The sequence below is a fragment of the Grammomys surdaster genome, unplaced genomic scaffold (assembly GCF_004785775.1).
Source record: "Grammomys surdaster isolate TR1022 unplaced genomic scaffold, NIH_TR_1.0 1166, whole genome shotgun sequence".
NCBI lineage: Eukaryota > Metazoa > Chordata > Mammalia > Rodentia > Muridae > Grammomys > Grammomys surdaster.
Window position 1 is genome coordinate 2325636 of NW_021605585.1, and position 72089 is coordinate 2397724.

At 43.7% G+C, this 72089-nt stretch overlaps 1 long non-coding RNA gene across 1 annotated transcript; it reads left to right on the top strand.

Annotated features, from left to right (window-relative positions):
* Positions 1 to 10663: 10663 nt before the first annotated feature.
* Positions 10664 to 53704, top strand: LOC114635201. Its single transcript, XR_003713432.1, has 2 exons — positions 10664 to 10756; positions 53464 to 53704. It is a non-coding gene; the product is annotated as an uncharacterized LOC114635201 (long non-coding RNA).
* Positions 53705 to 72089: the final 18385 nt, after the last annotated feature.

A 72089-nucleotide genomic window follows, 5' to 3' on the forward strand; every position in this document is an offset into this window, starting at 1 on the left:
TTCAAAGCCTGAGCCTGTATTGTTAAAGCTCATGAAATTATGTTTTAAAATTTGAGACCAAGGGTGGCTCAAAGGTTAAGAGCACTTGTTATGATTCCAAAAGCTCCAATTTTTTTAGATTAATTTTTTATTGGATATTTTATTTACATTTCAGATGTTATCCCCTTTCCCCATCCCCCCACCCAGAAACCCCCATCCCATCCCCCCTCCTCCTGCTTCTATGAGGATGTGCCCCCAGCCACCTACTCCCTCCTCCCCACCCTCAAATTCCCCCACACCTCAAATTCTCCCACCTATGCCCAACAAGGCCACCTCCCCTACATATACAGCTGGGATCATGGGTCTCTCCCTAAGTGCTCCCAGGCTGGTGGTTTAGGCCCTGTGAGCTGTGGTTGGTTGGTATTGTTGCTCTCCCCATAGGGCCACAAACCCCTTCAGCTCCTTCACTCTTCTTGCTAACTCCTCCATTGGGAACCCCATGATCAGCTCAATGGTTAGCAGTGAGCATCCACCTCTGTGTATGTCAGGCTCTGAGACCTCTAAGGAGACAACTATATCAGGCTCCTGTCAGCATGCACTTCCTGACATCTACATCAGTGTCTGCCTTTGGTAACTGCACGAGGGATGGGTACTCAGGTGGAGCAGTCTCCGGATGGCCCCTCCTTCAGTTTCTGTCCCACATTTTGTCTCTATATTTGCTCCCATAAGTATTTTTGTTACTCCTTCTAAGAAGGACCAAAGCACCCACACTTTAGTCTTCCTTCTTCATGAGCTTCACATGGTCTGTGAGTATTGTGAGCTTTGGGGCTAATATCCACTTATCAGTGAGTACATACCATGTGTGTTCTTTTGTGATTGGGTTACCTCACTCAGGATGATATTTTCTAGTTCCATCCATTTGCCTTAGAATTTTATGAATCGATTGTTTTTAATAGCTGAGTAATATTCCATTGTGTAAATGTTCCACATTTTCTGTATCCATTCCTCTGTTGAAGGATATCTGGGTTCTTTCCAGTTTCTAAAAGCTCCAATTTCAATTCCCAGCACCCAGGTGGTAGCTCACAACTGTCTGAAACTCCAGTTCCAGTGGCTCTATGTCCCTCTTCTGGCCTCTCTGGGCATTATGAATTCACACGAATGCACAGAGACATACATGTAGGCAAAACACAGGTAACCTGAAAGTAAAAAAATATGAAGTAAATTAAAATAAAAATTGAGGTTGAATGTTGGTGATTCTTTGTCACCTGGCTTTGACCCTTCAGCTACCGGAAATGACCTAGAAGTAAACATGACTGTCTGGCTACTGAGAATGAACGGGAAGTAAACAGATGTCACTGCTCCTGAGGACAGACTTGACCAGCCTCAGCTGAGCTCTGGTACACTGCCTCCCAGGGTACAGGTGCCACCAGCAATTAGAAAGGAACTCTCAGAAACAGAGATGACATGCCTGCAAAGTTGTCAACACAGCAGGAGTGGTTTGAATATTCTCTTCAGAGAGTGACCATTCAGACAAGACTCAGAAAGGGACCACCCAGCTGGCAAGCATCCTGAGGCATGAGACAGCATGTTGCTGTTGAGCGAGTTTCATTCTAAGAGGGCATGCTAAGATGGCTCTCCCTAGTGACTGCATTTACCACTCCCAGCTCACCATCTTGGCCCACAGTTGAAATTTTCGCAGAGCAAATGGTACTGTGCTGGAGAAGCCAACTCTTGCTCATACTTCTTTCACTGGTTGAGCAGGTGGTCCTTACTCTCCTCAGGGCCTGTGTCTAGTGGGCAGGCATATTCTTTCCAGCATTTCCTTTAGCTGGAGAGGAGAATGCTAACAACTTGGAGATCATTGTGAGCCTTGAAAGAATTCAAAAGCCTTGTTAGAAGTGGGAAACAAAATGTTTAATTTCATAGGTAGCAATGTACTGTCTTGTCAGGAATTCTAAAAGACTTAATGTTGGGGGTAACAAGAAGGAGCCCCAGAAAGCATAGGAAACATAGTATGAACCTGGCACAGAGCCTCGTAGGCACACTCTGCATGCTCTGGCTTCACCTGCCACTGGGGGTGATTAATACAAGGCCTACCACTCCTGTGGGCTTCCTGCCCTGCTGCTCTGGGGCAAGACCTCTCCCAGCTTCATCCTTACTGGCCGCCTCCTCATTCTCTGTCAGGAACAACTGTGCATAATCCTTCTCTCCTTCCTGCCCCTGCCCAGAACTCCCACCTGCCCTTTCTGATTCGGTGCCAGCAGCTGGTCAGTGAGCAAAGCCAAATGTGCAGAACAGATGTGTGCAACATTGGCTGGCACGTGCAGGGAGGCTGTCCATCCAGCCTAGGCCCAGGGAGGGCTTCCTATCAACTGGCTGAAGTCTGGGAAGTCACTCTCAGGGGCCCTGTCAGAAAAAGGACCGATGCTACAAGTGGCTTGCCATCCTGTGGTCCTTTTCCCTGGCTTGCCATTCTCTCTCTCTCTCTCTCTCTCTCTCTCTCTCTCTCTCTCTCTCTCTCTCTCTCTCTCTGTATATGTGTGTATATATACACACATACACTATATATACATGTATATAATATAGTATAGTATATATATATAGTATGTGAGTACATTGTTGCTCTCTTCAGACACACCAGAAGAGGGTATCAGATATCATTGCAGATGGTTGTGAGCCACCATGTAGCTGCTGGGAATTGAACCCAGGACCTCTGGAAGAGCCAACAGTGCTCTTAACCAGTGAGCCATCTCTCCACCCCCCCTACTCTTTTTTTTTTTACTTTTTCCTACTTCCGTTCTATTTCTTTCTTTCTGACTCTTCCTACTTAACCAGGTGCTGAGCATGTTCTGGATGCCATTTTTTAAAGGCAAAATATATGCTTCTAAAGAAGATCTCAAACATGGTTCTTCCAGATGTAGAAAAGACATTAACAATGGGCCAGATACCAGCCAGAACAAAAACAGCTGATCTTCACCAGAGCTCACTGCACACCTAGGATCATAATGCTATCCCTTCTTTCTTTTCTTAGTGAGTAGCAAGCAAAAGTCATGGGGCTCCCAAAAGCAGGTACCCTTGCAAGCAATCATCTTTGATTTTGTAAACAATTGGCTAACTCTCCTCACTGCCGCTCTCTCGCCAAAGTGGGAACTACTTGTGAACAGTAGCAGTTAAACCATAGAGAGTCCTGAGACTGATCAGAGCCCTGTGGAGACAGAAACGTTGTCAGAAAAAAAAAAACATTCAAAAATTAAACGCTTAATAAAATTAGCAAGCTGAGCAAAATGATTTGAAGATCGTTCAAATTTTAGAAGCTAAGCACATTTACCTTATATGTGCACATTTAGCTTAAAAACATAAGTGAAACAGCTTGCATTCTGTTATCTCATCACCGAAGAAACAGTCTCCACCAAAAACGAAGAACAGCAACAGCAACACATGCTTAGTGATTTATCTTACAGGTGCTTTTAATACACACACACACACACACACACACACACACACACGTATATGTATATGTAATCTTAAATGTTAACACTCACCAGTGCCTCCCTGCACTGCCCATGAGTCCGTAGACACACATTACATGCCAACACATCACATGCCTTTTACATGTGTCCACTGAACAGAAAATACAAGATTCCAAAGTAAGACCTTGTCCAGATTTTGTACATTGCTTAAGAGGACATGGATATTTACAAAACATGAAAGGAGAAAGATGGGTTTCTTCTATTGAACCGACTACTAGGAAGCTCTGAGTTGACTCTGATGTTCAGTTCAATAATCATGCTATTGCTGGTCTTTGGCATTTCCATTTACTTTAATTGTTCAATATCCTTTGTGAATAATTCGTTTTGTGAGGCCAACCACCCAGTGTCCCTTTTTAGAAACGTCAAGCAGTATAATAAGGAGAGTAAACTCCATAAAGACACCCAACTAATGGCCAAAGGATCCAATGCCCCCCTTTCTGCCTTTAATCAGTTGCTGTGTGTTTACTGCCAGGTCTTCATTGTTCCACAGTCTTCCTGAAGGCAGCCTCTCAGCTACCTCCCTGGGGCTGTGTATTTAGTGAGATTCTGTTTAATAAATATAGTTTTAGGATGCATTTTAGAGACGGTAGAATGAGACTTTTCAACTTCTCTCTCTCCCAGCCCCTTCCTTTCCTCCCTTTCTCCTTTGAAAGCCCAATAATGCTTGCAGTCTGCACTGCCCGAGTGTGCAGGGACGCTCTGTGTTGATGGCTGTGATGTGACGTGCTCCCCTTTCCTCCAAGAAGCCTGTCATAAATTTCTTTTTTCCCTTACATTGTTCTCTCCCTCTTCCTGAATAATACTCAGTAATGTTCTCCTACATAAATAATAACCACTTACATTTACATAAGCACTGCTAACATCGACGCATTCTTTCCAAAAAGGATTGAAGAGAGACGTCTTAGAGGATTTTTAAATTTTACAATGCACTCTCAGATGTTATTGCCGCCGTTATTAGCTAATAATTTATTGGACATTTACCGTGTGCCAGGCACTAGGCAAGGGCTTTTTGTACACTTTCTAATTTAGACCTGCCGGTAATCCTATGGAGAAGCCTCTCACAGCAGACTCACTCTGAATGCAAACAAAGAGGCTCTGGGACTTGCCTGTGGTCACGTGGCCAGGAAGGGAGCAGGGCCCGACTGCAAAGCCAGGAGTTAAGGTCCTGACCTCGGTATCACCATATCCCTTTGGGCCATTGCTCAACCTGGGGGGGGGGGCGTGGGGCGGGCCGGGGGGGTGGGGGGGAGGGGGAGATTTGCATTGTCTTGCAATTGAGAGGAAAGGGGAGAAGCATTGAAGCACGCTCAGCTCATAGGACCCATTTACTCTCTTCAGTCATCCTCCAAGTCATACAAGGCTATCTGTATCACAAATGTAGGGACAGAAGCCGCCAGTCCTGAGGTAACTCGCACAGACGCTCAGATGAGCACAGGCTATCATTCAGGGTCTATTTAACTCCAAAGTCCTTATTTTTTCTGCTGTTGATTTGGAGGAACTGGCCTACGTTCACAGAGTTGGCTATCAACAACCACACCATTAAACTTGATCTAAATTAACTTTCTTCAAAAACTTTTTACAAGCTCTGGCATTCTAACGTTGTGCCCAGGTTACTCAGAGTGACATTTCCCCCATAGGACCTCGATGCTAGAGGGATACCTTACTGTGACTCCACAAAGCAAAAGGCCCTTGCATTTTCACCTCCTTCAGAACAGACAGTGAACAGCTTTGGGTACCAGGCTAGTTTGAAACAAGGGCTCCTGAACCTAATTAAAAGCCGAACTGGAGCTGCACTCTTTGTTCCTGAAGATTGTTTGACTTCATTAAATAGGCAAGAGCCAACGGAAGTTTCTGATTTTTTTTCCTTCAGGTTCTTCAAGGGATGAGAACAATGAACAAGTAAAACACATTCCTAGGGCCTTCTCCAGTGGCATTGCTGTAGCCGAGGAGTGCTCATCCTCCAGTGCTTATGCAGAGTAAAACCAAAAGCACCTACCCTTATTGATTCTAGGTTTCAGATTTCCCATCTCCTGCATTCTCTCCTCTGCTATCACAGGGACAGAGAACTCCTTTACACACTCAAAGATAATGGAGCAAAGAGGTTGCTTTGTTTTTGCTTTGAGATGGGACCTTACTATATCATTTTATCAGCCTAGAAATCACTGTCAAGACCAGGTTGATCTCTGAGTCATAGAGATCCACCCAAATCTGCCTCCCAAATTCTGAGAGTAAAAGTATGCGATACCATGCCTTGTCCTTCTCTACATAGGTTAGTACTCCTGTGGGCTCTATCTCAGATACCTGAAGCAAACTGTAGGCCATGGTCACAAGGTTCCAGACCAGAAGGAACAGAAAACTTGATAGACTTTCCACATGACCCTTGGGCAAAATAAGAAAACTTACAACATTATTCTTATATTTGACCATGGAGTTGATTGTGGTCAACAGTAGGTCAGTGACCATGTACCCAGACCATGAAGATGATAAGAACTTGCGACATGGTGTGTGGGGGCAGCTTTCTTTCTAAGTTTTGGCTAAAAGTTTCCTTGTAGGCATATTATCACATCTAAAGCTCCCAAGGACTCTATAGTTTAGATATCAGCTTCCTTTTAGATGGGAGGGAAAAGAGGATCCTAAATGATCCTCTTCTGCATGGCTATTGGCTCTTGCAAAGTTAATGGAATACAGAAGGGGGAATTCTAGTTTTTCATACTACCAGAACTGGAAGAAATTGTAGAGATCACATCTATCTTCTGAGTTAACTCTTAAAAGAGCTCAAAGTTGGGAATGTAAATGAGTGTGCTTCAAGCTACAGAGTCGAGCTAATTTGCCCACTCAGTCCTCTGGACTGTCCACACAGAGTGGACAAGCTTTTTCTTTTCACTAAGACCAGAAGAACAAAGACATGAAGTTGCCATCTGGGATGACTGAAACAAATGTCACGGCCTGCTCTGGCTCTAAGCTACTGTCACCACTGACATGTCATGTTTCAAAGAGTATCTCACTTCAAAATAAAAAGAATGGAGCCTTGGCATTCTGCAAAAGAATAACTTACCAGTGATAAAATTGTCTATTGGTGTCTGTGAGTACCTCAAACACCTCAAGCCTTTGGGTATAGAGCTCAGGAAAGCAAGATCTCCATAATTTTTGAGTTTCATCTTAAGTATCATACAGTGATGTATCTTTTCAAGGCAATAACTAGTTCTCTTTTTTCATTTCTTAATTTTTTTTAAACTCAAAAGTGTTTGGGGTTCCAGAGGCAAGCCCTCTTTGAAATGCTCTTGACCTATCTTACAGATCTCTTGGGACTGCATTTATTACTAAAAGGATTACTTTGATTCTATAAATCAGAAATAAGGCAGGATGCATTGTGGGACATGACTACAGGATACTGTATGAGATAGTTGAGAAACAACAGGGCTGAAAGAGCTGGTGGAGACTATAACAAAAGTCACATGTCACTTGTTCTCCATGTGACCATTGGCTCTGAGAAATTCTCAGATGGTGAATCTGTTGCTGTATTGGCAACAAAAATCATTTGCAAGAGCACAGAATAAATGGTCTTCCAAATGTCAGCTGGTGGGTGGCTTGCTGTCTGTGTCTAATAACTCCTTTGAGGTGATGTCTCTGCTCCATAGATATCAAAAAGGATTTGAAGCCTAGCATTTCCTTACACGTTCATTGAAATTTGTATGTATCATTTCACTGGCTCTCAAAAGGACCCATGAAGTAGACGGGAAAGAGGTCAACATTTCTGTATTAGTCAGGGTTACTATGACTGTGAGGAAAACCAAGACCAAAGTGACTTGGGGGGAAAGATTCCATTTGGCTTACATATCCCAAGACACAGCTCACTGAGGGAAGCCAAGGCAGACTAATATAGAAAATGCACCACAGGCTTGTCCACTCTTCTGAGACTTTTTCTCAATTGAGGTTCTCACCTCTCAGATGACTATAGCTTGTGTCAAACTGACATAAAACTAGCCTGTACAGTTAGCCTGTCAAATTGACACATAAATACATCTCTGTTAAGCTATAAACTTTACTTTCTTGTTCATCCCCAAGATGGCACGTTAACATCGACATTACAAGATAAGAGTTTTTATACACTGAAGATGTTCCATGGCCTTACAAATTCAAACACTTTACAAGCTATCTCTTTAAAAATATCCAGTCTCTTTTAAAATACAAAATCTCTGTAAAATTCCAAAATCTCTTTGAATGTTCAAAGTCTCCCAACTGTAGGATCCAGAACAATAAAAAAATAAATACTTTCTTAATCTAAGAGAGGAAAAACACCGGGCACAGATGCAATCAGATCAAAACCAAACCAAAATCCAATAGTGTAAATAAATCAATGTTCAATGTGTGATTCACTCATGATCTTCTGAGCTCCACCAAAGGGCTTAGGTCACTGCTCTGACTCCACCTTCTGCTTTACATACAGATTTGCTTCAATGTTCGGGTCAGCTCCACTGACACAACAAAGGTTGATACTGTTTGTTCTTGGCTCTTGGCAGTCATCCTGTAGTAGTAAACTTCTAGGGCCTTCTATTTCCACTGGGCTGCATTCACCAATAGCCTCTCTCATGCTTTCTTCATGATATCAAGCCTCAACTCTCTTCATGACCACTTCAATCCTTTGTCTTCAACTGCTCCCATGGCTGCACTTTCACCAATGGTCTCTTCTAACCCAGAAGAGTACCAAGCTCCAGCTGATCTCCATGACTGGTCCTTGCCTTCTAAACCATTACCACGTAGGAGAATTTTACACACTACTGCAGTGTTTGGCTGCTGGCACAAGGTACAAACTTGGCAACCTATGGTACACAGCTCTGTCTGCTGACCCTGAGGAAATGTTATTTTCCATATTTCCCTTCCATGATTCTGGTATCTTCTTAATCACCAATAATTTCTGAGCTCCAACTAACCAGTATCAATTGTCCTACTAAAGTAAGTTTTCACTATAGTGGTGCTGGTTTTTTTTGTTTTGTTTTGTTTTTTGTTTTTGTTTGTTTGGTTTTTTTTTTGCTAACCAGAGCTAATTCTCCAGTTACAACTGAGAACCACAAAATCTTAACTCAAAATAGTAAATGGCCGTGGAAGAGAATTAAACTTCCCTTTGAAACTTCACAACCTAGGTCTCTATCACCTGCATTGGCCTCAACATTCTTATCTTCTCAGCTCCTACAGAACTGCCCACTGAACTCTTAACAGTCAATGCCTTTTCTAGCCCAAAGTCCTTCTACAATCCTCCCAAAGACAGCATGGTCAAGCTTGTCACAGAAGTACCCCACAATCCCGGTTTGAATTTCTGTCTTAGTCAGGGTTACTATTGCTCTGATGAAACACCGTGACCAAAACCAACTTGGGGAGGAAAGGGTTTACTTAGCTTACATATCCAGAGTTCATTGAGGGAAGTCATGGTAGGAACTCAAACTAAATGCAAACCTGGAGGCAGAAGCTGATACAAAGGCCATGAAGGAGTGCTGCTTACTGGCTTGATCTTCATGGTTTGCCCAGTCTCCTTTCTTACAAAACATAAGACCTAAATGGCTGGGCCCTATAACATCAATTACCAATTATGAAAATACTCTACTGGCTTACTTCTAGCCCAATGTTTTGTAGGCCTTTTTCTCAAGTGAGGTTCCTTCCTCTCAGATGACTATAGTTTGGATCAAGTTGACATAAAACTACCCGTTGCATGGTCTTTATTCTCGTTCTGTAGATGAAGAAATCAAGGTAGTTGGAAGTGAAGTGCCCTGCTCAAGGCCATAGATATAGGACAATGTCTCCTGAACTTGAATCCAGAATTCTTTCTTCTGTATGAGACGGGATAGGTTTTCCACTCTCACATGACCACAAGAACCTACTGGGACTGTCTGTGAGGGGATTGTTCTTTCCTCTCTCCTCTCCTCTCTTCATGGCCAACTCTTTCTACTTCAATGTAAGGCCAATTCAAACCATATCCATTCCCTGAGAGATTGTTTTTGTCTTTATGGTCTATTCAAGTTTTGCTGCTCTAGCACATCGGTGGACTCTGTTGAGTAGCTAGGTGCTTTTTATGTAATCACAAAAGGAAAGAATGCAGTGACTGATTAGGCTAGAAGCTTGTTGAGAAAGGGATTGAGCTGGGCGGTGGTGGCCCACACCTTTAATCCCAGCACTTGGGAGGCAGAGGCAGGCAGATTTCTGAGTTCGAGGCCAGCCTGGTCTACTGAGTGAGTTCCAGGACAGCCAGGGCTACACAGAGAAATCCTGTCTCAAAAATCCAAAAAAAAAAAAAAAAAAAGCAGAGAGAGAGAGAGAGAGAGAGAGAGATTTGCTTTTTTTTTTTTTGTTCATTCATCATTTATCATGGTGCTTGGAGTATAATAGTCAATAAGTGATTGGACAAAAGTTGCTTAAGCTTCAAAATTAGGCTAGTCTGAAAAAAATATCCAAGGTGATAAGAAATGGAAGCTAAGTTTCAGCCTTCAGTCTTCAGAGATTTCTTGAGGTGATGGATGGGTTCCCAAGTCCTGTGAATCATGTAATGATTAGGAATACGGGAGGCACTGGGACTACAGGAAGCATCTTTGTAAGGAACCCATCTTACAAAGATGGGTTTACCAGTACTCCCATTCTCAGTGTGCCTACGTTCCCTTTGCTGATGCCCTGAAGAGCTGACATATGCCCACTGTTGCTTTAGTCCAGATTTATTGTTTAACCAAGTGTCAAAACCAACTTTAGATGGAGTTGGTTTAAAACCAACTTTAAAATGAGTTGGGTGAAGGGAAAAAAATAGTCCATGAATCCCAGAATAACCTCCAGTTTGGTAATGATTTATCCCGTTCCATTGTTAATTTTGCAATTAAGCAAGAGTACTTTATATGCCTGAATGACCCATGGATTGTATCTTAATCAAATTAATGTGTCTGCAACATTAGACCCATCCAGTGCTCGGCTACTAGAATGACAAATGAGCAAAGTCCATGTTTTCTCCCTCCTTGCTTTTCTTCCCTTCAAACCCTCTGTCATGAAAGGTCAGCTGTGGAAAGGCTGTTGTTTTGATGACTGCCATAAAATCCTATTGGTTAAAAAATGTGAGAAGCCACTCCACCCACCTACAACCCTGGTCAAACCAACTGTAAATGTGTGTGACTCTGGAGTTTGGATGAAAAAAAAAGTGTGGTTAATTCTTGCTAGATACTTCCTGCCGCTGACATTTGGTGCTGCTGCTGTGTAATGAGGTTGAAGCTGTGTAGGTGAGCGCAATGCAAGTGACCTATATTGTATCGCTTTTTGTTCCGACACATCTCAACCACCATTGGGAACATCTGGGAGGGAGAAAAGGGAGACCAGGAACATCGTCTATAATTTGCACGTCCTTGTAGCAACCATCTATAACTTTTGTCAGCTAAGATAAGATAATAATAAAATAAGATAATTAAGATAAAATAAGATAAGATAATAAGATAAGATAAGACATCTGAAAAATACGATGTGTGTTTTTAAGACTATAAATCATAAACAATTGTTATTTGATTTAGAGAAAGGGCCTGTAGTTTGAGTCAGTCACTACTGATCCGTCCTGGAGCTCTGCTCAACAACTTCCTGTGAGGACATCAGGAGCAATTTCCTTGTTCCATCCAATCTGTTTCGAGCAGTAGACAAGGTCATTTAAAACAGCATGTTAACTAGATCAAGTCACGTCCCTGTTTAAAACTTTCTGATGGCTTCCCTCTGTCCTCCTCACCTACATAGAAGTGCCGAGTTCCTCCTATGGCTTCTATTTTTTAATATAGCCTCTTCGTTTCCAGCAATGTGTCTTTTAAAAAATTATCCTGCCATTTCATTGAGAAATTCATACGCATACAATGAGAGATGACCTACTCCTCTCAGCTCCCTCTTAACTTCATGTACACTTCTTTCGTAAGCCTGCCCCCCCCCACTCTCCCGTAGTGGCCACTCTCTTTCCTGCCTCAGAGGCTTCACACAGGCTGTTCCTCCTCCTGCTTGTGCTCTTCTTGGTTCACAGTTATGAAGGTCATCTCTTTAGACATGATTTGTCTCTCCTACCTTGAAGACCCCTTCTGCTATTTCATTGTGGCCTCCTATTTTGCTAATGTTCTGTCCTTCTTAATGTCAGTTTGTGTGCTAGCTAGTCAAGATGCTGTTTGCATCTTTACCTAGTTTGATAGGAACATCATGTTGACTTTCGTAATACTTAAACCCCTTAGCCCTGAAATGGAGAGTATCCATGCCATCATTATTCTGCAGGTAGCCATAAGATTCACACTGATGTTTGCTTTGCACTGAACTTTGAGATGCTAGGATGTCAGCAGGATATGTGAGGGGATTTTTTTGTATGTTTTTTCTTTTCCTCCTCTGTTGAAAGTTCAGGGGCTCATGCATCAGAGTTTAGACATTGCTGCTGCTTTCAACATACCGCAGGCGAGGCTACCTGTACCCCTGCTGAAGCTGTTCTCCTTTGACTGCATTAGTCACTGTCTTTCCCTTACCAAAAAGGCAATCCGCAGAGAACACACAACTCAACCATTGGACACACTTTTAAACAGCATTTTCTTGTCCTCTACACAGGGCAAAGAGGGTAAAGGAAATGTTGGGGAAGGCATATGAAATGTCACTGTTCTCCCAATTCTTTGTCAAAAGGCTGAGGTCTGGTTCTTCCCATCACTTCCTGCTCTGAGATGCCACAGCCTACATTTATTTCACTGTGCTTTCTCAGAACCCATAGCTGTGAGGTTTTGAATTGACGTCTCTTGGGATGTCACAGCTATGCAAATAGTTGCAAGAGCAGGAATGAGCTATGTGTGCTTTCAGGAGAGACAATGATTCTCTCTATAAAACACTGGTTAAAAAAAACAACAACTGTACATTAAATTATATATATAATTAATATATAATATTATAATTATATGATATAATTTATATATGTTATATATAAATTAAATATATTATATATGATAATATTTGTTTTCACAATATTGATTCTGAATAAAGTCAACTGATTATTATTCTGTCACCTTTACTAGTCCTTGTTCTCTTCCTGCTCCAAAATCCATATGTTTGAACCCAGGGTGGAAGAGAGAACCAGTTTCTCTTGGCCCACCTTGTGACAAGGAGTGTTGGTTTAATTTCAAGTGAATTTCAAGAGCATGGACCTCAGCCTGGAGTCTTCATGTCAATTCTCTCTAAGCCTAGATTTTAACTTCTAGAATTATGGTATGTGAAGGGGGGTTAGTGGCAAGCAAATTCAGCCTGCCTTACTGAGCCACAGGTAGCAACCTGGTAGACTGTCTTTGATTAAAACTCTGTCATTGTCTGGCTTTAAAAGCTAGTGCCTTTTCTACTTCCTAAGGAAATAAAACTGGAGAAAGAATGTGAGGTGAGCAGAAAAGAAACAAAGGAATTGCCACTCAGCTACTGGCAAATCATAAAACAACAGTGTAGAACAATTTATTCTGTTCGTTGGGCCTGGAAGGAAATGGTTGAGTTTTTAACCAGGAAGGCAGTTGCTACTGTTGCTACTGTTTTTATAATTGTTACCTTAAAATGTTGGTGGTTCCCTTGACTCTGAAGAAGTTATGTGGTGGATAGCAGACATGGAAGGTCAGCCAGCCAAGTGCCAGCCTGGGTAGATGATGAGAATGGTAACTTTAGAAGGGGGGAATAGAACTGCCCAGCTGGCTTTCCAGCTGTTTCTCTCCATTCGAGCCTGCCAGCAGGGCTGGGCTTTGAAACCCGTTGCCTTTGTTTTTTATGGTTCTACCAAGGTTCTCAAGCTGAGAAAGACACTTCCTGCTGTATGCAACAGTCCTCTTTCGAGATTTCCGCTCTCTTAGAGGAGGTCCTAGCGTAGAAACACAAAGTTAGCCCATTTGAGTTGCAGAGTGGAGATGATGAGCCAGTGTTGTCACACCCCACAGTGTGAGCACAGCCAGTTCCATCACCTGTCTGTTATACTGTTCCTTCACAGGACAGTAGAGAAGAAAGGGTGCCGGCATCAGAGAGGCTGCAGAAGAGACTGCCTAAGAAAATCACAGAATGCCTTCCACAGGACAACAACCTGTGTTGCCTGAGCAAGGGAACTTCATGATAGGAGGGTGTGTGGAGGGGGTCGAAAGTCAGGTGATCAGCTCTCTTAAGGGTGAATTTGCATGTAAAGGAGCCTCAGGTTGCTGTTCGTGTAAATAGATATACTGTCTGAGCAAGAAATGAAATTGTAGTTTCTAGTGTGTGCTAATGTGCCATTTTTGAATAAACCTAAAAGCCCAGGGGAAGAATCCCATTTTTCAAACATGTAGGATTTTGTTTTGTTTTGCTTTTTGTTGAAAGTGATCTTTTCAGCACAAGGACAGAAGCATGGGAGTAGCAGTTGAGGAGCTGGAACTGTGTTAATTAATTTCTGATAGAAGATCGATGCCCTGCTGTTGTTATCAGACTCTTCAGCAAAGAAACTGGACTATTAAGTGATAAAATGAAACTGAAGAAGTGGCATGTGACAGTTGATGATGGTGCCCTGAGAGCACCTTACCGAGTGATGGAGTATCGGAAGACATGGAATGGTAGCTGAGGTCAGGGACCATTGCCCGGAAGGGTAGCAGCTGAAGTGAATTCTAGGCAGAATCAGGGGAGTGCTCCAGGGAGAGAAAAGAATCAATGTGTCAGAGCCCCAGGGAACACAGATAGGTGGAGTACTTGGAGGAAGTTGGGTTGGTCTGGAGTAACAGAGTTGGTAGGGTTAGGAAAGCAGGAGGGAGAATCCATCTCGTGAGCCCTTGAGAAGCCACATTGGGGGATTAGCCTCCAACCTAGAACTACTTAGTGTTTTGTTCAAGGGGTGATCACTGATAACAATGGGGCTGTGGGGCCTGTCTAGACACAGGTCAACTAAGAGAGGAAAGTAGCCTGGAATCAGACAACCATGATGGTCAAGGTGGGAACAGAAGATATTAGGAGATGCTTAGGCAGCCCACTGACAGATCTTGGCAGTAGGGCAGTGGGGTAGATGTCACGTGCTTTAGCAGGAAGGAACCTTTGAGGTTGATAACCAGGAATTTGATGTGGGTACAGGGTGCTATTCAGAGAGGCAGGAAACCCAGCAGAGAGGCAGCAGCTATTGGGAGACAGGTATGAGTTCAGTGTGGACATAAAGATTTGGGGGTTTGGTCCTATACATCATTGTTTCTCAAAATATTTGCCAGGTGCCGCCTGGATCACACCCACCTATGGTACTCAATAAAGAGTTGCCAGGGAAGAGTTTCATAATGGCTAAACAGTTTGTAAGTATTTTATCTATGAAATGTGCACAGAGAATATAAGATCTGACATTCTTTCATAAAAAGCAACCAGGATTAAAGGTTTCTGGTGAGGAACGTGCAGACAATGCTGGAGAAATGGGAGAGACTTTTTGTCTTTCTCCTCTGGTCTCTTGTTTCTGGGACTATGAGGTCCCATACTCCTTTGTGGCCAGCATGAGATAATTTTGTTTGTATTGCTTTTCTTTGGGAGGGGGCGGTGCAGTACAAATGAGGCCCCACCCACTCTTTGTCTTTTTTCTTTTTAGTATAATTCAAGAGGAGGGAAAAGCTTTCATCGAAAGACCAGATGTCTTTTGCTGTGGTCTTTTTTGTGGTCGTTTCATTTTATTTTAATAAAAAAAAAATTCTCTTGCAGATGAAGCTCATTTAAACACAATGGCAAAGCCACAGAAGGCTCTCCTCAGAGGAGCTTCAAACTGGCTTGGACTCATTCAGGGAGACCAAACAAGGAGATGTCCTGTCCCTCTGGTTGTCCCTTTTCAGGGGCCAGAGCAGCTGCATTTCAGATGCAAATAGAGATGGAGGGTGGGCGGGGGTGGGGCCAATGGCTCTGCTCAGGAAGCTGGTGTGCAGGTGTTGAGGATTCCAGAATCACTCCAACAACAGGCTTTGGGAACACAGAGCCCACAAAGAGGCCTGAGCGTCGGCTTGGAGGGCTCAAGTGGGCCCGCAGCTGCACTGGGCATTCCTGTTTGTGGTCATCAATGGGCCTTGTATTGAAAATATGAGAGGGAGCAACTGGCACTTTCAGAGAAAGGAAATGCCTTGGAAACGGAATGAACGCTAGGCTGCAGGGGCTTCCCCTTGTAGCTGTTCATTAGTTAAACTCACGCCCAAGCACAAAATAGATATTTGAAATATGATATCACGGCATCTGAAGTCTGGAAGGAATCCAGAGGATCATCAAGTCCACCTGTCCCTAGAGATGCAAAAGGCCTCTCCAAGGGTCAGTGACTTGCCCCAGGCCACATCTTGTGTCAGAGAGAGAGAGAGAGAGAGAGAGAGAGAGAGAGAGAGAGAGAGAGAACACAGGAGGCGATGATGGCATGCACCGGGCCCTCTCTGCTCTACACATTATATTTTTGCATGTAGTATGTTTTTGTACAATTTACAAGGAAAACTATGAGATTATCTTCATAATTTCTTTCTCTTTTAATATGGGGAAATTGAGACTAGTTAGCTTATAAATTATCCTAAATCAAAAAGTGAATGAAGAAGCCAGGATTTGAATCTGTGTATATATTTGTATGTATGTATATTATTTTCCTCCAAAATCCATCTCTTTTGTTATGCTTTATTCCTGACTCTTAGGCAAGTGGTGTTTTCTCTCAAAATGACACGCATCTGTACATAGGCAAATATTGTTTCTTTTCCCATATGTGTAAAATGTACTAACCTACATTTAATGCTGAAATGTGGAACATTTGTCTTCAAATATATACATTAAAGTATTCAAATACAGCATAAACTAGTTATGACTGTAGAGATCCCTTTCACATAATTTGCATCTAATAACTGCTTGGAATTTAGTTGTCCTTTTTTATTTGAAAGGCTACTGTTTCTTAGAGATAGAACCTGATGTCCACTGGCCTTTTATTTTTATGGATCTTATATGTTTACTTTGTACCTACACTCTTGAGGCACATTTGCAAAACCTGTCTTAATGCATCTTGGCAGGACTAGAAAGGATGTTGTAAGCAAAGCCCTCAGTGCTATCCTATAAATAAGAAAAGTGAGGGCCAGAGAAGATCATAGTTTTCCCAGAGAAAACTATGCTCAGGTCTTCTCACTACAGAAGCTGTTCAGTGACAGGCAGTCTGATACTAGAGCCTGAGAGACGAGAGCCATTGACATTGCTGAAACAAAGATGCTGTCTTCTGACATGTAGTACTATGTATGGTCTGCAGACAGACAGGCTGAGGCATGTGTATGTGTGTGTGTGCGTGTGTGTGTGTGTGCTTGTGTGTATGGGGGAGGGGTGCTAGGAGAGGGAGGGGACAGGAGAGAGAGAGAAAGAGAAACAGCACTTGTGGGTGGCACCTCAAGTGTGGGTGGTACTGGAAGGGAAGAGACGGTTGTGGAACGGTGACCTAGAAGAGGTGAGACTGTGGGTGGCTTTCTTTGGGCAGATATATCACCCTCTGCCTGCCTGAAGGCTGTGGACATTCTTGGGTGAGTGGCTTCAAAAGAGCACCCAGTGGGTAGAGGACAGCCATGATTATGCTGAGGTCCTGTAGGGTCCTGTCCTAGTGGCCCTGCTTGACTCTGGACACTGGTTTGGGCAGTTTTGTGACTTTAACCTGAGTTTCTAAGAACAGCCTTTGTTGTGTAGGTGGACCCACAACCCTTCCTTAGCAAAACTAACCCAGCAGTATCCCCTGCTGATTATTGAGGCAGCAGTGTGACCTATCTGTCTGGAAAACAATATGGCAGATCTGAGACTACAATGCTTGGGTGCTGTTGAGATCACACACCGCGTTATGGATAGAACACTGGGGGTCATAGAACATAGAGTAAAATAGGCTTTATGACTCCGTGTCTGCCTTTGACAATTCACATTTTCAACAAATATTTGTTGAGTGGGTTTCCAAGGATCTCTCAGTCCATGGGAAAGAAAGGCATAATCAAACCAGCACAGCAGGGGGCCCGATGGGAGAGAGAATGCAAGTGAAATGTAATGGATGGAAAGTTTTGCCTGAGAAGTGCACACCTGAGAGAAGAAGTGGTGTATTGGAATATTCAGAAGTGGGAAGGGTGTAGTGTGGTGTGGGACTTGGAGGGCTGGCTGGACTCTAAGGTGTGCCACTGTATGTATGAGGTTGTGGGGTGGGGTCAGCAGGCCAAACCAGTGGGTACAGAGGTGTTTTATGATGGAAAGTCTGGATCTGGACCATCCTGTGAGAACAGGAGGGGGTTCGGAGGATGGCAAACTGAAGCATGGCAAGATTATAAATCAAATTTGAATGTATTGTTCCTTCCACAATCTGAAAAACAGGTGAGGGAGAGAGGGAGACCAGGAGGCAGGGAGTTAAGTGAGAAGAGGGGAGAAACAGTCATGATGGGTGGTGATGGTAACTTGTCAACATCACTGTAGAGGGGAAAGGTAAAAGATATGAGAAATCCTGGAACTGGTGTTCATCTGGACATCGGGGTGACTGACAATCCAGGAGAAACATGGGTCCAAAAGATGGTTTCTAGCTTGGGTAACTAGGTAGATGGTGGCACAGTTAACTAGCAGAGGAGCTGAATGTGGTTAGGTGAGAAGATACCTTGTGCTCATAGGCAGACATGCTGCTTGCCCAATGCTTAGGGATGTCAAAGTGTAACCATGCGTGAAAGAGACAGTCTGGAGCCTAGTAGATACACACTAGTTGAGGATACAAGATGTACTTAAAAATCCAATCCATCCATAGTGATATTCAAGTGTTCAATACCTATCTAACCGACCCTAGAGAACAGAGTATGCTCAGTGTTCGAACTGAGAGGCATATAGGAAGAATACTACGAAATAAGGCAGACTACATAAGGAAGCACCCAGGCTTCAGTCTGTGTGGTGTCAGAGGTACAATAAGTAGCAGATCAGATCTCTTTGTGTTGACGCTTGTTGCGAGATACAGTGTGCACTCATTTCCTCTTCGCCCCCACCTGCTTCCCACTATCAGTACCTCCTTGCCTTAGTCACTGAACAGAGTCATCTTTGAGGCGATTCTGGCCACCTTTCCCTCCAACAGAGTGTACAGTTTGAGAAGGAACGACAGGGCATAAGTTTTATCATATGCTGGCTGACTGGAAACATGAAAAAAAGGTATCTGGGTTCTAATTCACGTATTGCTCTTGAATTCCCAGAAGTTGGTGTCCATGATTCTTGGACAATAAGGGAGGAGAAATGTGATGGGGATTGAATCTGTCTTGTGAGCTCAGCCAATGCAGAACTTGTTGACATCCATTCCCCTTCACACTGGTCATAGACAATGACATCCTCAGTGGGGTTAAGACTTTTCGCAAGGCAATATGTATGTATGGCTGTCAAATTTCAAAGACTAGTGTTGTATAATCCTTCTTCGGCTCCTTTTTTTTTTTTTTTTTTTGAGTTTCTTATTTTTCCACAATATTTGAATTTTATTTTATTTTTTTTTTTAATTTTTTTATTGGATGTTTTATTTACATTTCATATGTTGTCCCCTTACCCCATCCCCCACCCACCCAGGAACCCCCAATCCCCTCACACCTCCTCCTTCTTCTTTGTGGATGTAACCTCTATCTACCCCCCCACTCCCACCTCCCCACCCTCAAAACTCCCACCCCCTGGGGCGTCCAGCCTTCATGAGGTCAAGGATCTCATCTTCCACCTGTGCCCAGCAGGGCCCTTCACTCTTATATATTCAGCTAAGGCCCTGGATCCCTCCATAAGTGCTCCCAGGCTGGTGGTTTAGACCCTGGGAGCTGTGGTTGGTTGGTATTGTTGCTCTCCTCATGGGGCCACAAATCCTTTCAGCTCCTTCAGTCTTCACTCTAACTCTTCCATTGAGAACCCCATGATCACTTCAATGGCTAGTTGTGAGCATCTGCCTCTGAATATGTCAGACTCTTGAAGACCTCTGAGGAGACATCCATATCAGGCTCTTATCAGCATGCACTTCCTGACTTCCACATCAGCATCTACCTTTGGTGACTGCACATGGGATGGATACTCAGGTGGAAAGGTCTTCAGACGGCCCCTCCTTCAGTTTTTGTCCCTCGCTTTGTCTCCATATTTGCTCCCTTGAGTATTTTGTTGCTCCTTCTAAGAAGGACCGAATCACCCCCACTTGGTCTTCCTTCTTTATGGACTTCATGTGGCCTGTGAGTTGCATCTTGGGCATTTTAAGGTTCTGGGCTAATATCCAATAATCAGTGAGTGAATACCATGTGTGTTCTTTTGTGATTGGCTTACCTCACTCAGTATGATAATTTCTAGTTCCATCCATTTACCTAGGAACCTCTCAAATTCATTGTTTTTAATAGCTGAGTAATACTCCATTGTGTAAATATACCACATTTTTTTAATCCATTCCTCAGTTGAAGGACATCTGGGTTCTTTCCAGCTCCTGGCTATTATAAATAAGGCTGCTATGAACATAGTTGAGCATATGTCCTTATTATATGTTCGAGCACCTTCTGGGTATATGCCTAGGAGTGGTATAGCTGGATCCTCGGGTAATGCTATGTCCAATTTTCTGAGGAACCGCCACACTGATTTCCAAAGTGGTTGCACCATCTTGCAGTCCCACCAACAATGGAGGAGTGTTCCTCTTTCTCCACACCCTCGCCAGCATCTACTATCACCTGAGTTTTTAATCTTAGCCATTCTGACTGGTGTGAGATGGAATCTCAGGGTTGTTTTGATTTGCATTTCCCTGACGACTAAGGATGCCGAGCATTTCTTTAGGTGCTTCTCGGCCATTCGAGTTTCTTCTGTTGAAAATTCTTTGTTAAGCTCTATACCCCATTTTTTAATAGGGTAATTTGGTTGCCTGGAGTCTAATTTCTTGAGTTCTTTGTATATATTGGATATTAGCCCTCTATCAGATGAAGGATTGGTAAAGATCTTTTCCCAATTTGTTGGTTGTCGTTTTGTCCTATTGACAGTGTCCTTTGCCTTACAGAAACTGCAATTTTATGAAGTCCCATTTGTCAATTCTCGATCTTAGAGCATATGTCATTGGAGTTCTGTTCAGGAACTTTTCCCCTGTGCCCAAGTATTCGAGGCTTTTCCCCACCTTCTCTTCTATTAGTTTCAGTGTATCTGGTTTTATGTGGAGGTCCTTTATCCACTTAGATTTGAGCTTTGTACAAGGGGATAAGAATGGATCAATTTTCATTCTTCTACATGTTGTCCTCCAGTTGAACCAGCACCATTTGTTGAAAATGCTGTCCTTTTTCCACTGGACAGTTTTAGCTCCTTTGTCAAAGATCAAGTGACCATAGGAGTGTGGGTTCATTTCTGGGTCTTCAATTCTATTCCATTGATCTTCCTGCCTGTCTCTGTACCAATACCAGGTAGTTTTTATCACTATTGCTCTGTAGTACAGCTTGAGGTCAGGGATGGTGATTCCTCCCGAAGTTCTTTTATTGTTGAGAATAGTTTTCGCTATCCTAGGTTTTTTGTTATTCCATATGAATTTGAGAATTTCCTTTTCTAACTCTGTGAAGAATTGAGTTGGGATTTTAATGGGGTTTGCATTGAATCTGTAGATTGCTTTTGGCAAGATGGCCATTTTTATTATATTAATCCTGCCAATCCATGAGCATGGGAGATCTTTCCATCTTCTGAGATCTTCTTCAATTTCTTTCTTCAGAGACTTGAAGTTCTTGTCATACAGGTCTTTCACTTGCTTGGTTAGATTCACACCAAGGTATTTTATATTATTTGCAACTATTGTGAAGGGTGTCATTTCCCTAATTTCTTTTTCAGTCTGTTTATCTTTCATGTAGAGGAAGGCTACTGATTTGTTTGAGTTGATTTTATAACCAGCCACTTTGCTGAAGTTGTTTATCAGGTTTAGGAGTTCTCTGGTGGAAGTTTGGGGGTCACTTAAGTATACTATCATATCATCTGCAAATAGCGATATTTTGACTTCTTCCTTTCCTATTTGTATCCCTTTGACTTCTTTTTGTTGTCTAATTGCTCTGGCTAAGACTTCCAGTACTATATTGAATAGGTAGGGGGAGAGTGGGCAGCCTTGTCTAGTCCCTGATCTTAGTGGGATTGCTTCAAGTTTCTCTCCATTTAGCTTGATGTTGGCTACTGGTTTGCTGTAAATTGCTTTTACTATGTTTAGGTAGGGGCCTTGAATTCCTGATCTTTCCAAGACTTTTATCATGAAGGGATGTTGAATTTTGTCAAATGCTTTCTCAGCATCTAGTGAGATAATCATATGGTTTTTTTCTTTAAGTTTGTTTATATAGTGGATTACATTGATGGATTTCCGAATATTGAACCATCCCTGCATTCCTGGGATAAAACCTACTTGATCATGATGGATGATTGTTTTGATGTGGTCTTGGATTCGGTTTGCTAGAATTTTATTGAGTATTTTTGCATCGATGTTCATAAGGGAGATTGGTCTGAAGTTCTCTTTCTTTGTTGGGTCCTTGTGGGGTTTGGGAATGAGTGTAATTGTAGCTTCATAGAACGAATTGGGTAGTGTTCCTTCTGTCTCTATTTTGTGGAATAGTTTGAAGAGAATTGGTATTAGGTCTTCCTTGAAGGTCTGATAGAATTCAGCACTAAAACCATCTGGTCCTGGGCTTTTTTTAGTGGGGAGACTTTTGATGACTGCTGCTATTTCCTGAGGGGTTATGGGACTATTTAGATGGTTTATCTGCTCCTGGTTTAATTTTGGTACCTGGTATCTGTCTAGGAAATTGTCCATTTCATCCAGGTTTTCCAGTTTTGTTGAGTATAGGCCTTTGTAGTAGGATCTGATGATTTTTTTAATTTCTTCCGTTTCTGTTGTTATGTCTCCCTTTTCAGTTCTGATTTTATTAATTTGGATACTCTCTCTGTGCCCTCTGGTTAATCTGGCTAACGGTTTATCTATCTTGTTGATTTTCTCAAAGAACCAACTCCTGGTTTTATTGATATTTTGTATTGTTCTTTCAGTTTCTATTTGGTTGATTTCAGCCCTGAGTTTGATTATTTCCTGCCTTCTACTCCTCCTGGGTGTATTTGCTTCTTTTTGTTCTAGGGCTTTTAGTTGTGCAGTCAACTTGTTAGTGTGTGCTCTTTCCAGTTTCTTTTTGTAGGCACTTAGAGCTATGAGTTTTCCTCTTAGCACTGCCTTCATGGAGTCCCACAAGTTTTGGTATGATGTGTCCTCATTTTCATTGAAATCTAAAAAGTCTTTAATTTCTTTCTTTATTTCTTCCTTGACCAAGTCATCATTGAGTAGAGAGTTGTTCAGTTTCCATGTGCACATGGGTTTTCCATTGGTTTTGTCATTATTAAAGACCAGTCTTATTCCATGGTGATCTGATAAGAGGCAAGGGATTATTTCAATCTTTTTGTATCTGTAGAGACTTGTTTTGTGACCAATTATATGGTCTATTTTGGAGAAGGTACCATGAGGTGCTGAGAAAAAGGTATATTCTTTTGTTTTAGGATGAAATGTTCTATAGATGTCTGTTAAGTCCATTCGGTTCATAACTTCTGTTAATGTCAAAGTGTCTCGGTTTAGTTTCTGTTTCCATGATCTGTCCATTGCTGAGAGTGGGGTGTTGAAATCCCCCACTATTATTGTGTGAGGTGTAATGTGTGTTTTGAGCTTTAGTAAAGTTTCTTTTATGTATGTAGGTGCCCTTGCATTTGGGGCATAGATGTTCAGAATTGAGAGTTCACCTTGGTAGCTTTTTCCTTTGATGAGTATGAAGTGTCCTTCCTTATCTTTTTTGATTAATTTTGGATGGAAGTCGATTTTATTTGATATTAGAATGGCTACTCCAGCTTGTTTCTTGGGACCATTGGCTTGGAAAATTGTTTTCCACCCTTTTATTCTGAGGTAGTGTCTGTCTTTGTCACTGAGGTGTGTTTCTTGTATGCAGCAAAATTCTGGGTCTTGTTTGTGTATCCAGTCTGCTAGTCTGCGTCTTTTTATTGGGGAATTGAGACCATTGATGTTAAGAGATATTAAGGAAAAATGATTGTGGCTTCCTGTTATTTTTGTTATTAGAGGTAAAGTTATGTTTGTATAGTTATCTTCTTTTGGGGTTGTTGGAAGATTACTTCCTTGCTTTTTCTAGGTTGTAGTTTCCCTCCTTGTGTTGGCGTTTTCCATCCATTATCCTTTGAAGTGCTGGGTTTGTGGGAAGATATTGTGCAAATTTGGTTTTGTCATGGAATATCTTGGTTTCACCATCTATATTGATTGAGAGTTTTGCTGGGTATAGTAATCTGGGCTGGCAATTGTGTTCTCTTAGGGTCTGTATGATGTCCGTCCAGGCTCTTCTGGCTTTTATAGTCTCTGGTGAGAAGTCTGGTGTAATTCTTATAGGTCTGCCTTTATATGTTACTTGACCTTTTTCCCTTACTGCTTTTAGTATTTTTTCTTTGTTTTGTGCATCTGATGTTTTGATTATTATGTGACGGGAGGTATTTCTTTTCTGGTCTAGTCTATTTGGTGTTCTGTAGGCTTCTTGTATGTTTATGGGCATCTTGTTCTTTAGGTTAGGGAAATTTTCCTCAATGATTTTGTTGAAGATATTTACTGGCCCTTTAAGTTGGGAATCTTCATTCTCATCTATACCTATTATCCTTAGGTTTGGTCTTCTCATTGTGTCCTGGATTTCCTGGATGTTTTGAGTTAGGAGTTTTTTGCTTTTTTCATTTTCTTTGACAACTGTGTCAATATTTTCCACCGTATCTTCTGCATTTGAGATTCTCTCTTCTATCTCTTGTATTCGGTTGGTGATGCTTGCGTCTGTGACTCCTGATCTCTTTCTTAGGTTTTCTATCTCCATGGTTGTCTCCCTTTGAACTTTCTTTATTGTTTCTATTTCCATTTTCAGATCCTGAATGTTTTTGTTTAATTCCTTCTTTGTGTTTTCTTGCATTTCTTTAAGGGATTTCTGTGATTCCTCTTTAAGGGCTTCTATCTGTTTACTTGTACTCTCCTGTATTTCTTTAAGGGAGTTACTTAATTCCTTCTTATAATCCTCTATCATCATCATGAGAAGTGATTTTAATTCTGAATCCTGCTTTTCAGGTGTGAAGGGGTGTTCAGGGCTTGCTATATTGGGAGAACTGGGCACTGATGATGCCAAGAAACTTTGGTTTCTGTTGCTTATGTTCTTGCGCTTGCCTTTCGCCATCTGGGTAACTCTAGTGGTACCTGCCCTCTCTGTGTAAGATTGGAATCTGTATTTCCAGTTATCTTGCTTATTGCAGAGCTCCTCGGAGTCCAGAGGTCTCTGTGGTCTTATGCCCCTAATCTCCCGGGTGGAAGAACTCCTGGGACTCAGGCCACCTCTTGGATCTGGTAATCCTTCTGTTCTGAGTGCAGTGGCTCCTCGGCTGCTCTGAGTGCAGTGGGTTCTCGATGACTCAGGATTCAGTTTCAGCTGCTCTGAGTGCAGTGGCTCCTAGATGACTCAGGATTCAGTTTCTCCACAGGACAGGAGCAGACCAACTCTGTGTCAGCTGCTCTGAGTGCAGTGGCTCCAGCTGCTCTGAGTGCAGTGGGTCCCTGATGGCTCAGAATTCAGTTTCAGCTGCTCTGAGTGTAGTGGCTTCTCGATGACTCAGGATTCAGTTTCTCCACAGGACAGGAGCAGACCTACTCTGTGTCTGCTCCAGTCCCAGGGACCAGGCAGGGGCCGAAGGGAAGTGGAATTCCGGAGGGGCAGGGTTTGGGTAGCTGCTGTGCCCTAGATGTCCCTGGCTCCCAGATGTATTTCTGGGGCTTAGGGAGTGAGATGGAGTTCTTACCAGCTGCTCTGAGTGCTGTGGCTCCTGGATGACTCAGGATTCAGTTTCTCCACAGGACAGGAGCAGACCGACTCTGTGTCTGCTCCAGTCCAAGGGACCAGGCAGGGGCCGAAGGGAAGTGGAATTCCGGAGGGGCGGGGTTTGGGTAGCTGCTGTGCCCTGGATGTCCCTGGCTCCCAGATGTATTTCTGGGGCTTAGGGAGTGAGATGGAGTTCTTACCAGCTGCTCTGAGTGCAGTGGCTCCTGGATGACTCAGGATTCAGTTTCTCCACAGGACAGGAGCAGACCGACTCTGTGTCTGCTCCAGTCCAAGGGACCAGGCAGAGGCCGAAGGGAAGTGGAATTCCGGAGGGGCGGGGTTTGGGTAGCTGCTGTGCCCAGGATGTCCCTGGCTCCCAGATGTATTTCTGGGGCTTAGGGAGTGGGATGGAGTTCTTACCAGCTGCTCTGAGTGCAGTGGCTCCTGGATGACTCAGGATTCAGTTTCTCCACAGGACAGGAGCAGACCGACTCTGTGTCTGCTCCAGTCCCAGGGACCAGGCAGGGGCCGAAGGGAAGTCACTTCTTCGGCTCCTTATACCACATCCAAAGGAGAATGGTTTTCAAGCCAACTCATGAGGAGTACCTACTAGGTGCACCACCAACTACTGTGCTAGTGGGGGTTCTGTAGGATTTGTATTCTTGAGAAGCTCAGCATCTCTTAAGGGATCCCCTTGTCCTTTGATTTGCCTTCCAATATTATCTGAGCCTCACCTATAAATGGAGTCTCCATGGAAGGTGTTTAGGTAGGTGACCAGAGCAGAAGCTAATACTGGATACAGGATGCTACAGAAATACAGAATGGGTACTGAATGCTCAGTGAGGAGTTCAAGGGAGCTAGCTCAGTTCTTTTAGATACATCTTGTAGTGTGAAGTTTGTGTAAACATGGGATCTGGATCAGGAAACCAGCTAGGCTCATGGGAACTAAGTGCAGTGAAGTAGGGGACTGTGGGAAAACACAGGTTAGACATGAAGGGCAGCAGGAGAGTTGATAAGTGATTGAGACAGGCGTTTAAGGCGCTGTTAGCAAGAGATGAACTGGTAAAGTTTTGAATACTTGTTGTCCTGACAAGTAGTTAGTTATCAATTGTATGAATCCTTGGTTCTAGATGCTAGGCTTTGTTGAGGGGGTGGCTAAATAGCAAGAAGGGTCTTGGCATCAAGGAGCTCAGAGACTCATGAGCTGCTCACATTTCAATGATGGTTTTGAAAATGTGTATACCATGAAAAGTGGGAGAGGCCATGGAATAGAGGGCCTGGTATTTTTGAGAAAAGGAGGTCAGTGGTAATGGACCTTTGAAGAATTTGTGTTAAACGCTGAATCTATATAAATAGGCTCTGTGTGTGTGTGTGTGTGTGTGTGTGTGTTGAGAGAATAGTGGACACAGAGAAGAGCAGACATGGTATAATGTTTCAGAATGATGAGTTTAACAAAAGGAACCAGATGATAGGAGAGGTAAGCCAGTAAATTAACAGAACAAAATGGTCTGGAAGCCGGCCACACTTTCCTCACTTCCTTAGACTCCGTTGTTGGGTCATGCCCTTGAGTTGACCCTAAAAAGCAGCTGCTGAAGCCCTGGTCTTTGGCTTTACATTGCTTTCCTTTTTTGGTTTTTCTTAGTAATTATGACCTTCATGCATCAGCATCTTCTCCCGGAGTGAAATAGAACACATGCCCTAGTACAACCCTGGCACACACAAGAAATGACAACACACAAATTGTCTATAGACAGAGGACAACAAGCACTGGAGTGTTGCTGTTGAAAGTCAAAAAGGGGTGCTGTAGCTTTAATTGACCATGTCTATGCACACGTAGATCCCAGGAGTTGAAACTGTCTGTCTCTAGTGGACGCATATGGCATTTCATTTCCATGCCTATATATATATCTAAATGAAGAGCGAGCTTTGGATAAATGCAGGGCATCGGTGCTTACTTGTACTCCTTGGAACACTCTTGAGGAGAGGAAATTACCTCCATTTGTCTTCATTTTTAGGCACTGTCTTCCAAGGGGTTCAAACAGTCTTCAGTGTGGAGCCAAAATATATCACATACAAAAATCAGTGTCCAAGATGGGATAAAAGTCTAGAATTCTACACTCTTAAGTACCACTTTTGGAGAGCTAGCCCAGGCCAGGGTTTCTCCCTTTCTTATGCAAGAACCTAAGGACATATAGGTTCTCCAGCTTTCATAGACAAATGCAGAAAGATTCCCATAGTACTCAGAAGGTCCCCATTCTGGGAACTTTATATACTGTGACACTTCTCAGAGTGTTGGTGTGCTGCAGGGACACCAGCTCTGAAGTCAGGGTATACATTTGTCTTGGTTTCACCATGTATTGTCTGAAGACCTTGAACATGGCCACTGTCCCAATTGAGCCCCATTATTTCATCCCTAAAACAAAGCAGCTGGTGTACAGCCACTGAAGGCCTTGCAACCCTCACTGAGGACCTTAGGTAGCATTTAAGAAGGATTTGGGTCAGCTGATGGACTGGGTTGTTGGATGGTAACTGGATTGTCTACTCTGTGGACTGGAAGGGTCTGCTCTTATTCTTGTTGATGCTCTGCATCTGAGCTCAAACTGAAAATGATTTTCTCCACACTTTCAACACTGGCATTTTATGGATGCCTTCTACACGCTTTGAACATTTTTGGTTGATGAGGCCTCTGTATTTATGACCAACAAAATTTGACTTAGAATTTCAGCAGCAGTGTTCAGCTGTTGCAAACTTAGAGAAAGATGACAGATATCACGATGAGGCATTGCCAGGGTGTGGATAGGCATACTGACTGGGTCCAATCCAACAGCTGTTAAAACTTTCCCTTTCACCTCCAGGATCCAATGACTCCCCTCAACCAGGAGCCTAAGGATTAATGCCCCTGCCAGTTAAGAGTTTGTTTGTGAGATTCAGTACTCTATTTTTCATATTCACAATGATCCATGTATATGTATAGTATATGTATGATTTGATAACTGCATTTTCCTTGGTTGCAATACCTCTATTTAATGTAGCTAATCTCTCATGCATCTACGATTGATTCATTTGGTTTGTTCAAAGCAAGGATGAAAAGTCTCTAGAACTTCAGTGCTGTAAGACAGCCAGTGAGGAGCTTTCTGGTCTGTCTTGTGGTAAGGTAGTTTTAAAGAGTTGATTTATCCTCCCAACCTCTCAACTGGAATCATGCTAACTCTGCTACATTTTATTTCCTTAGCTTTTCATAAGAACCCAGTGATCTGGGCATGGTGACTCGGGAGGTCAAGGCAGGTATATCTCTGTGACTTCAAGGACAGCCTGGTCTGTATAGTGAATTTTAGGATAGCCAGGGCTACATAAAGAGACCCTGTCTCAAACAAAACAAAACAAAACAAAACAAAACAAAACAAAAAAACAAAACAAAGCAAAACACATATCAAGATAGGTGGACCTGGACAAGGAAATATACTCAGAAAACCACTCAGGTAAGGAGCAAATGTCAGCACTAAACCTGACCAAAGTCACCTGTTGTGATTTTGTCTTGTCATTCACAGTAGAAATGCAAGGAACCAGATCCTCTGAACCTGACTGCCCCGTGCTTCTGGGTTGCCACTGGGCCTGGTTCTGTGGGTGACCTGGACAGATGTCCACCATGCAGTGGGCTTTCCTTTCTTTCATTGTGAGTGTTAGCCCTCTGGTGAGACAATTTTACACATGGTTCACACATCTGTTATTCTCTGCCCCTTTGAAAGCCTATTTCATGGTTCAGTAGAGCAGAGTTTAGTCCAATAGCACTCTATCTTGGTGACTTCAAAGTGCAGCCCCCACCCCACCCTTGGCTTCGGCTGAGTTTCGGGCAGTCATACTTAACAGTCTGATGATTAAGTGAGAAGCAATAATGACATAACAGTCAGACTTGGCTCCAATACCCTCCTGAGGCCCAAGCCTCATGCTCTAATAGAATGAGTAGAAAAAGATACATTTGCAATTTTGAAGAATTCTTACCTTGTTCTTTTATAGCCAGATAGGACATGGAACCAACTTCATCATAGACCAAGATGCTACAAACTTGTGTTCTATGAACCACCTCTTAGACTCCATATACCAGACTAAAAGTAAATTATAATAACTAATTCTAAAATTATCCCAAAGATAATCCTTCCTTCTACATGTCTGAACTATGCTACTGTCTAAAGTGTGTGACGCTTCAGTTTTTCTTCTAAATATTAATTTAAGAAAATCCATCTAGCTCTGGTACCTTGGGCTCTAAGGTCCACAGAAATGGAGTGTCCTAACTTGTTTCTGTCCCATTTCTAAGCTAATCCTGGCACAAAGACCCTGCTGTGACGTGTCAGGATACTTCCAGAGTACAATACCCTCAGATGCTCCAGGGAGAGCAGCTTCATAGTTCACATCAGGACAATGCAAACTGAGCTATGCATTTACTGTAATTCTAATCAGATGATTCTATAATTGGAAGGACACCAGTGGCATTCTGTCTTTGGAGTCTTCTCCATTAAGCGACTGAACAAGGGCCAGGGGACTTTTGATTGTCCCAAATGTAGATCCTGAGTGAGACTCTGGGATGATTGTGTCATTATGTTTCATTCTATTATAAGGTCCTGTCCCTTCTTCTCTCTTGGTAAGATTATGAAGTGTTAGTAGGTAGCAGTTATCCCCAAGTATTCTCAATAAATTCTTCCTAAGTGTGATTCTAGCTATGAAAAAACAAATAAAACCTGTGTGTGTTTGAAGCAAGGGTATCTGCAGATATGTGGATAAATATTTTAGGTAAGTATTTTCAAGTCTAAATCATAGCCATGTATGGTTCTGTGTCTGAAAGTAACAAAAATACTATTTGGAATTTGTGAATCTCTGACAATACCTAAAGTAGCAGCAGATGAAAACATCATGGGCAGAAGTGTTGCAGAATTAGTTGTGATTGAAGCATTACAAAGAGCTGTGAGTAACAGAAATAAATCAAGTGTAGATATGCACTTGAAATGCTGATAATTTAGAGAGAGATAAATTATGATCATAAAAATTAAAAACAAAAAACATAATATGACGCAGGAAGTCTAGGGCCTTGGCATTTGGAGTTAGAGGAAGAAGAGACCTCTAACTGGCAAGACCGGGCTGGATTCTTGGTGGAGGTGAGATTTTTTTTTTTTCAAACCAGACTTTATTGAATCGAAAAGACTTGGCTCAGAGGCAAAACGGAAGAGAAGAGATTACAGGATCACAGGCTGGAGCAGAAGTAGGAGGACGTGGAGCTGTGAAGATTAACTTCAGGGGTTAACCAAAGATGTTATAGCAGATGTCCATGGTTCTCATTAAACTATAGTTCTAATCTAGGGCAGTCTGGATGGGCCTGACATTCTGCACTCTTGATAAATTCCCAGGTAATGCTTCTACTGACCTTCTGGAGACCCTCTACATCATAGGAAACCCTTGAAGTATCTCCATTAGGAGAAGAGTGTTTCTGTTCTTACCTCCAGCCTTAAAAATGTCCCTTTCAGACAGTGGCTCTCAATCTTCCTAACGCTGCAATCCTTTAATACAGTTCCTCATGCTGTGGTAACCCCTACAACTGTAAATTTCTTTTTGTTGCTACTTCATAACTATAATTTTGCTATTGTGATGAGTCTTAAATTAATATCTCATATGCAGGGTATCTGACATATGACTTCTGGGAAAATGTTGTTTGCCCCAGGGCTTGAGACCCACAGGTTGAGAACCACTGCTTTAAGGAGCCATTCTGATGCTGGACACACATGATGACAGGCACAGCAAGGGAGGTTCCACTGAGCACTTGCTTTGCACCATCTTCCTCTTCTTCTAATGAACTGAAGAACCCAGATGGGAAGACAGTGCAGTGAGTGAGGGTCAGTGAGGGGCACACACCTTGATGCTGGAAACAGGACAATGTGCGCTGCAGTGTAAATATTGCTCTGACTTCACCAATGACCCCTTGTCCTAAACTGTTTCCTGAAGAGAAAACAGTTACAAACATACAGAAGTAGCTCCTGTATGTTTGACAGAGACTTCAATAATGGCTCTCTGGCTTGATTGTTGATAAACTATTATCCGAAGATGACACTTCAGTTGCACACGAGGGAAAGAACTAGAATAAACATAAGGAGATCTAACCTAAATTTTCAGCCTTCCTGACTGCACGGGAAACCTTTGCAGCATGAGAGGCAAGTGATTTCCTTGCTACTGTTTAAGCTCTACATAAGAATCAAAGAGCTAACAGGCATGAGGGCACTCTCTAGATCTTGAGGCTAGCAGGAGTCATGGTCACCCCTTCTTAGACATGGAGATATTAGACTTTCCTCAGATTCTGGGTGTTGTCAGTGGAACAAGTTAGTAACCACAGGAAAGGAATGTGACAGCCCTGAGGTCCAGGCCTTTCAGTAGCATGGCAAGAGTTTGGTCCCTCCCTCCCTTCAAATCAGGGTGCCACTGTGTGTTTGGCTGTGTAGCTTCCTGTAGTCTCTGGGGAAATGTTATCGGCAGCAGTATTGTCTCTCAGACCATCCCCTGGGAGTACCTTGGGGGCTTGATATTCAAATGCCACATCTGTTTCCTGAATGCTTTGCTGCCCCTAAAAGGTCTTTTGGGACATGTGCCAGAGCAGGTCTGTAGGCAGGTAGGAATATTCACCAGGTAAAGGCAGAAGCAGGACTAGTGGAAAGATACATCTTTTAGGAACAAACATACCGTTCAAGAGGAGTCAAGGAAGCAATTCCAGAGAGCCCACCTGCAAAACCAATACCTGGATCAGAGGCCCAATTCAAGGGAAATTCTATTGCATTTTATAGTTAACAAAACTGAGTGTTCAGATAACAGTAGTTAGAACCTGGGCGGTCCAGTTTAATCCCCAAAACCTTTGCATACATAGAAACCAAAGCACTGAGCATGAAGGACTTGCTCTGGTCTCTGTGGATTGAGAAAAGACTCCTGGTTAAACCCCCATTTCATGCTGTTGGAGGAGGGTCGTCATTTTTGCCTTTCCTGGCTTTAGCTCTATGGTCTGAAAACCCAAGAAAGAGCTCTTGTCCGCTGACAACACACTCCTCCATCCTGTGGAGAGTGGCTCCCGGTCCTGGGCCAAGGAATCTTCTCACCTGAGCCACACATGTGACAATCAGACCTTCTCTAATAGCCTCTCTGGAGGAGCTTGCAGCTGTGCCTGGTCCCTGCTCTCAGACTCACCTGCCCCAAAGAGAATCAATGAACTTTTCAAGCAGTTAACCACAGGATGATGCCTAGGCCTGTTTTCTCAGCCAGGTGCTCCAGGAGGGAAGTTGTATGAGTCACTGTCGGCCAGAAATGTAAATCTGGCCCGAGGTTTCCTTTGCAGTAAAATCCAGGTCATTAATAGTAGTGACCATCTGCATAGCACGTTACACTCACAAAACATTTTACATAGTCATTTGCTTATCACAACTGTCCAGAGACCTGTTATTGTGCCCATTTTACAGATAAGGAAAAAGGCCCCAGAGGTATCATATGATGACCAAGGTGACAGGAAATTTGCGTGACAGGCCATGGACTTAGTTAAGTCTTGGGACTTGATAGTTCATGATTTACACTATGTCTCCTATTTCCCTCTTGTCTTTTCATTCCCAAGAGCTGTAAACAAAAACAAGGAAAGTCAAACAGCTTGGCACACATTGACTTGAACTCCATGTTTGAAGAAGGGGTAGTCACAGCCTCCATGTGGTGTGACAACCATGATGCAGTGCCCAGAACAAGCAGGAAATGAAGGCTAGTCTGACCCTGCTTATATTCCCACCATCTGGACTTTTCGGTGCCAGCATTTCTTCATAGCCCCTTCAGTTCTTTAAGGAACCAACCAACCAAACAAACAACCACTAGCAGAGTCCATTGCAGGTCATCTCTTCCTAGTTCTGTCTCTCTATTTCTGTCTCACTCCCAGTCTCTCTCCCTTTCTCTCTGTCTCTCCTCTCTGTCTCTTCCTCTTTCTGTCTCCCTCTCTCCCCCTTTCTCTCCCCCGAGTGCAGTTGCCATCCCAAAGTTGATGTCTTCATCCCCTGTCTATGTTTGATTCATTTCCTCCATAAGTATCTAGGACAATGTAGAATATTGTTTTATATTTCAAAATTTTCACCAATGATATAATGGTGATTTACTCTGAAGATGGCCTTTTTTTCTTTTAACATTGTTTCTTTAGGCACGGCAATACTGGTACCTTACTTAGCCCAAATTCATTCACTTTCAACTTCTAGCCCCATAACATCTCTTTGGGCAAATGCACCACAGTTTCTTAAGGAATTCTGTACTGGTGAGCTCCTAGATGACATTTCCCTCTTAGAAGCAATGATGCAGGAAATGTCCTTACAAAGGCCCTTTGTGTACTTATGCATGGATCTCCTCGGGTGTAAATGCACGAATAAAGCTTCTAAAGTATATGGTGTGCCTAGCCTTGCCTTTGTGTGCATTGCCGATTTCTCCCCACAATGGTTATACCTATTTGTACTTATATCGGCTTTTATCTTACTGCTTTACTGTTGTCTGATATCATTGACTTCTCTCACTGTCAGACTTGTCAGATTTTGGTCAAGGCGACTGCTGTGAGGTGACATCTCTTGCTCTTCACATTAGCGTTCCCTTGGCTGTTAGCTTGTGCTTCGGCACCGCCTACTTTCCCAGCTTGGCACTTTGGTTTGTAGTCTCAGAACTACCTATTATCTTCCATTCCTGTAGCTGTGTAGATAGTTTTCCTCCTATATCCCAGGTACTTGTCATTTGTCAGCCACCCAAGCTGTTAATGTATTCCCTGCATCTGACTTGGATTTTAGTTTGGTTCACTGCCCAGTCACATTCCCTTGCAGGCTGTCAGCTGGCCACTGCACCCATTTGACTCTTTGGATCATAGCAATTCCGTGGTGAAAGTTACTTGGAGCTGTGCTTTGGGAAGCCTAGGTGGACAAATGTTCCCTGACTCTGAAGCTCCGCAGTGAGCTGAGAATGTTCTTGCAAGGGAGGCAGGGAAGGGCCCGCTTTGCTTGCTCAGGACTCCCCTTTGCTAATGCAAGTGTGTACTGGAAGCGAACAAACCAAGTGTTAAGTGGAAAAAAACCTTAGTCATTGAGGGTTGTTTGGGCTGCTTGGTGGCTACTGTGGTATGTGGATGGTTTCCCTTGTCACAGTGCATCCTGGCAGTTTGTCTGGGTGGGTTTTTTGTTTGTTTGTTTTTTGTTTGTTTGTTTTGTAATTTGTAGACCTGCCGTATGCGAGAGAATATCTGAAAGAGTGGTCAGGCTCAATGGTCTCTTCTGTCCCCACCCACATCTTGAAGCATCTTCAACAGGGGTCCTGATGCCTGGAAACTGCCACCAGAAGGTAGGAATAAGCAGGGACTTTGAAACACTTCTACCTTTGCAGGGAAAGAGTCACTTTAAGGGTTTGTTTTTCTCTGGGTGCTTCAGCTCTCACCAAGGGAAAAGCAGTACTCAGGACAGGAAGCATAGAGCTCCCAGAAGGATAACTTTCGACTGTAGTGCTATTTATGCAGCCTGTTACCTGCCCTCCATACATTCCCATGGGATGCTGTGATGTGTAGGTGCCCTGACTAGGGAGGGCCCCTGTGCCATCACTCCCTTGGAAGCCAATAGGTATGCAGGAGCAGAGCTCTGGGATCAATTATGTTGATAAAACTACAGAGGCCAGGAGTGCACCAGAAGCTCTGTGGCTTAGAAAGATTCACTGAAAAAAGACCTGATGTTCCCAAGTGGAACCCTGTGGCCCCAGGAGAGGTGACCCCAGCTGTCTGGTTGGGCAGCCAGAGAGCACCAGGCCCAGTGAGCCAGGACACACCTTCCGTTCCAGTTGACTCACTTGAGTGGCAAATTCTTTTCTCCCTCACCAGCCTCTCATCTTCAAAGGGAATTCATTAAGCCCTACCATGCCATCAGGACTTAGCCAGGTGTCATACTGGCCCATTAGGTGGACACAGGCCATAGCCCCAGGGAGCGTGCCAAATGAGGTGGGGAACAGCAGCTGAGACCTATTGACATCCCAAGATAGTCCTGTGGCACTTTCTACAACCACCCCCAGCTGTTTCCAACTATGTGTATGGAGCTTTCCATACACACTGTGTTCTTCCCATCCCCATGGCTTTAGGCTCACTCTGTCACCTTTGCCTGGGATGCTCTTCTGCTGCCTGCTTTTTACACCTATAAACTCACTCCTAGGTCAAGCCTTCTCTGATAACCCTGGGCAGAATTACCACTACAAATTCTCTATGTTGCACAGTGTTCTGTATATCTAGTATTGCACATAACCTCTGTTCTGGGAGTCCTGGCTTTCATTATTATCTGCCCTGAGTGTGAATTCTACTTATTCATCCTCTTTCCCCAGCCAGAATGTGGTAGACACTCAGTACCTGTGAGCTGAATGAAGAGAAGCAGTCCGTGGCTTGCTGTGACCCTACCTTGTGGTATAATTGGAAGCAGGCCCTATCTGTTTTAGTCTGAGTTTCCTTTTCTGCAGAATGACTGTGGTAGGGTTAAATGATTAAAGGCCTTTGAAGGTTTTATGGGCCCCATTGTCTATGACTCTTGTCTCTTATTGGAGAACAGAGTTCATCAATTAAAGACCAAGATAATGTTTGACTAAAACCCAACCTTTCCCCTCCCACTTCTGTCTGTCACCTTTCAAAACTGTATGTATTAGCAGTTTTAAAATCTCTGACTAAAGTTTCAAGACATTTGTTGAATTGATTGATTACAGAAAGTATGTACCTTTATCTTCCACCGGAAATAAAACTGAGGGACTAATTGATTCCTTGGAAGATGTTTCTAACTATATTTTCTGATGGATTTGTCACCTGGATGTTTGTGGGAAGGAACTAGTGGATAGCTGTGGCTGTCACGCCAACTGTCTCTCTTCTGGTCACTGTGCAGGACATGATGCACATGCATCAGACACCTCAGAGTTCCTGCTCCCACGAGGATAGTGTGCTTTTCCTGTTACACCTCAGAGATTCTGCCCCTTGAGTGACAGGTATGGACAGAGGATCAAGAATTCCACACACTCCAAAAGTGTTAATGACACCCAACTCTGATCTCAGACCTTCATGTCTGTCTGTAAAGTGAAGCTGGATTGGACCATTACCCATTTTTGTAGATAAAGCTAAGTCTCAGAAAGCTTCAGTGAGTTCATATCTGGTCACATGACTTTGAAGTGTGTGATTTTGGGGAACTTCATTGACTGATTTTTTACGAACTTATAGATGGCTGTTTTATTGGCTGGCTGCTTTCAGGCTGCTTGTCTTTTATAACCCAAAGCAGATGAATTCTTTCAGAAGGGAAAGAAAAAGGGACTCCCAACCCAGGGCTGGCTTTGTGGGGCCAAGTGGCCACATACATTAGCGAGAGAGGAAGTCATCTTAGCTAAGCCTGCCATTTGGTGGCTTATATCATTAGCATCTCACCATGCCAGTAAGTGAATTGTTGAAGCCTGAAGTAGAGCTTCCTTCTGAGAGTCTGAGAACATTCTGAGTGCTGCCTACTCTTGGGGTACACCACAGAAGCCTTTTGTAACTCTGCACAGGAAGCAAGAGAGAACACTTTTTTGTTGTTTTGTTGTTTTTGTTTTTCAGACCTTCCTAAGATTCGGTGTCCAAATCTGTGAAGTGGAGTAGTAAAACTTCTCCCAAGTTGCCTTGGAGAACATTTGTGAGGGTCAGGCTGAATGATGGAGGTGGTACAGTACGCTCTGGATTCAGAAAGGGCTAGCAAGCACTATCTTCTTGTTGCTTCCTTCCCCATACTGGACCTTAGAGAAGGTTCTGAGTCTCCAAATGGGGACTTGAGCAGTACCTCAAGAGAATATGTATACTGGCAAGAGTAAATAACTACAGTCCCTGACAGAACACTAAAGATGATAAAGACAGAAACCTATTTCTCAATTATAAAACTCTCTATTATGATGACGACTTGTTATCTGTCCCTCCCACCCCCAGCCTAAGGGTATCCCTGAATAACCTCAAAAGAAGCTATTCAATCCTTCTACAGGCTGCCCTAGTCATAGCACTGCCTAGAGAGCAAGGCCTTCTTGGGCTGACAGTTGCAGGCAGACTGGGCTTCAGCACCTCAGCTGTAAGTTTCCATCTCTGCTCTAGGTTTCCTCTTCAGACATTTTGGCTACCTATTTTGAGTCTAGGATATGTAAACTTCAGACTGAATTTCCCAAGTCATCTCAAACTGAACATATCCCAAAGTGCATTTGTTAACCCCCCTCTAAAATTGGTCCTGCACCCATCGTTGCTGTCCTACAGTGTCTTACATACAAGCTGCCCTTGCTCCTACGTCCTGCCCACAACCAGTTGTACCCTGGAGACTCTGCATCTTCATCGACAGCCTTCCTCTGCTGTCAGCCCATCACTGCTGCTACAGCCCAGAGCCCTGTCATCGCTCACCTGAACACTACTGCAATGCCTTCTCAGTTTGCCTTGTTACTTCAACCTGGCTCCAAACTGCCTCTCTAGAAACTCAGTTCAAAAAAAAAAAAAAAAAAAAAAAGCAAACCTCATCTTTCTGAGACTCTTCCAAAGGTTGAGAACATGGGCACTTGCATCTGCCTAACTGCCAACTCATCTACTGCCACATGCCTTACAAATTCTGTTTCAGTAATGCAGCCACTGTTCCCTCAGTGCATATGACAACTCCTCCCTCCCGGACTGACAGACGGAGCATGTCTTGCCCTGACTATTCCTTTTGCTGGGAAGTTCCTTTTCTCTTGTAAGCAAATTTGAGATCTGCTATCCTAGCTTTGATCCAGGTCAACAACCACCAGTTAGGTTCTTCTGCCTCTGAATGTCTTGAAGCCTGTGTGTATCTCAGTCTTATGCCCCAATTGCTCTTTGCTCAGACTCAGTCTCCAAGACGATGAAATCCTAAAAGACACAAATGAAATCACATGTACAACATTTCTAGCTCTATATATCTGCCCACGGTTAGTTGGAGCCTGATCTGCATATGTTGATAATGTAGATGGATACCGACATTGAACAGTTTTTTGTTTGCTTATTTAATTATCTGTCTGTTTGTTTTTGACAGGGTCTCTCTACATAGCCCTGGCTGCCCTGGAACTTACTTTGTAGACCTGGCTGGTCTTGAACTCACAGAGATCTTCCTATCATGGCCTCCAGAGTTCTTGGATTTAAGGCTTGTGCTACCACAGCCAGCTGAGGTTGAACAGCTTTTGTTGTGATGCCTGTTAGGATAGGTCTAAAATACATTGCATTGACCAAGAGAACTTTCCTTTAAGGTGACCAGGGAAATTCATGAATGGACAGTGTTTTAGGTAATTGTGTCTGAAATTGTCTATCCCATGACTTTTAGTAAGAGCTAGGCAGCATGGAGTAGTCCTTCAGAGAGGTCAAGTATGCCTCCCTGGGGTATGTCTATGCATCTTGACCACCCTGTGTGTGGCTGGGTAGACAGAGGTCTCAATCTGCTAGTAATGAAGAACGAAGCCTAGCCTGGCAGTGTGTTCTGAGGGTTCCCACTGCACAGGCAGGGTCTCCCCCAACAAGCACTGTGTCTTATTGAGTATCTGGGTCAATCAATAGAGAATCTTTTTTTGGTCCACTCTATCAGATCTCACATCGTACAGAGGGTTTCTTTTATTTAAAATACAGATTCCCAGGTCCCCGTAATGCTCTTCAATGTTGGCTGGGGCCATACCAGGCTCCTGGTGGTTGTGATAAAGTCCTATCTGACAGAGTTTGGACTGAACATTGTTTTATAACCTCCACAGATCACTGCTGGTATGAAAGCTCATGGGTAAAGAAAGGCAGTTTCTCAATGTCCCTTGGCCCTGGGCAATGCTGCTCCCCAATAGCTCTCAGGGACTGTTCTGCGTGTCACACAGCCCTTCCTGAGCACAGCTATACTTAGCAGCAGACACACTATAGGGACCCAGACTCCAGAAATAGGATTTAAGTAGTGGGGCAGGGTTTGTCTGCCCCAGCACGGAGTCCTACTTATTATCAGTACTGATGAGGTATAGAATCAATGTTCCAGTAATAATATCCAAGGAGATATATAACAGTTCAAAACCAACCCAAGCTTGCTAGTTTCAGAACTCCTGGCCCTGTGCTAGTGCTTCTGGTCTTGTAGAGCTGGGAGTGAGGCAAAGGCAGAGAGCTTTTCTCATTTTACAGATAGAGTCTGGGCCTCAGCAAACAGGCTACTCATACAAGTGTCACAGTTGAGACTGCTAATAATCGGTTCCAGACTTTTCTGTCTCCTCTTTCCTCCGTAGTTCCAGCCTACCCTGTTTGCTCAACTCTTCAGGCATTAGATTTGAAAACTTCCCCCTTGCCCCACCCCCAACACACATAAGCACAATGTCAGGACTATAGTTCAGGAACCAACAATTTCAACAAAGACAGTTAAGATTCTCTACAACAATGACCAGGACAAGTTTAAATAAAAGTACGAATTCTCATTTGAAGCTTCGGGGGAAGACATCGAGTGGCTTTATTTATTAAAACTCTAGTGCCATGCGATGAACGGGCTTTCAAAGGATATTGTACTAACTAATCTTTCAGAAGTTTCCAGTGGGAGCAGAATGTGATCTGGCATGTACCTCCATGTGTGGGCCAGCTGTGGGCATTTCCTCCTCACCCTGTGTGACTGATGGTGTGGAGTCAATAGGACTGGGGTTCAAGGACTGACAGTCAATCTTATACTTTGTTTTATTTTATTTTTATTTATTTATTTTTAACCACTGTAGAACCAGTCGTTAAACATTTCCCAGGCACCCAAGCTTGCAGCTAATTGAGTCTGGCACCAACTGGCACCCAAATGATCTCTGTCGTGTGCACAGGCCGGTCTTCAGGATTGGTTTTTGCCTCTAACCACAAAGTCATACCTGAGTGCCATTCTTTAAATGGGAGATTCTTTCCATCTGAGTTTGCAAAATCACACTGATGGGTTTTCACTAATAATAGTCCTGTGTGTGTGTGTGTGTATATGTGTGTGTGTGTGTGTGTGTGTGTAGTGAGTGTAGCTTGCAAAGAGTTTGCAGGTCCTTCATCACTTCCAAGTTTCATGTGATCCATGGGGCAGATGCCTTCTTTCCTTGGTAGAAAGGAAAGGACTAGGAGAAGGTCTGACAGGGACGTGACTGCTCCCACAATCAGAGGCCTTGCAAGTGGCAGGTGGGCCTTGAGCCATCTTCAGCTTCCTTGTTCTAGGACGTGCCTCTTGCCAGCTGCTTCCTTCACCTCAGACACTCGAAATGCCTGAAGGTTATGCTGCTGTTTGCAGCATGGAAGTGTCTAGAAGCAATCTGGGGTTAACACCAGTCTTGACAGGAAGGGATAGACTGTCTAGCTTGGGGGTATGAACATAACCCACTCATTTCTCTAGTCTGCTGCAAAGAAAGTGTTAACTTTTGTTCCCCCGTTACGCTTGGTTTTCTATGATTCCATTAAACACTGTTATGGGGACCTTGTGTTTTTGGGTCCTTCTCTCAGTAAGAATTTGGAGTCTCTGAAATGACCCAGCATAAATGTTCTGTTTCCCCTCTTGCACAACCCCCAGCCTTGTTACTGCCCAGCACTGTATTGATTGGAAAGCGTTTCACAATGCGTTTTCAAAACACGCCGAAGGTCGAGCCTGAATGACTCACAGGCTGCCACATTTCTTTCTGCTTTAGTCCCTCTGGACTTTATTGGTTAGGTTGACTAATGGAAGTCCCTAAAGAAACTGTTAACTCTGTCCAATCCTGGCCAGTAGGATTAGTAGGTGGCTTCACAGAATAATTCCTAATCATGTCTGTGGTGATGCACCTGTGGAAATTTCTTTTGTTTTGGTTGCCAAGTCTCTAGAAGAGTAAGAAGGTAGGAGAAGGTTCCTGAGCTCATTTTGCCAGCACTGGTTCCCAGAGCATCAGCGAGCAGACAAAGTCAGGCGAGCACGTCAGCTGATACCTGCAGCTCTCCAGCTGGTCTGGTGATCTACGCCGGTCCATTAGTCTGCGGAACTTGGGGCTATGACCCTGATGCAGGCCTGCAGAGCTGGCTGCCAGAGGCTAAAGGAGGTTTCCCTGGGTGGTAACGAATGCCTCAGAGCACAATAGTAATGGATAGTTCCGGTTAGCAGTGAGGGACCTGGGCTGACACACAGCCTTATCTCCACCACCTGAGGTTTTTGATGAGTGGCTTGGCCAGTTAGCATCTTGATTTTTTACCTCCTGGTAAAGGAAGGCCTTGATGACACTTTATTTCCCAGGGTTGTTTCCAAGAGGAAATGACAGAATGTATGCAAAGCATTTCTAATATCTGGGAAAGCGTGAAGCAAGGCTCCCCATGGACTACTAGAACACTTGGCTTTGGAATTCTTTACATGCAAGTCTTTTGTACCCTTTTAAGAAATTATTATTCTAAAAAGCAATCTGTCATAAAAATTAAAGCTTCCAAGTGAGTCATCTGGAATAGCCTTCAGGTTGAAAATGTTCTTAGTGACCCTCCTCCTCCTGGAGTATCTTTAAGTATCTTGAAGGCCCTGTCACTTTAGTATCATGTAATCACAGAAATAATATCACAAAGCTGGGGCAATAATAACGTTGTCTGCAGGTCTTTCTCAGCAGCCTTGCTCTCCTCAGTCATTCCTTTCTGAATCCCCTCCAGAATTCCCCTCTGAATCCCTAGTGTGCTAACCCCTCCTTCTGGACTGGAGAACAACCAGTATAAAAACAGTGAATGCCATCATGTTCAAGTACATTCCCAGTGAGGAATGACCATGAAGTCTTTCTGCCTCACTAGGACTGTCCCCCATGCCACCCTAGTCTGTCCCTTCATCAGGAAATCTCGGAGACCTTAGCAATCACAGCTCCTACCCCTTCATTTTAGAAATGAACAACCTAAAGTTCAGAGTAATAAAATGGCCTTCCAAAGGGCACACAGCTCACTTGTGACACAGTCACAATCCAGGTACCAGGATTTTTCACTGCTTCAAAGAAACAGACACCAAGAGAACCCAGAGAACCCAGAGGAAGGATGAATAAAATAGATCGTTGTAGCGTGTGTTGGACATCTGGTTTCCAAGGAGAGTTTATATTAAGTAGCAATGAAGCTTCAATAGCTGTGGTAGCTAGCTTGAATGAACTTATGTAATCAACATTTATCAAAAACATGTGTCATCAGACACCTGCCAGATCTGAGTGTTGGCACCAAACCTGCTTTCATTGTCAAAGAAAAGAAGGGAGAAAGAAACTTGGCTGAACAAAGCTGGCAGGCATTTTTACTAGAAAATGCAGAGATATTTTCTTGAGGAATAGCAGTATATTTGCAACATCTTAAAACTGATTTCAATGTGATTGGGTGACTAGTAGTCATAGATTTAAAACACACACACAGACACACACACACACACACACAAATGAACTTATGTCTAAAGTTAGAGTCATTAGGCTCCTGTCCTTCTGGTCTGTTTTGGTCACAGAAGACTGGAAATGGCAGGTATAAAGGTTGCCTAGAGCAACATCCTAGGTTGTTGATCTCCTAAACAACAACACTCCAAAGTGCTTGGTTTTCATTGGTACAACACAAATAGTCCAGAAAGACATGGAACATTCTCCAGCTAAACTTCCATAAAGAATCTGGCTTGCATTAAGGCTTGAATGTGGAATGTCCCCATAGGCTTACAGCTTGAATACTTGATCCCAGCTTGCACTACTATTTTGAACTTTGTGGATCCTTGGGAAGGTGGGGCTAGACTGTTGGAGGTGGGTTACTAGGGGTCGGCCTTTACAGGTTATAACTGACTTTGGTTCAGGCATCCTGTCTGATCCATACAAATAAGCTCGCTGCTACAATACTCCTACCACTGTGAGCTCTGCTGCCCCTTCCCCTAAAGTCCCCTGAACCTGTGAACCCAAATGAATTCTTCCTACCTTAATCTGATTCTGTTGGCATTTTGATCTTGGTGAGAAAAGCAGAAAGTTGGTACCAAGGAAGAGGCTTATAACGGTAGCTAAGCCTAACTATGTGGTTAGGGGCTCATAGTGACTTGCATAAAGATTCCAGGGAACAGCCTATGAAGCCAGGGAATATGGAGTATGGATAGATGTCTTGGAAAGAGCTCCTGAAAAGTCAGTTTAGAAATCTGTTAAGTGAAAGTATAAGTTGCACCAGAGACCTCGAGAAGTTGGAGATGCCAGCACCGCAGAGCATCTGTCAAGGAAATCTGCACCCCTAAGAGAAAGCCCATGTATACTGTAGCTAGAACTGGAAAGTGTTAGAGTTTGTATCATGCCACCATGCCATCCATGGAGCCATCAGGTTTAATGTGTGTCCTGCTAGATTTCAATCTTGCTTTAGTCTAGTCTTTCCTGTATGGTTCTTCCTGTCTGGAATAGGAATACTTATGCCACTGTATCTTGAAGGTGTGTAACTTAAAAAATAGAAAAAAAAGCATTTTCAAGGACTCACAATTAAGAGTTTATGATGAGTCTGAGAAAATATGTTGGACTTTTGAACAATTGTGAGACCACGAAAATGTTGGGGACTCTTAAAGTTACTTTGAATGCAGTTTTTTTGTTTGTTGTTGTTGTTTTGTTTTGTTTCTTCCAGACAGGGTTTCTTTGTGTAGTCCTGGCTGTCCTGGAACTCACTCTGTAGACCAGGCTGGCCTTGAACTCAGAAATCCACCTGCCTCTGCCTCCCAAGTGCTGAGATGCATGTGCTACCACTGTCCGGCTTTGAATGCAGTTGTAATTATGAGATCCTTTAGGAACCCAGGGAAGAACATTAGGGTTTGACTCTGGAATGCTCTCTTCTTCGGGTTTATGTCTTGAATGCTCAGTTCCTAGCTTCTGAGGTGGAGCCTATTGGTCAGAAGTTGGTGAGTAGGGGCAGGCTTCTGTAGGTTATACCTGGGCTCATTGCTTCCTATATGTTGCCAACTGAATATGTCCACATATGTCCACCACCATGAATGAACTCCACCAGGCTTTCCCCAGTCATGGACAGCAGCTATTTGAAAGTGTGAGCCCAGACAAACCTATCTTCCTTTGTTTCTGGAAGTATGAATACATTATGCACGGGAGGTTGAATTTATGATCCTCCTGCCTTGGCTTCTTGAGAACTGGGATCCAGGTGAACCTCACTCCCTACTAGGATGATTCTCATTGGTCGTCAGGGTTGTGTAAAACCCTCCAGACCTTTTGTTTAAAACAAATTCTTGATTACATCTTTTCCTGGAAGATGCTGAGCTGCCTTCTCACCATCTCATTGATAAATGCCCTTTTGTTGAATAAAGTGGGTTCGTTGAATCACCTGCAGTTCTGCCTTCATTCATCATTTGACCTAAAAGTTTGGATCCTGAATGTTTCAGGAGAAAAAGGAAGGAGAGGGGGGAGAAAAAAATGAAAAGGATGAAAGGCGGGGACAAAAAGGAAAAGGATTGTGAGATCCATATTTACTTTAACAGGGGATTTCCCCCCCCCCCTTTTTCTGAAAATTCAGGTTCTATGTAACCTGGGAAACAAGTGCTTTTCTCTTTTTCTCATCTGACTGGACAGCTTTCCAAGAATTTGGTGAAGAAATCAAATCCAGTAAGTGGGAAGTTAGACAAGATAGAGAACCGTGCCACATAGTGGAACAGAAAGGCAAGGCTAGGTCACATATAAAAGGCAACTATGCTGAGGGTGTGGGCACAAGAACCTCTGCAGACTGCTGCTGGGGATGTAAGTTAGTCCTGCCATTATGGAAACGAGCGTGGAAGTTCCTGAAAAACATCAGAAGCTGAAGTAGTCGATATGATCAAGCTATACCACTCCTTGCTACACACCCAAGAGGATCCAAATCAGTATACTGCAGAGCCGCCTGCCCATCCATGTTCATTACTACTTATAACAATAGCAAGTTATGGAATCATCCCAGATGCCTATCAACAGCTGAATGGGTAAAGAAAACATAGTATATTTACACTCTGAGAACATTAGCTGTAAGGAACAAAATTCTCTCATTTGTAGGAGGATGGATGGAACTAAATAGCACTTTCAACAAAATAATCCAGAGTTGTGAAGGTAATTATCATGTGTTTCCTCTTATATGAAGAACCTGCATGTTTAAAATCAACATGAGACTAAAGGAGAGACAGTTCGGAAAGAGAAACCAGCGGGAAAGTACAATCCACATGTAGACAAAAATGGAGTACTGAAACCCATTGGGTTGTACCATCAATACTTACTAATAAAAAAATAAGAAGTAAGCTCAGTGCTGGAGTACTTCTTGCCTCACATGGACAGGATTCTGGGTTCAAGCCCCAGCATGACAATGAAATAAAGTAAAATAAAACTCTAAAGGGCAGCATAGATAAAGATGATAATGACATCACCATATTTAGGTCAGAAAACTAAGTCAGTCAATCAGTCAACAGCACTTGCTATTAATGAAACAGAAAACAAATGAAATGATGGCAACTTGGAGAGAATCATGATGTGAGTTGCTTCATTTTATAGGAAATCCTGTAGCACAGGAACCTCTTGCATTTCATGAAATAGATAGTTTAGTATTTGAGGAAAAAAATCATTAAAGCTAAAATGTTGCCATAGAATGACCAAAACTGTCAGATACTACAGAAGAAATTATGGATTTCCGCCTCATCTTGCTAACTTAGAAACATCTTAATCAATACAGAGAAACCTCAAGAAAATTTGTGTACATATATCATTGCCCAGGATGGAACTCTCGGGTGGCTAAGCAAACCAGGCAGCCGTGGATCCTTTCAGACAATGTAGGGCAGCTTTACCAGTCACCTACGATGTTCAGAACAGAAGATATCTTTCTCAGGAACGCAGACAATGTTCCACCAAAACAAACAAGCAAACAGACCTAAGCAGGTCATTTTTCTCTGTTTGGCATGGCACAGGACCATATGTTTCCAGAGATGGGAATTTAAAAATAGCCTGTCACACACACACAGCTTTGCACTTAGCCCTGGGACAAGGTGGGGGTGGGAAGGATTGCCTCACACTTAATAATAGTGAGTGACACTTTACTTTTGTAACTAGCCACTTTTCAGAGCAATCAAAAGTAATTTTCAGTTATTATTTTTGTCTCTTGGGAAAAAAAAATCTCATCTCCCTGATGGGGTTGAGTAGGAAGTGGGTTTCTTCCCATTTTGCAGAGACGGTAATAGAGACTTGGAAACACCAAAACACTGAGAGGATTTCAGTGTTTGTAGGCCTTGAATGGCTGCCTGCAGCAATATCCTGTGCTGGCTGTGGGCTGACTGGTCATTGCACAAAGAGCTTGTAGCCTCCCATGGCTGATGTTGAAATGCTCTGCTTTTCCTTGTGAGAATTTCATCAGTTTCTACTTTTAAGGCAAGTTGCTTATGGGCCGTGGTGACCTATATTCACTGACATTTGAAATCAAAACCTCACACCAGCAGAAGTCTTAGATTTGTGTTCGGTGCCTCCTTATAGTCTCGGGCCAATCTGGTAACTGTCCCTGTCTCCTAGTTCCTCCCTGTAAGGGGTTTGACATTTGCCATCTCATCAGATCTGTGTGGCAAACTACAGTTTGGGCTGGGTGCTTACCACAAGAGGGAACCGGTCCAGGGGGGGAAAGAACCCATCCATCTGCTAAATGCCACAGAAAGTGACCCCAGCCGAGCTCTCCTCTCAGCATCTGAGGTTCTTTCCTGCCAGCCACATTGCCTCCCAGGTCTAAGGAATGCATGAGACATGGTTACAACGCGCAACCCTGATGGGGATTTCTGAATCTGGCAGGGTCTGGGGGAAACCAGTAATGAGCTTCCTTATGGGGGAAAAGACACCAAAGCATGCTAATGGCTCCTGGCAGATTGTGAGCTGCCCATTGATGATTGTTGGGTTTATTCCCTAATCTAACCCTCCTCTGCACCATAACCACTCTCTCCAACAATCTTATTTCCCCACAGGGCTCCCTTTTACTGTGTCTGGCAAAGCCCCATCTGGTGAAACACTGCATCTCTTCCTCAGACTTCACTTGCCCCTCAGCAGCAGGCTGTTGTCAGAAACATCAGAGGCTATACCGATCAGCTTAGGCTTACTTTAAATACAAGATAGCAAACTTCTGTGGGCTCACCAGGTGGATCCCACATCGCTTCCAGAAAATTCTCTTTTCTGCTCTGGAGCAGCTTTCCCACATCTTGGCCTCCCCACTAATCCTCACTTGTTCTGCCCTCCCATTTCTCATGGATCATGACAGTCCCTTCTTCCTCTCAGAGAAGTAGTGTATCTTTATCAACAGCCCCTTAGCCTGCCTGTGTCAGTTCCCACCACTGCTGCTCCATCTAATCCAAGTGGTTCTCATTTTCCCTTTGGATCTCATCTCATTTTCTGTATTTCTCCTGTTACGTAGATTTCTCTTGTTCTAAAATATACACACCTTAGCAACCATTAAAAAACTAAACAGTAACTCTCCCTTGACCCATGTGTCCCTCCATTCTGTTTCTTTGATGTGTCTTGCTCACACACACCTACATTTCCTATCTGCACTTTTCTCAGCTCCAATTCTGGCCTCAACCCTGCTCTAATTTTCTCCTGACCCATCACACCACTTAGGCAGCCTTTATCAAACTTACCGATGACCTACATACTCCCAAAGCCAAACTGTACTGGCCTAACTAGACTCCTGAGCACGGTGTGACAGTGTCGTACCTTCAAGCCTCTTTAAACATTCTCTTCTCTAAGCTTCCAGGATCCTGCGACATCAACAGTGCACCTTACCTTTCCATCTCTTTTACATCACATTCCGAAGTGCTCTGAGACTGTTTTCTGTGTGTTTTCTTCCTGGGTGCTCTCTGAATTTCATGACTTTAAAATACCATCTATACCCCAACGATTCCAAACCTCTATCTTTTACTGGTGTTCCCCCAACAATTCCAGACTTTTACTGACTCTCCCTTGAGCCCCAAGCTGAGAGCTCTGTCTTTGCAGGTAATAGCTGGTCCACACGCACCAGGACCCACACCGCAAGCTAACTCCTCCCCACTCCTCTTCTCAAGTCTTACTCATAATAGTAAGTGGTATCTAGCCTGGCAGAGGACAGGGCAGATAACAGTCATTCCAATTTTCTTTCCTTTTTGGAATTCCATTTAAATTAATCCTTTAAATTATGCTGGCTTTACACCTGAAATACCTGTGACTAGTTTTCCCTTTTTATTTATTTTTCTTTCATATATTAGACCCCAATTGCATATATTACATTCCGTTCCCCTCTCACCCCCACAAGTCTCTCCCCTACACCTCCCCATTCCCCTGGATCAACTGCCCTTCCTTCATCCCCCCTCAGAAGAGAGCTGCCCTCCAGGGACATCAACCAAATATGATATAACAAGGTAGAACAAGGCACATACTCTCATATCAATGCTGGACAAGGCAATCCAGTAGGAGGAAAAGGTTTCCAAAGGCAGGCAACAGAGTCAGAGACAGCCCTCCAGCTCTCACTGTGAGGAATTACACACGAACACCAAGCTATACAACCATAACCTATATTTAGAGGACCTAGGTCAGACCCCTACAGGCTCCCTGATTTCTGTGAGCCCACTTGAGTCCCAGTCAGTTGGTTCTGTGGGCCGTGTTCTTGTGGTGTCTTTGACCCCTCTGGCTCCTCCAATCTTTCCTATTCCTCCTCCACAGGACTCAGATTCCACTCAAGGTTTGTCTGTGGGGCTCTGCATCTGCACCCATCAGTTGCTGGACCAAGTCTCTGTGATGATGATTATGCTAGGCTCTGGTCCCAGCCTATCCTGTAGGCATGACAAACCATAGGTTGGAGGTTTTGTGGCTGAGTCCACTTGAGGCTACCTAGTAACAGATGATGGCCAGTTCAGGCTCCATGTCTCCCATTACTAGGAGTCTTTGCTAGAGTCAGCATGGAATTTCCATTGCACTAGATTTCTACCTGGTCCCCAAAATGACCCTCAATTTCAGTTATTTTTTCCCAGTATTCTCTCCCTCTATTCCCCACACCTGATCCCAACAAGCTGCCAGTAGTCCATGCAAGAAATATATTCTATTTCCCCTTCCCAGGAAGGTCTTTGCAACCTTTCTTGTTTGTGGATTATAGCATGTCTGTGGATAAGCCTCTCTAGGTCTGTGGATTATACCATGATGCTTTTTTTTTCTACTTGCATCCATTTGCCTGCAAATTTCATGATGCCATTTCTTTTAACTAGCTAAATAATACTCCATTGTGTAAATGTAACAATTAAAAAAATCCATTCTTCAGTTGAGGGACATCTAGGTTGTTTCCAATGTCTGGCTATTATGAATAAAGCTGCTATGAACATAGCTAAGCAAGTGACCTTGTGGCAGGATGGAGCATGCTTTGGGTATTTGCCCAGGAGTGGTATGGCTGGGTCTTGGGATATAACTATTTCTAACTTTCTGAGAAACTGCCAACTTGATTTCCAAAGTGGTTGTGTGGTTTGCACTCCCACCAGCAGTGGAGGAGTGTGCTTCTTGCTCCACATCCTCACCAGCATGAGCTGTCTCTTTAGTTCTTGATCTTAGCCTTTCTGACAGGTCTAAGATGGCATCTCAAAGTAGTTTGATTTGCATTTCCCCAATGGCTAAGGATGTTGAATATTTCTTTAAGTGTTTCTCAGCTATTTAAGATTTTTCTGTTGAGAATTCTTTTTAGATCTATACTCCATTTTAATTGGATTATTTGGTTTGTTCATGTCTAGCTTCTCGAGTTCTCTACAAATTTTGGATATTAGCCTTTTGTTGGACGTGGAGTTGGTGAAAATTGTTTTCCATTCTGTAGGTTGTTGTTTTGTCCTATTGTTTACCTTACAGAAGCTTTTCAGTTTCATGATGTCCTATTTATTTACTGTTGATGTTAGTGCTTATTCTATTGGTGTTCTGTTCAGGAAGTTGTCTCCAGTGCCAAAGCATTCAAGGTTATTGCCCACTTTCTCACGTATGAGACTCAGTGTATCTGGTTGAGATTTATGTTGAAGTCTTTGATCCACTTGGACTTGAGTTTTGTGCAAGTTGATAGATATCAATCTATTTATATTCTTCTACAGACATCCAGTTAGACCAGCATACTAGTGACTAGCTCATTCTCACCCATCTTTATATTTTTCCTGCCTGTTTTTTACCCCATAAGAGAGATTTTTATAGAGCAGTGCCTGGCTTTTCTCCACTCATCCCTAACCCTGACTTCTTCCATTTGCTTTAAGACAGGGCTTCCTCTTACAGTTTTATGCTTAACCCAGGCCAAGATCTCAGAATACTTGTGTCTCAGCTTCCTAAGGTTACAGTGCAGGGATTTGAATTATGCTATCTGATGATTTGTGTTCTCAGCTCCCAGGATGAGTTTTCTGAAGCTGTAAGAGCCCCTTCCTGATGAACTGGTCACCGTGAAGCACACAGCCCTTTCCGATCCGGCTCTGACTGCTTGCTTAGTTTCATCTAGCTCTGTACTTCATATTTAATATTCGTTGAGCCTTATCCCTGCCATACTTCCTAATGCTTTTCCATCTCGGAACCACTGTGTGTAGTTTTCCTTGTGTTTGGAGGTTTGCCTTCCAGATCAACATTGCCTGTTTCATCTTGTCACTCAGGCCTCATTATACATGCAAATTCACTTCAGCTAAGTCACTAAGATCTTTCTGTAAATTACAACTGTATCACTGAAGCTTTAGTTCCAGTGAGCTAAGTTTTAGTAACTAATGCCTTCAGCTTTGACAAAAACTTAAGTTTAAAATTCGTCGTTACTTTGTCTCCAAGGCTCTTGGCGTTGATTGCTCTGTTGGTACGGATTTGCATGAAGTCCCACCTGGGATTCTTTTTAGGTCTAAGTACCTAAAAAGGTTAACTTTCTTTGATGAATTGGTAATACCACACTGATTTAAATTTTTCTTTTTTGGGATCAGATAATATGACACCCAGAGCCAATGCTTTTGTTAAGTTTTTGCAAATGTTTTATCTGTATAGACATCACTGCCCAATAGAAAGTCTTACAATTATGGCAGTATTTTTATTTGCAATGATTGTCCAGTAAGTAGTCATTGACTGCAAGTGGCTACTAAGCCCTAAAGTATGTCCAGTGAGCCCAAATTTTGAATCTTAAATCCTATTTAATAAAGTAGATAAACACAGTGGCTATCACACTGAGAGCATGGAATATTACAGTTTATTTTTATGATATTGGGTTGGTACTCATTTTTATACATTCTTTGTCCATTGTGTTTTCTATGAGTTGCCTGACTTCTTTGTGGCTAGAAGGACAAAGAAAGGTGGGAAAGGATGACTCACTTTTGTGCTTTGTTTGCTTTCTGTTGCTGTGATAAACATCATGACCAAAAGCAACTTGAGGAGGAAAAGAGTTGATTTCAGCAGGAGCTCAAGGCAGTAATCTGAAAGCAAGACAGCATGGAGAGAAACTGCTCACTGGCTTGTTTTCAGGCTCACATTCTGCTACGGTTCTTATACAGCCCAGTTCTAACTGCCTAGGCGTGATGTAGCCCACAGTCTGCTAGGGCCTCCTTCATCACTTAGCAATCAAGAAAATGTCTACAGTCCACTCCAGTGTAGGAAATTCCTCAACTGAGTCTCCCTCTTCCCAGGTGACTCAGGTTAATGTCAGGGTGACAGCTAAAGCTTCCTGTGGTAACATCTAAATGAGGAACTGGTGTTGAAAGCAATAGGATTATTTGTTGTGAGGGGAGTGATCTGTCCCTGTCCCCCATCTCTTCAATTCTGGGAAAGTACACAAGCAGGAAGTCTTCCTTTTGCTGTTGAACATGATGTACAGAGGTCCAGTATGTTCATATGTAAGATGTCACTTCTGGATGGGAGACGTGGCAGCTTTGGAATCTATACACATTAGCCACTTTACACATCCCCACATCTTCTCAAGCCAAGGAAGCTGGCCCTCGACTCTGCACTTGAAACACAAGGTAAATGGAGCCGTCATCTTTCTCAAGCCACTACTTTAAGGCAGGCAACCTGTATACTTATTTAAAGCAAATAGGAACATCCACATCTCCTACATATGCTCTGGGAAGGAAAGTCCATTCTGAAAACTCAGGAACCCATTGCTTTTTTATAATGAAAAACAAAATACTAGAGGCAGTGAGGCAGGAGACTAGCTGGAAGTTTGTGGCAAACCTCGGCTACAGACAGAGACATTGCCTCAAAAACAAAATAAAAGTTCTAGTCAGCACAGCTATGAAGCATCTGTGCGACACAGCTAGAGTCAAAGTTTCCTCTTCTTTCAAGTGAGAGGACAGGATAAAATGACCTTTAATTTCCTGTCTAGCACTGGTACTAGCCAAGCTAGCTGTATGGAGCACTTAGCACTGAGGAGGGGTGTTATCTCATGCAGTGCTATGCAGGTCCAACAGCTTTGTTTCCAGTTCAAAGACTTCAACGTGTCCCAAACTGCACAGAGGGCAAATGGAGGTTTCTATCTGAATCTCACAATCTGGCTTCAGCAGGCACCTCTTACTTGCTCTTCCACTTTAAAACTTAGTTTCTAACAGGCCAGAATGCTGTTGTTTTCCTGGATAGTTAAGGAATTGTGACCGTTAAAGCTAGAGCTTTCGAAACAAATGCCCACCACAGTCAAAATCAGAAGGTAGGTTGGTAACCACCGAGAACAAGCATGAGTACTGGGCAAATTATATTACTAGCTGGGTATTCTGGGTATGGAGTATGTGGGAGTGTGTGGCTCAAATACATCATGACTTATTCACAGGGCTTAGCATGCATGTTCCACAAGTCATAGAACAAACAATATTCTCAGAAAGGGATAATTCAGAGAAAAAACCTTCAATAATCACCTCTTAAAATCCTTGCTCAACCCTCCACTATCTCTAATACATTGCTTCCTGGTCCTGGCCACATACAACCCTTAGTATATAGTTACTTTGCTATTCATACAGCAAAATTTTTATGCTGGTAAGTATCCTGGAAACACAGAAACATAGGAACTTTGGGATGAGGAGTTTTCTCAAAGTCACTATCAGAGCTAGGAGTAGGTCCCTGGCCTCTGCTTTGTGTACTTTCCCCTCTATCTGACTGGGGATAAGAACTGATTCCTTGGGAGATGGGGCAAAGGAAACAACTGAAATTTCATCTCATCTCTGCAGATGTCAGGAGCGATGGGTCACCAGAGGCGGAAGAACCTATGTCTCCGGGCTACAGCAAAGCTCCCAGCCCTATGAAAATCATCTAGGCTGCTCTGAGCCACATGCCTGGAGGTCACAGAGGCATTCGGGAAAGTGAGAGGAAGTGGAAACGTGCTACAAGCGGGCTCAAAGTAATGTGCTCACCACCGGAAAAAAAAAATAAAAATAAACACACTCAGAAATAGTGTAACTGATATGCAAAGAAGATCAAAACAAGGTTTAAAATATCTTGGCTGATTTAGAGTTGGTGGGGGTGGTAAATGAAGGGAGAGTGTAAATGTGTTAGGGAGCTGGTTAGCCCTCTGCAGCCTGTCATACTTTGGGAGCCCTGAATCCCAGGGGAACAGTATGACATTTACAGTTTCAGAAAACTGAACTATAGAAGCAAAGAGAATGGTCATTCGAGAAATACTGAATGGATTTGGGAGACTGGCAAAAAGAATGCAGAATTTCAGTTACACAAAGAAAGTGGAGAATATTATACATCACGTGGTGAGCAGAGTTAATATAGGTTAATAATATATTCTTTTTAAAAAATTGCAAAGAATTCATTTTCGGTATTATAAAAAATGATAAGATGATTCATACATTAATTAGTTGAATTTAGTCATTCCATAATGTGTACTGATAGCAAAATATCATGCTGTATGTCTTAAGTATGTGGAATTTAATTAGTCACTTCAAAGGATGAATAAACACATAAAGCAAATGTGGGTGGCACAAGGTCTTCTATCTCAGAGGCAGAGATAGACCCCAGAGCAAGAAACTGGGTGTTCCTAAGCCCCAGACTCCTCCCCCTCAAACCTCTTGCTCTTCCTGAAGACTCATCACATTTGGAATCATGAGCATTTGCTCCAGGGCAGGGCATCAAGGCTCAGACAGGCCAGCAGGGAGGAACTAGGGAGTCTACCCAACTTGGCTGAATTTCAAGTTCCAGTTTGGAGCAAATGTTCCTAGGTTAGGGACCAGGGCTGAGCTATCTCAGGAAAGGCAGACTAGCCAGTCTTGTGATGAGAAGCCCATTTTCCTTTAGTGTGTCTTGAAGAAACGAACGCTCGCACTGTATTTATATAAATAAGAAATTAGAAATTGTCTTTTGAGACTGACTCCTGAAATGGGAAACTAAAAGGTTGGCTCTGGCTCTGCTGCCTGGTTTTAGCCTTCCTATGCCAATTTAACCAAACCTAATAATAGACCAACCATCATGGGCATTTCCAGTATCAGAATGCCATAAGTCAGGAGCACAGGTACAAAAGGCAGTGTTTGCTCTCTACAGATCCAGAAGGCATGCACTGCAGGAGGACGTGAGGCAGTGCTACAGCAGGTGCCTGGACTTGGGAAGTCCATCACCTATCCTACAACAGTACTTACAAAGCACCTTCACCTCTATAATCCTTAGGGATGGAATGGTCAAGGCTGATCACCAGTTTCCAGTTAAAGATTCAGGGTCCCAATTTTTTTTTAAAAAAAATTAAGTTTTATGTAAATTTTTATAGATGTTTTGGTCAATTTTTTTTCCTCATTCCCTATCTCTTCCTAGATTCTCCCTGCCTATTTACTTACCTAACTTTATGTTCTTTCTTTCTCTCTTTAAAGACAACAAACAAACAAACAAACAAAAAACAAACAAAAACAAAAAAACAATAAGAACCAAAAATTCCCAAAGATCAAAATAAACAAACAAAGCCACTAAAATAAAAGGCATCTAAAAAATCCAACCCACAAACAGCAAGGGGTTTGTTTAGTGTTGGTGCTACTACTACTGGGCTTGGGGCCTACCCTGGACTGTGGTTGGTAGACCCAGTAACACCCCATTGGAGAAAACTGATTTTCTCTTTCCTGGAAGCTATCAATCCCCAACCAAACAGCTTCTTAGGACTGGGACTTTGCATCCACTTCCCATTTTCAGTGCTAGGATTTTTTATGGTTTAAAATTGTGCAGCTTTTGCATGGTCAGCCTGCTTTCTTACATAACTCAGGATCATTTACCCCAGTGTGGCACCTTCCCTAGTGCACTCCGCCATCTCATAACCATCATTAATCAAGAAAATGCCTCATGGATATGCCCACAGGTCAGTTTGATCAAGGTAATTTCTCAAGTGAGAGTCCCTCTTTCTAGGTGACTGAAATCGGTGTCCAGTTGATGAAAGCTAACCAGCCCAGCCCGCAGAGGCAGCTTGCATGCCTGTCTGGTGTTCCTTTGCACTGAAGGCCCACAGAGGGAGTGGTGCAGCAGATTCAAGCAATGGAATGCCATGAGGAAGGGGTCACTGTGAGATGGGGTGAATCCAGAAGTGTTTCCGCAGGAAGTAGTATTTTGTGATGGGTAAGTCTGTGTTGAGGTGTAGAGCAACCCAGGGCAATACTCCAGAGGCTTAAATGCACATTGTGGGGTTCAAGCAACCCCTAAAGATTGAAGTAGTAGAAGTAACATTTCAAAGCCACCATTGTAAATGAATTCAAGGAGACTCCAAATGAATGGCTGTAATTCTAACTGTTGGGTGTTCAGGAGTTACTGAGAGTGAATAGACAAGTCGTTTGAGAACAGTAGTATTGTAGAAAGCTTTTTACTTAATTGGACAAGCAAGATGGAAAAGATCATAGGGGCTCTGAGCACAGAGTCAGTTGGACTATACTTCTGTCTTTAAACGTTTTAAATTAACTGATGAATTTGAGTGTGTGTGAGTGAGTGTGTGTGTGTGTGTGTGTGTACATACATGTGCCTTCCTGTGCTTGTACAGAACAGTGGAGAGCTTGTAGGAGTCAGTCCTCTCCTTCTTCGTGGCAAGTGCCTTTACCTGCTGAGCAATCTTACCAGCCCCATACAGCTTTCTAACTGTGTTACCTTCGTTGGTATAAATCCAGATATAAACATAAGTACATATGATCGCCTCTTCTCTACTAAGCAAATCTGTCCCATCTATCCCCAGGAAAGTGTTGGATATCACTTGGAATGAGTTAAAAAAAACATTGTAAACTATAAAGCTATAGAAGAAACCCAAGAGATAATGACATAGGCAGGTGTGAAGAAACCTGCCGGAGGTTGACAGCCCTGGGGATGGGCAGAGGGAAGATTCGTGCAGGTCAAATCTCTTCTGAAGGATCATCTTCCCGATTCCTTCCCTGTACTTCCCAGTGTCGCCTGCCACCAAGTGGGATCCATCACCAGTGGGAGGCATAAGGAATTGATGATCTAGAGTCGAAGAACCCAAATCCTTGAAGATCTCTTCTGACTTCTTCAAGGGAATAGGAAAAACTACAAAGCTAGCTCTTCAGCTTTGAATGTAAACAAACATCTGGGGTACAGTTTTTCAGAGTTGGTAAGCAATTATGAAAGACAAAGACAAAAACCAGTCAGGTTGCAAAGGCCCTGGCTCAGTGGTGCTGAATGAAGTGTGAATGAGAATTGTTCTAAGGGCGACTGGGGAGGCAGGGCTTGCTCTTATGGAGGAGAAGGGTTAATCCGATGCTAGCAGGTTGGGAACTGAGTTCAGACTATGTTGGGAGGGCTGATGGAGAAGAATCTGGGCCTGTAGCCAGCCCTGGGCTTCAAGTGGAAGCATTTCACAACCTCTTTTCTCCAAGGGTTATGTCTTTGGATTGACAGCCATTGGGGGCATTTGAGGGGAGTGGAAAGAGCATTGACTCAGAGCCAAAGAGTCACATTCCAGGCCTGGTTCTGTCACTGTTTGCTGGTGTGACCCTATCTTTCTGGGCTAGTGTTGAAGCAGACTAGATCATGCCTGGGTTTTCTTTCAGATGTAGACCCCTTTTAGAGTCTGTCTTTTCAGACTGGAATGCAGAAAGATAGTGATTATGAACTAATCCAAACCCTAAAGCAACAGAGTTCTATGACTGGACTCTAAGCTCTGGCAATGATGGCAACCTAGAAAATTTCAAATACGCTTGTCTTGGTGCAGAGACAACTGTGTGTAGGTCAGATGAATAAGAAATCTGGGACTACTCCGAGTTTATGCCTCCCATGCTGTGGAGTTTGGTTGACTTGAAGGAGAATTTCCTTGTTGGAGTCAGGTCTCCTTCAGCCTAGGATCACAAACACTGATCATTTCTACTAGTTCTTAGAAAGTAAGATGTCTGCCATGTTCTTCCCTCATCTCCAAACAGATTCTCAGTGATAAATGTACTTTCTCTCTTGAACTTGCTTACCCTCAAACTTCCTGGTCAAAAAAGAGCAACACTTTTATGTATTGGGACATGAGGGTGAAGTTCACTAAATTGACTACTTGGTCCCTTGGGTGGTCCAGGCTAGAATATGTATCCATGGAGGCAGAGATGTGCCATAGCAAGTTGCTCAATCAATGCCATTTCTGAAGAGGGACCTCCCCTCCCCCAACTCCTCCACAGAAGTCAGTGTTGCTACTAAATTCCTCCAAGCCAGTGGTTCTCAACCTGTGGGTCGAGACTCCACAGGGGTCGAACATTAGCTATTTCCACAATGATTCACAACAGTAGCAAACTCACAGTTATGAGGTAGAAACAAAAATAATTTTATGGTTGAGGGGTCACCACAACATGAGAAAATGCATTAAAGGGCCACAGCATCAGGAAGGTTGAGAAGCACTGTTCTAAGCTTTCATTGCGGTGTCCAGAGAAACTTCTAAATAATGTAAAGTTTGTGGGAGCGTCCAGGACCTTAGATTGGGTGAAGGATCCAGAAATAGGGCTGCTACAGTCCTTACACAAGGAGAGAAACAGAATAAGTGAATAAGTCACTAAAATTTCTTGCAGAATATTAGAATGGCCACAAGACATAAAATAACAAAGCAAACAAACAAAGAAGCAAACAAAAAAAACCAGCCTTCAAAAAGAATACAGAGCCGGGGAGATGACTCTACTAGTAACTGCCTACTGTATAATCACAAGGTTCCAAGTCTGGATTCCTGCAGCCACATAAAAGCAAAACACAGTGTTCCACACATGTAACCTCAGCACTGGGGGGCGAGATTAGGGGCCATAGGAGGAGAATTCCTAGGACTCGTTGTCTAGCCCATCCAGATGAATTGGTGGGATTCAACTTCATCAAGAGACTCTGTCTGGAAAATTAATGTAGAAAGAGATTAAGGAAGATACGTGGTAACAGTCTTTGAGGAGGGAGACTAGAGTTCCGATGTGAGATCACAGAAGGCCTTGCAAAAGAAGCAATTGTATCTTTATTATTTGTATTATTGTGATTTATGCTAAGTTTTACTGAGTGTCGTGCGTTGAAGATAGGGTGGTTTGTGATTGCTATTTATCTTACTTCCTCTTCATCCTCTGAGATAACCCCATTTTTAAGTGAAGAAAGTGAGGCCCGAGGGAGTTAAGTAACTTTCTCTAAACCACCAGAAAGGAAAGGGTCAGAGCTGATTTTGATGGAGGGATACAGCTGAGATAATCTTTGTGGGAAGGAAAGAATAGCACTCTAATTTGGGTTGAGCGAAGGGGCTTGGACAGTTAAAGCCAATGGGGCTTGAGGGCTTTGGAAAAGGATGGCAAGCTGACCTGTGGAGTTAGGCGAGGGTGGGCTCAGAGTCTGGAATACTGACAGGTGATGGGGACTTGAGGTAATGGATGTAGAAATTCAGGGCCTAACACCTGCCTCTCTCCCCTTTGCTCTGAGCAACAAAGACAACCTACTCTGGTGTAGCTGCACAGGTGTTCCGAGAGCTTCCTGTCACCTAGTCTTGCAGCACAAGACACTCCTCCCCACCCCCTCTGTCTTCCTTCTCCTGTGCTTTGGACTCCTGTGGACTGGACCTTTCTTCAGCCATTTTGGGTTCCCTGGCTTCAAAGCTCAGAAAGGCTGCAGCAAATGAATCACTGAGTTCTTTTATTGGAACTGAAGTCTGAAGAAGACTACCTGGGTGGGACTGAAGAGGAGCTGTTTTGAGTCATCAGCCAACCCCAGGGGATCAAACAGAAGGTAGATCAGAGAGACAGAGCAGGGCAAGAGACTGTGCGTGCCCAACAAGCTGTTGACTCCAGGAACTCCCAGATGGATGTAGTCACTTTCCCCTAACTCCGGGGTCCCAAAGAGCCTCAGAGGATAAGAGAGCCCAAAGTTATAGCAGAAGCAAAGGCCATAGTGACTTTTTCTCATCCAGAAGGGTCTGTCCACTGATGATCACACTATGCCTTTGTCCTTTCTAAGAACTTCTTGGACCCAAAACAGTAGTACCATCTGCTGGACCATCCAGCACAGTGGAAGAGGGGATCTGGAGATCCTCATCTCCCTCCCTGTGAGCTCCCTGGCTGGGAATAATTTATTCAGTTCTTAAACACATTATCCTCACATTTCTTTTACAACTAAAGAAACTGAGGCACAGGGATGTGAAAATAATGTAGCCAATGCCTCACGTCAGTGTTAGAGCCAAGCCCACACAGCTTGACTACAGAGTCCAAATTTCTGAACTCTTTCCCTGACACCCCATCTTCTGAATGCTACTCTAAGACTGCCAAACAAAAGAAGTTCTGATAGCTCATTTCTAACACGATGCTCACTTTGGAATCTTGGACTCTATGTAGTTCAAGGGAATCAGCACAATGGTAGGAACAGGTTGTTTGTCTTCAGCTGACTGTTAAATACGAGGTGGTGGTTGTGTCACAAATATCTCGCCTCTATTAACCCCAGGATTTCTAGCATTGGCTCCTGCCACCCCATTAGGGAGTCAGAGAATCAGCTTAGTCTGCAGACCCATTGGACCCCAGACTCACACCAGTGTGCAAACCACTAGCTGATAAAGCAGGGAAACAGGTTTCATCTAAGCAGAGTGATATAAGGCCATAGCGAATGATGAATGCAGAGGTTCAGAAAGATAAGAACCAATGGGAGGCAGGAGTTGGAGCAGGGCTATAGGAGAAGGCAGGAGACTTGATTGTCTCAGCCAGGAGCCTGAGGCTGATGTTCCAGTAGTAGCAAAGGGGTTACATGAGTTGAAGAAGCAGGGAACCTTTCTAGTGCCCCACAGTGAGAAGGGTTCTGTAATAAGGACACAGTTTCAAAATTTCCTGGCTTGATGAAACGTTCAATAGGATAAAGGCTAGATTAACACTGTGGCCAGGAAGGCTGTAGACAGGGAAGAATGTGGGCCTGTTGTTAGAACATCTAGTTTGTAGCCTTTGGTCTTCCAACAAGGTAAATGATCTTAGATTAGTTGCGTGTGTGTATCCTCAGCTTCACATTACCTACAATAGCTGTGACCTTTCGCTGAGTACTTGCATGGCTTTGTTCCAGAGCCTAAACAAGTCTTAACATAGTCTTTTAGAAGTTCTACACATACACTATAACCCAGAGGTGGAAAAGACAGCTCAGAGAGGTTAAGTAACTTAGGCAAGGTGGTATAATAAAGCCTAGAGCTGGGAGTTTGTCCCAGAATCGGAATACCACCTACTCTCAGTACAGTTCCCTGAATTGAGCCTGTGTTCTGACGTCATATGTCACATGCCCTTCAGTGAAGTCTGATACCTTTAGTCACCTCTGTGGAGTATCTAGCATTGGATTTCATATATATATATATATATATATATATATATATATATATATATATATTTTCTTTTTTTAATAATTTATTTTTTCTCAAATCGCAATGCATTCACACAGGGGTTATAAACACAGAAAGGCAGGATGTGGGGAAGGGAATGACACTGGAGTGTGGGTGTTCAGGGGGAATACAGATATCTTCAGAACTGGGTATTGGCTCGGTGAAGGTTCAGGGGACAATTCACTATGACTCTGCCTATGACTCGCTTGTCCTTATCTGAGTTGATATTGTCTGCCAAGGCTACCTATTTGCAAGGTCTATGGCTACTCAGGCTTGTAAATTTTCACAAAAGCTGCCTGTTTACATTAGCTTATAGCCATCTGTTTCGATGTTTTTCCACTGAGATCCAAGACTTGGTGTTAGTATACATGTATGACAGGCCTATTGCTGAATTTAGGCCTATGGCTGATTTTAGGCCTTCAGTGTGTAAGCAGGGCTGCCCCTGACATCTCCTCCCTTCTCTAAGTATAGAAGGGCTGTGGCAATTCTAAACTTGCGAAGGCAGGGATAGAGGCCTGACCACCAGTATTTGAAGGGGACCTTGTAATGGCTCCAGTCCAGTGAGGCATGAGGGCCATACCCGTCCCGATGTCTTTTTCCTGGAGAGGGGATACTTTTGACATCAGCCCTTATGCAGTCAGGCTTGTCCCTCAGGGAACCCAGATAGATAATTTTATGTTTTATTTATATTCCCTTGCAGTGCTTAGCCTCACAACCTAAGCAAGAATTCAGATCACCTGTCAGAGGGGGTTCTAGGTGGCCCCTCTCTAGCATTGGATTTCTTAAGATAAAATCTGTGGGGTCTCAGTGGGATCATGGGGTAAATGCAGAGAGACTGAGTCCCTCAAAGCAGAAGGAGACATGGAGAGGAGAGGCAGGAAGAAGTAGGTAGCAGACACAGAAGCAGAACAGAATGAGTTCACTGAGGTGTGCGACAGGTGCCATGTCTAGACACCCCGAAGCTGGAGTTCCTCTCAGAACGTCCGAGGTTGTTTTTCATTTTGAGTTATGAGGCTCTGCATGTCAGGATATCAAGATGTGTCATGGTCTCACTATTTGGGGTCCACATCTGAACATGTATGTTGGAGACTGTTCCCCAGTCTCAGCTGCTGAGGGAAACTTTGGAGAACTGAGTCGCAGAAAGAGCTCTACCAAATCCATTAGCTTTGTTGGGCTGGGTGTTCCTGCTTGTGTCTGACTGGGGTGTGCACACAGCAGTCATCCACTTGACTTGTCCTGAACCCTAGTCTTTCCTAGGGTTACCTGGTCTGTGTCCTGCACTCCCAGAATCCTGTTGTCAGCCAGTGACCTCTATCAGCTGTTCTAGTGACAGTACCTGCTGCCCTCAGGTACTCATGTGCTGGCTCAGGAGAAGTATTCCCACTTGACCATGTCCTTGAAGGCCTCATTAGTGATGGAACTTTTAGGCCTTGGGATAGAATTTAATAACTGACAAAACATTTCCTTATTCTTCATCTCATTTGATTGTCATGTGGGTAGAACCTGTCACTTGCAACGGAAGGTCAGGGATTGCTGTGTCACTGTGTGAGGGTGGAGGAAACAGACCTGTGACCTGTGTGGTCCTACCTCTGCCCTGCCAGTGGGTTGTTCGTTTGTTTTTTCTACTTAAAAAAAAGGAATTTTTAAAAATTTGAATTTTTAATCCACAGCTGATTAAGCATTTGTAGGAATTGTTTACAGGGAGCACATTGGCCAGAGCCTTTCACCCTTTCTCTGGTGTTGACCTCCCTAAGATCCAGGTATGGGAAGCAGAGAAGAGATGAAGTTCAACTACCCAGGCCATATGGTATGCACGGCATTTGTTTGTAGCTCCCTATGTGGTAGCCCCAGAGTGTCATGCACAACTCTATCCTGAGAGGTCAGCTCAAAAGTTAATGTAATTAGTGGTATTATTATTTTCAGGTCCTAGAGATTCAGTGATACTAAGGAATGACACCATGGGATTGCATGGAATTGTCGGATGGGGTTGAAGCCAGGGTTGGAACCCTAACTCCTACTGGTGGAGCTTGTTGGGATTCTTGAGCTTCTTGGTCTGGGATTTATTGTGCTCTCCTGAGGTCTATTTCCAGATTAGCTCCAAGGGAGTTTCAGCAGAGCTGAGAACTTTATTCTGATAGGATAGAGACAGTCTGGCCTGGAACTCTGGGCTCCATCCTTTTTGCAGTCTCCTTGGCTATCATAGGCAGTGCTGTTATTTTGGGCAGTTACTATCAGACTTTCTAATCTGTTCTCAAACCTTTCTCCCAGCCTCTCCGGGACACTGGACTTTGTGAATACTGGAAGGTCCTTTGACTTGGCAGGAGTCAGTCAGATGAGCACTGAAGAAAGGGGAAGGTGAGAGAAAAGAGACAGGCTGATGTTTCCTATCCTTGGCTACTTGAAGCTGGCTGTGGTTGCTTCCCTCCCCAAGCCCATTGTTATTACCAAGCCCCCCTCTTCTAATATTCCCCAGGCCCAGGCTCTTGGACTTGTTTCTCCATTGATTCTTTCAGGCTAAGGGGTTGGAGAGCACCTGGTTCTTGTAAGCTTCAGGTTACGTGACCATCCCCTACATTTTCTCAACTGTACTCTGAGAATTATTCTATTAACCTCTCTTCTCTTGCATACTTTGAATGTCTCATTCTTGTTTCTACTCTAACGTTTCTTAAGAACATTAAAACTAACCCCAGTTTTTTATTTGTTTTTGATTTGGGGTAAGGGTGGGGATGTGGGATGTGGGTGAGGATGAGTATGTGCCTGGAGTGTATGTGCCTATTTTGGAGGAAGCCAGAAGAGAGCATTGGATCCCATGGAGCTGAAGTTACAGGTGAGTGTGAGCGACCTTATATGAGTACTTAGAGTACACACTTATAACCGCTGAGCCATGTCACAGCCTGACCCCATGTTTGTAATACAATCTATAGATGCTGTTTCTCTCGGTGTTTTGTTTTTGCTTTTTAAAGCATTATAGAAGAACAGGCAAAGGTAGGGGTTGATGAAAGTCAGCTTTCTGACACTGTGGCAAAATAACCAGAAATCAATAATTTAAATTCAGAAGTTTGGATCCATTGTCATTTGGTTCTTCCCCGTTCCCCCCTTGAGCTGTGGTAAGACAGACCATTATGGCGGGAAACAAATGGTAGAGAAAATTATTCATCTCACAAAAGATGGAAAGGAGAGACTTGAGCAAAGTAGGAGGGAAAAAAGAGAGGGAAGAGGAGAGGAGGGAGGGGGCGGGCACTGAAGGAGGTCTAGAGACAAGACAGATCTACCAAAGGTATGCCCTGGATGACTTTTCAACTAGATCCTACTTCATCACCTCCCAACAACCCATCAAACTGTGAACCCCTCAATCAATGGGTTAACTCATCAGTGAGGTCATAGCTCTCATGATTCATTGATACCCACAAAACCCATCCCGGAATAGCAATGCATCAGGGGCAAGCAAGCATTTCAACACACGAGTGCATTTCAAGACCAAAATGCAATAGGGCTGTAGGGGGTTATAAAAAAGGCCCAGACTAGATCTGGCCGCTAAGTGATCCATGTGGAATACTTCCTAGCTACGCCATGTTATCTCTCCCACTAATATGAATGAGAATAGATTTTTCCTAGCTTCCTTGAGTGACTCCTGAGAAAATGAACCACAGAAGTCTAGAGGAAATGTTCTGTAAATACTGAAGTGTTCCAAAGCCTGCAAATGTCCCAAACAGGAGGTATTGGTTTTAATCATACACAACATGCAGGTTAAACCTTTAAAAGGCCACAGACTGCATTTTCCAGTGCACTCAGTTGTCCCTGCTGCCTCTAGGCCTCCTGGATCAGGAGATCTAGCTCTTGTGGCATCCGAGATTAATGTCCAGGGACGGCTGGCAAACTATGGGCCACATGGCATCACTAAAAATACTCTTGACCTCAGTGGGTACATCTCGGGACCCAAAGTGGGCAGACTTGGGGGAATAGAGGGCTTGAGAGGCAAGTGACTTCTACTAGCTGGGGTTAGGATGTCGGACGTTCCTTAGAGAGTGTCTGCTGGAATTTCCCCCCCCCTCTCCCCCTCCCTCCCTCCCTCCCTCCCTCCCCCCCTCCCTCCCTCCCTCCCTCTTTCCTTCCTTTCTCTCTCTCTACCCTCTCCTTTCTGTGTGTGTGTTCCAGCCAGTGGCCAGGCCAGTGGGGATTAGAAGAACTTATCTGACCTTTTGTACTCCTCTGCTGGAGTAAAGGCTGTGCCTTAAAGCTCTTCCTCATGGCAGGACTCTGAGGAATTTCCCTAGCCTACCAGTTGGACAATGGATACCCAGAGCCTGAAGGAGTTAGGGAGGGGTAAGCTGAAGAACCTGGTATGGAGCTGGTAGAGAGGCTAGATCCAGAAGCCAGGGTTTATCATTTCCAGGGATGAGGGGTGGGGAGATTCACTGCTATCCTAAAGACATATAGTTTTCCAGACTCTGTAATTAGAGCTTCAGGCCTTTGCTACTTAAAATTGGGTGTCTGAGTCAGCACCCACCCATATTAACGAGGAACTTACTAGAAATAGAGATCCTGTCCCAGACCTCTAGAGCTCTAAACCAACGTCTGTACATCGACTTATTCATTCCAGATGAACCCGTGTACTCGTTTGAAAACACTACTCTTGGACATCTCTCAGGTCCCTTTGAGGGTCGCCAGTGAATAAGACCAGTTGTATAAGTGAGGTATGATTGGAAAATGAAATCGGACAGCTAAGGATGCTGTTACATGCCCTTAACCCCAGCACTGAGCAGACTGTGGTGAGAGGACAACTGAGAGTTTGAGATTAGCCTGGGCAATATACTGAGTTTCAGGCCAGGTTGGGCCACAGAGTGAAAAAAATATGTCTCTGTCTGTCTGTCTGTCTGTCTGTCTCTCTCTCTCTCTCTCTCTCTCTCTATATATATATATATATATATATATATATATATATATATATATACACATATATACATATATATATACATATACATATATATATACATATATGTATATATATGTACACACACACATACATATTTGTATGTGTATGATTATATTTGAAAAAATGTCTTCATTTGCACTTAGAAGATTTAAAAGTTAAAACCAATGTGGCCTTTCTCTGTTTACATTGGAACAACATCTTTTCCTTCAGAGCCCCCTGCCATCGAAGCCCTGCCTTGCTCATTAATTAGCTCTTGGATGTCAGAGTCCCTCATACCCAGTGCAAGCCTGGCTGGGAAGGGACAACTCCACCAATAAAGGTCCATGTTAGGAGATGAAGTGGGCACTGGGTGTTTTCCCAAGTCAGGGAGTTTTCAGCCCTGAAGGTGTAGCCTGAGCAGGACTTCCTGGTGAGATGCTGACAGTGCAGGATAGGAACCTGTCATGACCTGGGTGTGCAGGATCTAGCTCCGTTCTCTGAGAGGGGAGGGCAGAAGGGCTCAGCTTCTGTAGGTGGAATTATGCAGGCAGCTTAGTGTTTGTTGTATGAAGAACATCCTGGCAGGATGAGAAGAAGTGCCAGGAGCTGAGAAGAGATAAGCCTGCTTCCAGCTGGGATCTGGGCACAGCCCTGCAGCAGGCAGCAGGTTTTCAGGATTCCAGAGGGAGTGCTTGGCGGCTGAGGCAATGCCTTTTCAGAGCCTCGGTTTGCTCCATTATAAATAACTATGATTTACATCGCCTTGCTAGCCTGGGGAGACCTAAGCATCCCTAGCCTAGGGGATGCTCCTGGCCCAGCCTTCCACTAGTCACCTTATAAGGAACATTCTTGGCTTCTGTTGTACAGAGAGGGAAACTGAGGTTTGGAGAAGCTATGCCACTTCCGGCTGGGATGAAGTAGGATCAACAAACCGTGGAAGTATTGAGAGGCCCACTGAAGCTGGCCTGACCCTGGCTTGAGCTCGGCTCTTTTCTCTTTGTGTCTTGCCCTCTACCTATATCATCAGCCTGGCTTACCATTCTAGATGCTCCTGCTGTGTGCATACAACCTCTTGATCTATTTGCTAAATTCTAAACTTTATTTTCCTCTTGTGACCCAGCTGCCCTCCTTTGATTGGAGTTGATAATATGCTCCATTGCTCCTTGCTTACCTTCAAAGCTTTGAAGGCAAGGGAGTGGTCCAGCCTCTTGGCTCTACAAAGTGTTGTCCTTGAGAAATGCTTGTGTAATGGTGAATTAACCAGCAGACTAAAACATCCAAGCTCATTGCTGAGGCAGAGACTGTGTTTATAGACTCCTGGGAGGAGAAAGGCTTCTGTTGTTCAACAGTACTGATCTTGAGGAGGGCGGCTGGTCCCACTCAAAGACAATTTGGAGTGGAAGCGCAGGTTCTTTCTGTTAACTTCTATGTTCAGAGCAGTCTTAGGAGGCATAACTTCAAGAAACTTGAGTTCTCCAAGTTAAAACTTTAGGCTTCCTCCTCCCCTCCTTCTTTTTCCTGTAAATAAAAGTATTCTAACTTATCATTCAGTTGTGAAGAGAACGACATAAGTAGTCTCCTGTAAGGAGTGTCTTGAAGGATTGGCACCTACAAAGCCTTTGATAAAGGGCAGTCACTAGATAGTACAAGGGACCATTTCTTCTCCATGGAACCAACTAGCACCAAAGGACAAAAAAGGGAGTAAGGTAGGAAACCCCAGATCTGGACCCCAGACTGTCTTCTCAGTGCATGAGTGCTGTACATCTTAGGAATGGTTATCCAGGATTCCAAATGATAGCGTTTTAAAATTGTGTCTGATCTAGCCCCAGGCTAAGTCATTCGTCCTTTCCAATTATGTAAGTATTCAGCAGCAATTCAGGAGTCAAGTGAGTCTAGTCCCTGGGCCATGGACTCTGTTCTTATGACCTCCCTTTTGGAACGCCACAGGTATAGGGGTGGTGAAAGACAGAGGCTGGGAGGCTGGGATCCTCCCGACCTGGATTTATCCTCTGACTCACTCTGTGATCATCCACCATTTGTTCCCTGTGGGAACGGGTCACATGAGCAGACTGGACTGAGGTTACTCGTGCTCAGCCTGTTGTGGGAAAAAGGGCACACCACAGTCTGCACTCTCCAGATAGTAGATTCTCCCTCTCCCAGTCCCTCTCCCTGTCCTCCCCCGCCATCTCCATAGTTGCCTGTTCTGGAGAGAGGGGTGGGAGTCAGCTGAGACAGAGTATGGTAATTTCTGTCTTTATCTTGCCTCCACACCCTTTCCTAGCTTGCCGACAGACCAAGAAAAGAAATAAATAAGCTATATGTTATAATTGCCATGTAAACCTGAGACTCAGAGAGGACAAGAGGCCCAAGGTCTCCTTGCTCAGTGAAGACAATGCACTTTTACTTTCTCGGCTCTGATTTTCTTAGCCAGTGACTCTCAGGACGAGTGGTGGCCATGGCTGAGTGGGTTCTTTGCTAAAGCAAGGTCCTTTACTCCTGATTGATTCCTCTGTCTGATGGACTTGTCCCTCTTTTTTGCCCCTACTGAACCCCATACGAGTGGATGGATGTAATGAGGCTACATTGGGACAAGTCCACCCTTTTTCCACCTGGAAAGAGAGTGATTCTCCCACTGCCATCCTGTGCTCAAGCTGTCTTCAGGTTGCGTCTTCATGTGAGGACTCGGGGGACCCCAAGCTATGTTCTCCTGGGACTCTAATGCAGCGTACTGGCATGAGTAGACAGTGGCAGGAGCAACCGAGGCCAAGTGTGACACTGAGACTCCTGAGCTGCATGGTTGACCTGCTCGGGGTGGGTCGAAGACAAGTAATTGGGCAGAAAGTCATGCACCTGGAAGATCAAAAGATAAGCTTTCTAAGAGGGGGGTGTGTGAGTCAAGGAGTTGGAAGAATTCAGGCAACTCTGCTTCTTGTTTCTTCTTTCTCTGCCTTCCCTCCAGTGTTCACTGCCCCCGCCCTCTCACGTCTCAAAAGGCTCCCAACTGGTCTCCCCACTCCCACTCCATACACCCCTGCCTGGATCTCCACCTTCCTGTTCAGTCCTCTCCCTCTTGCTCCAGTTTGAGCATGTAGAGCTGTGCGCCAGCCAGGTGAAGCTACTCATTCTTCCTGCGCCTGTACTTTTCCACTGTTCGCCTCCTCTTGTGTTCTGTCCCTGTGTGCCGTTCTTAGTCCAACTTCAGACTTTCTGTCCATTCCAAATGCACCTCTCTTAGTCCTACCTGAGTATATATGTGGTTGTCTGTTTGGATTCCTATTTTGAGGAGTGTTCGCTGCCATTTGAGTGATGTCTTAGCTGCTTCTCTTTCTGTTTTACTTCCTGGAGAGACTGAAATCATCTTGCGGTTACTAGAAGGATCCCTTTCAAATTTGTATTCCTTGGTGTCTTGGGGGCCACTTTGTTTTCTCATGAATTTACTATGGAGGGAAGGGAGAGGTTCAAGCACTCTAGAATCTAAGCCTCAGTGTGATCAACCAAACACCCCAAAGGAACCTGAGATATGTTGTAGTAGACACTCGGATAAACACCTTCAAAGAATGGTGACCAGAGGGAAAAAGGCTTGGCTAGGGAGTGTAAAACAGGGAACCAAGAAACCAGGTATGAGGGAGATGGTAGCTGTTTGTCTTATGCTTGGTAACAAGGAGTCAACAGAAGCTGGAAGAACCTTCTTAGGGTGGGACCAGAATGAATCACAAAAGCTTCCATTTAACCCTTATACAGCACTGGGCATCTTCCCAACCAGAAACCAAGAGACAAAAGCACTCAGCATATTCTTGGGCCTCTGGGGTTCCTAGAGTCTGCCACATGAGTCAGGCCAAATCTCAGAGTTCATACCTACTTGGAAGATGACAGCACCATGTCAAAAATTCTGTCCAAGTACACAAGCCAGTGTTTCTTCATGATACATCAAACTTGGACCATGTATGGATGTAGCCGCAGGAAGTCCCAATAGGCATGGTGACAGCAAAGACATATGAAGGAAGAACAGATTTTAGAAGCAGAGTTAGGTGAACCTCACTCACAGGAGTCTGAAGAAGTGGTCTGTGAGGAGCCATGAGTCAGTGGGAATAGAGAATCAGCTAAGGGAGCAAACCAGTTGTAACAGGGCCCAGACAACTGCAATGTGGCCTTAGCTTTCCCGAGGCCACCTGACTATTAGAACAGCCAACAAGTCCATTTTATACCTGCTCTGTCCATTTCTTTTTCTCTCCTTTTCTCCTTTTTTCCCTTCTTTTCTCCTCCTTCCCAGTCCCATCTCTTTCTCTGAAAGGCCTAACAAAATTGTAGAATAGAACACCCACTGAAAAAGGAAACTCAGGTGGATTTCAGAGGGAGAAGGGGATGAGAAGGCCCTTGGTTTCTTATCATCCCATGGTTTGGGGGAAAGTAGGGGTCAAAATGAACACAAAGAGGAAGTTCTTTCCTCTTTAGTGGACTTGCTTATTCATGAACCTCATCTGCATATGTAAATAAGAGCAGTGGGCAGTGTAATTGGCAGCCGTGCTCCTGCAGCTGTCTGAGCAGTGAAACACTGGGGAGTCCCCTACAGCGCTGAGCCATTCAACTCACACTGTGTGTGTGAGGTCTCATTGCATGAGAAGAGGGCATACAATTGAAAGGCAAGAGATCATGTCAGAGAGGGGTCCTGGGTGTCATTTATGTACACACACATAGAGAAGCACAAGACCACAAAGACTTTGACCAGTTACAGTCAGTCACCATCTGGACTGCTTAGAAACTGCATTTCCTGCTGTGAGCACTGGAAGTCTTAGTTTTCTTGGCAAAACTGGGGTGGGAGATATAGACAGAGAAGTAGTCCAGCCATGGTGTGAAGAGTTCTCCATGGATTCCCAGGAGACAGGCTGACATATTCCAAGTCTCCATCCTCTGTAGATCAGGTTCTATCCTTCATTTGTAGTCCACATGGCCATCCTCTGGAGTCACAGAGAGTTCTGGAGCATATGATGCCATAAGAAAGACATTCACATATCCCATAAACTCATCTGTAATCAATGCAAAGTTGATTTTGCTATTTTTTTAAATTTTAGTGGAATTAAAAAAAAACTTTAATTTATATTTTTTGTGTGGGTCGAGAATTTATAGTCACTAGTTCTTTCCAAAGGTTTCAAACTGTGAAAAAGATAAACATTTAAAAAATTGATGCTTGTTTCACAAAGTTAGTTTGCATTTTTTAAAAAGGATGAAATGGGTTCTATTTTAACTATTTAAGCTAAGAAACATCTATGTTCTAATGTGAAGACTAGAACCTTGGCATCAGAAGTTTTCTTTTTTTTTTTCTTTAGTGAAGTTAACTTCTGCTATCAACAAGACAGGTGTGGGCCAGAAAGTTGACTTAGCAGGAAAAGTACTTGCCATGCTAACCTGGCAACCGGAGTGGTCGCTGCAACCACATAAAGGCTAAAGGAGAAAACTGATGGCACAAAGTTGTCCTTTGATCCTCCACAGCTACACTGTGGGATGCATGTCCCCCATATGCCGTTCTCTCTCCCTCTCCCTCTCCCTCTCCCTCTCTCCCTCTCCCTCTCTCCCTCTCCCTCTCCCTCTCCCTCTCCCTCTCCCTCTCCCTCTCTCTCTCTCTCTCTCTCACACACACACACACACACACAATAATAATAATAATAATAATAATAAAACTAATTACTGTATCTGAGGGACTGGCTCAATGTCTTTCCAGTGGTGGGTGCTACATTGAAGGGGTTGTTAGAAGACATAGCCATGGGTCTCAGAACCACATGGATTAATAGATACAAGCCAGAAGAGAAATAAACACTATTCAGCCCTTCTATTTTGGAGCTGAAATCTCTGCCTCTTCTCCCCAAGTTAAGAAATGAGACCAGGGGGCATAGTGCACCTTGAAGAGTCCAGCACAATGCTGCCATGTAGGAGTTATAAGCCATACACATAAGATCTTATTGTGCCAACACAGGACTAGGAGCTTTGCTTCAGTCTCAGACCTGATCTTGTAACTCTCAAGATGTTCTAGTGTGCCCACTGCTGCCCTGGACCTTTGGCAGAATGCTCACAGTCCCTCCATTTCACCATTTCTAGGTGATTTCCCACATATAATGAAACGCTTGCTGTGCAAATCTCTA